This window comes from Copadichromis virginalis, linkage group LG10, assembly GCF_057382275.1.
Source record: "Copadichromis virginalis isolate Kocher_CV1m ecotype Utaka linkage group LG10, C_Virginalis_male_GT1.1, whole genome shotgun sequence".
In the NCBI taxonomy this organism is placed as follows: domain Eukaryota; kingdom Metazoa; phylum Chordata; class Actinopteri; order Cichliformes; family Cichlidae; genus Copadichromis; species Copadichromis virginalis.
In genome coordinates, this window is record NC_140627.1 from 21,574,751 (window position 1) to 21,646,839 (window position 72,089).

The 72,089-nt window shown below is 42.0% G+C and overlaps 1 protein-coding gene across 2 annotated transcripts; it reads left to right on the forward strand.

The window, feature by feature from the left end:
* Nucleotides 1-2,495: 2,495 nt before the first annotated feature.
* nsg2 (neuronal vesicle trafficking associated 2) lies at nucleotides 2,496-59,762 on the forward strand. 2 transcript variants are annotated; one of them, XM_085470666.1, is made up of 5 exons: nucleotides 2,496-3,039; nucleotides 3,433-3,599; nucleotides 22,250-22,360; nucleotides 52,647-52,757; nucleotides 58,319-59,762. In XM_085470666.1, the coding sequence occupies exons 2-5, from the start codon at nucleotides 3,471-3,473 to the stop codon at nucleotides 58,511-58,513; spliced, it is 546 nt and encodes a 181-aa protein (XP_085326792.1). In that variant the 5' UTR covers nucleotides 2,496-3,039; nucleotides 3,433-3,470; the 3' UTR covers nucleotides 58,514-59,762. The 2 variants fall into 2 exon arrangements, with proteins under 2 accessions (XP_085326792.1, XP_085326791.1); XM_085470665.1 differs by having other exon boundaries at nucleotides 2,497-3,039; nucleotides 3,430-3,599.
* Nucleotides 59,763-72,089: the final 12,327 nt, after the last annotated feature.

Genomic DNA, 72,089 nt, shown 5'->3' on the forward strand with positions numbered 1-72,089 from the left:
TTTTGGTTTCATCTGTCGAAATATTTTTTTTCCAGAACTGTGCTGGGGTTTGGCTTTTTTTTTAGACGTTTTTATTTACTTATTTATTTTTTGAGCAAAGTCCAATCTAGCCTTTTTATTCTTGAGGCTTATGAGCGGTTTGCACTTTGCAGTGAACTCTCTGTATTTACTTTCATGCAGTCTTCTTGGATATTGATACGCATACCTCCTGGAGAGTGTTGTTCACTTGGTTGATGTTGTGAGGTGGTTTCTCTTCACTGTGGAAATGATACTGCGATCATCCACAATTGTTGTCTTCCATGGACGTCCATCTTTTTTTGCGTTGCTGAGTTCACCAGTGCTTTCTTTCCTTGGATGTACCAAACAGTAGATTTTGCCACTCCTGTTATTGTAGCAGATGTTTTTTTTTTCTGTTTTCATAGCTTAAGGATAGCTTTGTTCACCTTCATGGAAAACTCCTTTAACCACATGTTGTCTTTTCACAGCAAAATCTTCTAAATGCAAGCACCACACCTCAAATCAACCCCAGGCCTTTTGTCTGCATTACTGATAATGACTTTGAGTTAATTGTCCAATTACTTTTGGTCCCCTTTCTCCAATTTGAATGTGGATACCCTCAAATGAAAGCTGGGAGACTACACATTCTGTCCATTATATAATTATAAATGGAAAGTGTTTGGATAAGCAGGTAAAAAAACAAAACTTGTGTCAATGTCCAAATATATATGGACCTAGCTGTAGTTGTTAGTGTGATACAGCCTACCTTTTCAGGTGAGGGGAGGGAAGAACATGTTGTTATCAGGAAGACAAGTTTAGAATAACATAAAACATATCTCGTCCACACCCAGTAATATGAATATAACAAGATGACTGCGGTATTAAACTATCCTGGTGCTCGGCTTATAGGCTGAAAATCAATACGTCATCATCTGATTCCCATGGACAAACAAACGGAGCTTGTTAGATTGTGTCAGGAAATTGTATGAAGAAATAATTTGTATTACCTCATACCACAGGGCAGCTGGAGGATGATATTTCTCCACTGCAAACAGAGCTCCATCTTTGAGGTTCTCACAAAAGGAGATGATGCAATGGCTGAAAAAAAAAATGTCTGCAAAATCACTTTAGGTGTATTGTGTCTCGCTTACAGTCAATTATCCCATTTTAGTCGGTTCCCTGAGAACCATAAAGGAGCTAATTCCTAAACCTGAGAGGACGCAGTAGGAACATTACAGTAAGTATACAGAAACAGGCATCAGATTATATCTCTGTTCAGCTGCTGAATAATCAGGTAATCACCCGTCACAAAAGGATGAAGGGTGGTCATGCTCAGCTAAACTTCTAAATACTTTCAATACGTTTGACGGCAGGGAAATAAATGGAAGCTCATCTTTAATCATCTGATGTGCTATAAAAAATATTATATTTGATCCATGGAGGAGTTAGGTGTTTATGTCAGCTGACTTGATAACCTCAGGAAGATCTGCAAGCACAGCAATGAAGCAGAAAAGTGCATAAAAGATTACGTTTCCCCTGTTGTGCCTCTATGGAAATGCGCTTCCTGGCCAGGAGGGTAGAGAAGGTGGTTAAACCACGGAGAAGGTGAAAAAGCATGAAAAAGTCACCACCTCTGTGAAATATGGCTCCCTACATACCGACTCTTGGGCTCCAAATGTCCCGTTAATGCTGCATACAGGTTACACGTCCCCACAAACTTGTGAAATATGATTATGATTATTATTAATAATATTAATGATTAAATAATAATGAATACCATTATCATTAGTTGTATTATTTGCAGCATTTGTACCTTTCAAATTGTCTCCAGCAGCATTAGTAGTCATATTATTATTTTCACTCATTAGTAGAAGCAGTGATTATTTGAATAATGCTAGTTTTAGTAGTAATCGTATTAGTAAGCAATAGTAGTAATAAGTCAGATTAAGTAATAGTAATACCTTTTGCAGTATTTGTACCCTGCCAATTGTCTCTAGCAGTAATGCTAGTAGTATTGGTATTTTCATTGGTAGGATTAGTAGAAGCAGTGATAATTTACAGTAATGCTAGTTTTAGTAGTAACAGGATAGAATGGCGCTTTATTGTTATTGTATATGTACAATGAAATTAGTAGTATTACTTGCAGTATTTGTAGGTTGCCAGTTGTCTCCAGCAGTATTAGTATTATTCATATGATAAGCAACTGTATTTGATGTAGTGTTAGTTTTAGTAGTTTTAGCAGTAGTAGTGTTTCTACCTTGTGCAGCCTCCACCTGATAATGGTAAATTATTACGGACACGCCCTCTTTTGAAATATCAGCTGCACTGTTACACTGGCTGCGTGTCACTTGTTAAACCACCAGGTGGCGCTGTAGGACCAAAGAAACCAGTTTGAGTCCCGCATGTTTCATGCTGCCTTCACGTGATGCGTGTAATGTTGCTTCTTTATGGAAAATGTCAGTTTTAAAACTGGGGAAATGAGAATATTAAGCAACTTCTAAGTGATCGGGATGTCATATTCAGGGTGGAGAGCAAAATCAATCCGCTCCAAGCAGTCCACTTTTATTCTTCGGGTTAGATCTGTGTATTCACAACGCTAGATCCGGACCCGCTTTAATTCATTTAACAAACAAAAGTGACCAAAATGCTCTAAAATATGTTGGTGAAAAATCGGACTTTACCAGGTAACTTGAAAGGCAACGACAGTCCAGTTTCCACTTTGGCAAAACAAACGAGACTCTTAGAGGAGGAAAAAAACCCCAAACATCCCCCTAGTGGCAACTCCAGCGGCTTGGCGTTAGCAGCTCGGAGAGGAAGAGGCTGTTTGGATTAAGGGGGTTGGGCTGCCTGCTGGTAGGAAACCTGCCGCCAGACATCCAGTTTGTCTCCGGCGGTGCAGCGCAGCTTTCCCGCAGCATCAGCAGCAGCGACGCCGCAGAGCATCCTCCAGCCTCACCTGCTCCTCATCTGCGCTCCCTCCGCCTCTGTCCACACAAACAGTGCCGCAGCACGGAGGAACCGGGCGGACAAGGACGAGCAGCTGTAAGTATCAGCCTATTTTTTTTTTTACGCGTTATTCGTTCATTTTCTGATGGTTTTGTTGTGATAGAAAGAAGGTGCTGAAGACAGAATGCATATTTCCTTTCCCCCCTCCTTGTTTTTCGGTAGTTTTCACTCAGATACATGTTTCAGTGTAAACGAAAAAAATTCCCCTCCCTCCGATTTCCTGTTTTTACTCTAATCATTCACCAATCAATCATTCAGGCATTATTTGAGCACCTTTTTGTGCGTAAGCTGCCTCACAGCTACACTCCGCTTAATTCAACATTTTTATTCACCGTTTCATTAAAAATCGTCCCCATCAATCAACCAGCGTTTGCCAGCTTTCATTGACCTGAGAGGCTGTAAAGGTGCAAAACTTCCTCTTTTCAGAAGTAGGCTTCGGGGAAATAAAGGAATACTAAAGGCTGAAGATGGTGAAACTGGGGAGTAATCTGCAGGACAAAGGCGCCAAACCTGTGAGCGTGGAGGACGGCTTTCAGAATGTGCCCCTCATCACTCCACTGGATGTTGGCAGCCTCCAGAGCCAAGCACCTGACAAGGTGAGAGACTGCCCACCAGCTTCTGTGCATCTTCTTCCCAAATCTGCCTTTGCTGCCATTGCCTCAGTGCTTTTGACCTGTGCCATCCTCCCACACACAGACAAACACAGCAAAGGGGAAAAAAAAAGGTGATATGATGGCTCTGTTAAGCTGTGGGAGGCATTTTGCTGTTATTGTTTGAAACCACTTGCCCCCCCACCCTCTTGAGGGGAGGATCATTGCAGATCAATACAAAGTTGATGTGAGTGTTCACCTTTATCTGGTGAGGAAGTATTTCACTCCTGATGGAGGTGATCTCCTGTTATCCCAGGATTGCAGGACCTCATATTTGTAGTTCACAATGGGTCACTAAATGTCTCAAAATCACGTTGATTTATATTATGTCGATTTTTACTTTTATTTGCCATCCGTGTGTGTGTGTGTGTGTGTGTATTATGTTTTCTTTCTCCATTTATTCACACATTCATTCATCTTATCTGTCTCCCAGCCATGTCCTTTGTCTTCCAGCTGAGATTAGGAGACAGATTTGGTGCCAGACAGACTGTCATTTGTCATCTTGACATCCCATAGTAACTGCGCCGCCGCTCGTTAATCCAGTTACCATGGTGGCAGTGCAGCGCCGATTGGTGTATGTGCCGGGTTGGAAGAGAGAGCAGCACTGATTGCGCATTATAAGAATTAATGGAATTAGGCAGCAAGGCGAGCTCATTGTCACTTTTTGCACACATGAAAGCTTTATTGTGGATTGTTTGTTTCGCTGTTTGGATGTAAGGATGAACATTTTTCAGCTATATTAATCCATATTTCTCCTCTCACCAAGTGACCAATGACTTGTAGAAGTAAAAACAAATCAAATTAGATACATTTTGAGAAATAAATCCATAACTTTGGACTGTAACTCATATTTTTGTATTTTATTGGAGTTGGTAAACCAACAGAGAGCTATCAGCTTCATGTGTAGCTGTAAGAAGCTTTATGGCATGATTAATCCCCCCTATTTAGTTGCTGTTTAGCCATTTTTAGTGAAAAGCCTCTAACAACCAAATGTACTTTATTCACATCACTGAATGACAGACACGAAGCAACTAACTGGTGGTAGAGTGGAGCATTTAGGAGCTGGATATTTCCCTCTGGAGAACATCTGAGCTCAGAGAGAGTCAATATTGGAGCTACACAGCCAGCAATGGCCAGAAATACGATGACAAATGAGTGAAAATGTTGCTGCATAACAGCTGACGATGTTAATAAGTGTCTGGCTTCCATAGCTGGAATATTCCCATTAAGGGAGATGTCATTTCTCCGGACGTTTATACTGTATGTGGCAAATTTAAGAGGCTTATGCTGTGTGTTTAAATTTGAAGTTTAGCTGTGCTTGTGTTCTTCATATCATGGTCACCCCGATTTTTGAAAAATGCGTTAACAAAGGGTTTAAATTTTTGAGCGTACACACACAAAACTCCACCGTATGAAACGAGCTCCCGTTTGGCCTGCTGCGAGGCGAAACAGATAGCACAGCCTGAACCCCACAGCGCGGATTCTGCTGAGGGAAGCACAGTCGCTTTCCATTTCATTTACCTGTTAACTCAGGAGACCTGCCATTCACTGTGCTAACACACACACATGCGCACACACTTGCAATTTCATTCACGGTTGTGCTTGCGGGAATTCTAGCAGCGCATACTTACAACAAAGGCGGCGCGTGCGTGCACGTGTGCGTGAGTGACAGGTCGTCTCTGTCACCAGTTTGTGAAACGGCGTTCTTAGTAGAGCTGTCAGTCATTTTACTCTGATTAAATCAGTCCCAGCAGATTCACCAACACTGCTACGTACTGTAGATGAAGCTGCCTTTGCACACACACACACACACACACACACACACACACACACACACACACACACACACACTCACTCATTGCTGTATTACTGTACTGTGTGACTACACAAATATGTCTTATATTGATTACCTGAAAAGGGAGACTGACAGAGAGAATAACCTGAGTTGAGTATAAGTCCCCATCCAGTGACTTATTGCTGTTGACATTTAAGAGGAAAAGAGGTCAAACAGGATGGCTTGCAGTTTTTTGTTTTTTTTAATGTAATTTTTTTTCTGTTTGGCTTTGTTTTTGAGTTTTTACATGCCTCAGGAGATGCATCCACAAAGATTGCATTTGCTTGCTGCTTTTGGATAAATCTGCTGACAGCTGATGCAGATTTTGCCGGCTTGCTCCCAGGACTGGGAAATTGTTAGTTCAGCCCCTCCGTGTGCTCATTTATTTTGTGCTCATTTGGGCATTCGGACACTAAGCAAACAAAACCGTGGCAAGTTTTTTTTGTGTGTGTGTGTTGCTTTTAATCTATCACTATGCAAACGAAAGTGGATCCGTTTGTTAACAGTCAGGACAGTGTGGGAGTCGGAAAGGTCAATTTGCTGCTTAATCTTAGCATTTGTTTGGAGCTGTAAGTGTGAGAATTTTCCTCCTGGTAAGTGATGCATGAATGCAAGAGAGGCCAAGAAATAATGAAATATTTAATTAGACATCAGATTTTATGAAATCTCTAGAAAATTCATCTGTTTATATTTTAAGCTCTTATGCAACAACTTTATAATTCATTTGGAGTCCCTTTTCTTTGGAGTTCCTGATTTGAATAAAGCCACCAATCTTGCACATGAGACCCAAAGCAGTCAAACTGTGGGTCAGACTGATAACATTAAGCTGAATCTATGCTATTCAGCTCTGGAAAGCACAGAGGACCAGACATTTTGTTTCTCGTTGTTATCACCAGTGTCGGGTGTAATAGATTACAAAGTAATCACATTGCTATTTTTCTTGCTTGATCATAAACAACAACAGTGATGAGCAGTCTGACTTGTAGCCATGTAGCATCCATTTCTACCTTTTTTTGGACAGAGTCACTGTAGCAATCACTTAAAAGTCCCTTTAGGCTGATTTTCAATGTTGTGTCAATGACTTTGGTTTAAAAGTTAAACAATCAAAGACAGACCATGTGTATGTCCTCATTAGGATAGGGATTTGTACCAGCATGTCATGCTGTAATCGACAGTTTATATTGTTAACACACCAAGTGTGCTGCAAAAAAGCAACATAAAATTAAACATAAAACAAGAAAAGGAAGAAACCGAGATTCTGGGTTCATTTAATTCTCACGAGAAGGCAGCAGCATTGAGAATTTCATGGTTTTCTCCAAGAGTTGAAGCCGAAACACGGTTGCTTTCATGCATATTTCAGGATGTCAGTGGGGCAGTTTGAACTCTTGTTGGCAGAGCTGAGACCACATTTTAGGAGGGAGAAAATTTTTTTCAGAGAGCTGATTGACCCGGAGCAACGTCCAGCTATGAGTCTGTGGCAAAACTGTGTTATTTTACTATTTCCATGTCTCCAAGTCTGAGGCCATGGTCTTCAGCCGGAAAAGGCTAGAGTGCCGACTCTATGTCAGGTACGAGTTACTGCTCCAAGTGGACCCTAACGTAACTCAGAGTCTTGTTCATGAGCAAGGGGAGCAGGAGATCTCGATTTAACAGTCGTTCTACGTTCTTACCTTCACCTATGGTCACGAGCTTTGGGTAGTGACTGAAAGAACGAGGTCGTAGATACAAGTGGTAGAAATGAGCTTTCTCCAAAGGGTGGCTGGCCTCGCCCTTAGAGACAGGGTGTGGAGTTCGGCCATCCAACACTCAGATTAGAGGCGCTACTGCGCCACATCAAAAGGAGCCAGTTGAGGTGGTTTGAGCATCTGACAAGGTGTTCCGGGCATGTCCCAGTCAGAGGAGGTACTGAGGCAGACCCAGGACACGCTGGAGAGATTATATCTCTTGGCTGGCCTGGGAGTGCCTTGGTCTTGGAGTTGCTGGAGGATGAGGCTAGGGAGAGGGAGGTCTGGGCTTCTCTGCTTAGGCTGCTGCCCATGCGAATAAGCAAAAGAAAATAGATGGATGGATGGATGAATATTCAATACTGGTGTCATGAGGTATGAATACACATGTTCCCAAATGCAGTGGTCTGATTGGTCAGATCTGTTTATTTTGATCTGAAAAATCTGAAAAATTGAGCTACAAATGCTGTAAATTTGTGCTGCAGATTTATGCAGTTGATGTGAATGACTTCATTAATAATAAAATATTCACAAAGATTTAAAAGCCTTAATCCACAGTAATGCAACAAGTAGTGTAAAGAATTACATTATTCAGGGAGTCATTAAGTAATGTAAAGTTTAAAAAATGACAGGAAGTGTAATACATTACCTTTTTTGAGTAAGGAACCTATACTGGTAATCATTTTGTTATTTGACGTTGATTGTGTCTGTAGGAAAACATTCCTTTGTCTAAATCAGAAACTGTAGACTCGTTGCGGCGACAGGCTTCATAATCTCACTGAATACTGGGTTGCTGTTTTTGCCACTTGCCCTATCCAGAAAGAGTTCACTGGTAATCAGCTTTTATCATTCTCTCAAAATCTGATCTGAGACCAGTTTTGTTCTCTTTGTCCTTTAAAGCCAAAGCGAGGTTTTAGTAGGCCATGTGACCCGACTAGTACCCCACATCAGCGGTGCGGTTGTGAGCGGCTTTACAAATACGAGTCCAGCTGTTTTCTCCCTGATCCCTGTCTGATGAGTATGTGACCTTGCCGGCTACAGGGTTACTCGGGGATATTTGCAGATTTTTGCAGGGGTGGGGTAACTTTATGACAGTAAAGTTCATACACTTACAGGCACACCAACGCATGGAAGGAAAATGCTGCTGAGGCATTAGAAAAGCATTAGATTTGATTTCATTTGGGCAGAGATGCATCACGGCCTCTGCTGCGCCACCAATATCTTGATTGGATTTCTGGTAGTTTGAAAGAAAATCAACAACAACAACCAGAGGAGGGTGGCAAGAGGTGGACTGCCTCTGAGAGAGACACGCAGATCGTTTCTGTTTATCATTCCTCTAAGAACAAAGCTAAGCTACCAAGACTTGCTTCAAAGGCAGTAAGAGACTTACAATCACTCTCGTCCTGTTTAACACACATCCTCATTCTTTTATTGTTCTCACTTCCCTCAGTTACTTCAGAGACGCTTTCAAGTCTTGTTCTTTCTTTTTGCGATTCTTTGTTCTTATCCTCATAAATTAAAGAGGAATTCCTGGTATTGAGAACCCTCCATCAGGCAGTCAAATCAGTAATGGATCAGCGGATGATTTCTTATGCGTTGTGACGGCTTTGGGCCTCCTAACCAGATGAACCATCGCTCATGTTAATTTGCCAAATCGCCACAGATTCTAAATATATTTTTTATACGTTTATCTGGCTGGATGTGCACAGAGGCTGTAGGCCAGATCAGATGAAACGCAAAGCCTACACAGTCTGTTTTTTGTTTAACAGTTTGAATAGCGAGCTTTAGCGGGGGATCATTTAGATATCTTTTTTTGTTTATGATTAGATTTAGATTCCATATAGAGTATTTCCCAAATGAAGAAATTAATCGTTTTGTCAATCATCTGTCATAACATGTTGGGAAACATGCATAAAAAAGGATAACAGTGAGTTTACCATCACTATAGAGCGAACAGCTGGTATTGCTTTGACTGAACACTAGTTAGTTGATGAATACCTTAAGGAGACCTAAGGACCATTAAATTCATGCAAAATAATAGACAGTGTCAGTTTATCTTCAGTATTTAAATGAATGAAATACATGTATGCATGTTCAGCCTTCAACAGTTTTGTGTTTATTTTATACTGTAGCAGCCATTCAGGGCTCATGCTTTCTTTCCACTGTGTAATCCAACAGTACTGCAGTGCTGCTGGTTGGTTGGAGTGTTGCACCTTTGGATTTAAAGCCCTGCTGGTTTATATTCTGTCTGTGTAGCCACAGATTGATTTCTACCTCAGATGCTGGGGAATGCAAATAGCTGCTCTTACTTTCCTGATAAGAGGACCAGCAGTACTCACTCTGACAGGCTAACAGAGACTTTCAGGATTGAGCCCCAGTAATTGTTGGGTCATGGTAATGGTGCAAAGCTTTTCTTTCATAGGTCGCCATGATTAAGATTTTTATTTTCATATGAACTAAACAGCTGTGGTGATAAAAGGGTGGATACGGTCCGCAATAATGCTCAGGTAGGCTGTGGTGTTAAAACCATGCTCAGTTGGTAGTAAGTTTGCCAAGAACATATCCCCCCATGCCATTACACCACGAGCCTGAATTAGGGCTGTTCGATATAACAATATATATCGGATGACGATATAAAAACGTCTATCGTTTCATTTTACGCTATCGTTTGTTTCGTGGTGTCGCAAAATAAACTGTTTACGGCAATATTTTTTCATCCTTTTGATGGTCACTGTAGTGGCTATATTAATTTCTTCTTTCTCTCTTTCTCTTATATTTTATATAACCACACTACTGACGGGCAAGCGCCTGTTTTTATGCGTTGTAGTTAGCAACAACGACGGTAACAGCATCACGTGTCAGCTTGTTTATGTTCCACATAAACCTTTCACAATAAAGCTCAAGATCCTGTTGAGACTTTTCAAAATAAACTGAATCACGTGAAAGAGCAGATTATTTATGGATGAGAAGCAAAAAAAAAATAAACCTTAGACTCAAACGTTAGAACAGGCTTTTCCCCGCAGCACGCCGTGTAATAAATACTCACAAAGAAAACGGCGGTCGTTACAACTTATGTCTAAAAATGTATCGTTTCATGCATCTGTTAAAACACTCGACTCCAGCTACATGACGCGCAGCTGGAAACACTTCACGCAAGTCGAGCTGCCCGAGATTCACAGAATTTACAGAAAATGTTACATTTTTGTGATTTATATCGTTATCGGAACGATAGAATTCTTATATCGGGATATGAGATTTTGTTCATATCGCACAGCCTTAGCCTGAATTGTTTATAAAAAGCATGATCCATGCTCGTTACCCACCAATTCAGATGACCCCACCATCGTCACAGCAGAAACTGTGACTCCTTAAACCAGGCAACATTTTTACATTCTTCTGTTTTTTAACTTTGATGAGGCTGTGTGAATTGTAGCCTCAGTTTTCTGTTTTAAGCTGACAGGAACAGCACCTGGTGTGATCTTGCCCTTCCGCTTCAGGGTTCAGTATGTCGTGTGTTCATAGACGTTCCTCTGCATATCTTGGTTGTAGGGTCACAATACCAGAAATTGAATAGTTAGTACCAGTAGTTGAATTAATGGACAGCCAATTCGATATCAAAACAAAATTTGTATCCCACATACTTAAAGATGAACTTCTTGAAGTTCTTTTAAAAACACTAACATGATGGCGGGTCATTTATTTAAAATCTTAACATTACATTTTGTTGACAAGACACTGACTGAAATATTAGAATATTTACCATGTAACCTACTAATGTTAGAGTTACATCACGTTATTATAAGCATTTAATATCGCATCGCACAAAGCTGATTTCACAATGTTAGCTGTCAATCTAAATAGCAGCGTGCATTTCAGGATAACAAAAAAAAGATAACACTTAAAAGTATCCAAACTTTTAATTTAAACTGAAACTCACTCACCGTCAATTCTCTGAACAGATCTGGATGTTCTGCTGCCTCTGTACCTCCAGTGCCAAATAAAAACAAATGCAGTCACATTTAAAGAATTTTACTCTTAAGTTCTGATGACATCTCTACATGGATGTAACAAGCGGTTATTTGAGTTTCTATTGGCTTTTTATTAACTTGAAGTAGTCTGGCTATTCTCTGTTGACCTTGGACATCAATAAGGCTTTTTCACCCAGAGAACTACTGCTCACTTTTTCTCTTTTAATGGATCGTTCTCCATAAACCTTCGAGATGGTCGTGTAGGAAAATCCCTAACAATCACAAATTTCTGAAAAACTCAGCCAAGCCTGTTAAGTACCAACAACCATGCTATGTTTACAGTCACTTAAATCACCTTTGTTCCCTATTAATTCCCTTAATTCAGTTAAAATTTCAGTAGGTTGTCTTAACCATGTCTGGAATTCTTATATACTTGAATTCCTGCCATTTGATTCGCTGAATACATTTTTGCATTAGCCAGGACTTGGACAGGTTTAAGTAATGAAGTGCATTGTAGTATGAAGTACTCAGATTAGATTTGCAGAGATCCCCGTATTTATGTGTTGAAGACCATTATTTAAAAAAAAATTTAAATAGATTTAAAGATAATATAGGCTGATCCAGCAGGTAAAAAACAAAAGTAACGTTATAACAGATTTACCTTATTTTAACTACCGTATTTCCTGGACTACAAAGCGCACCTGAATATTAGCCGCACAAGCTAAAATCAGGGGAAAATCCTGTTTTGTACATACATTAGCCGCACCTGACTAAAAGCCGCAGGTGTTTCAATGTTGACTTATCATATGTAAGAGAATATGCACAAAGCGAATTGTCAGGAAAGAGATGGCTGTTTGTACCCATAACTTGAAAAACAAGTTATGGGTACATATTTGCACATGTAGTACATAACAGTAACCTACAGCACACCAGAAAAATAGATTCGGACTACCTTTTAGGCTCAGGTGCAGTGACACGGCTTTAACAAGAAGAAAAGTCAGTCATTCACCACCATCTTTCTCTTCTTCCTGCGCACTAAAACCACCAAAGTCCTCTTCTCCAGTGTCGGATACAAACAGGCTCAGGATGGCTTCGTCATCCACTCTCCGCTTCTCTCCTTCGTTGTCACTTTCAAAACCAAAGAAATCCTCATTGTCAGTGTCAGAGTCCTCCTCTCCATCATGTAGCAGTCCAGCCCTTCAAAATCCGGTGGTGATCGTGGATGTTTTCACACTTTTCCACGCTGTCAGAATCCACCGGTGGAGTTGAGCATAACTTGCTTTTCGCAAGTTTATCGCCGCTCATCATCCACGACTCCCGCTGAACGCGTAGCGCTACTTTGAAGTTTGTTTTTCGCGCTACTTCGTACGGCACTACGTTGCCTGGCGGATGGACATGTGACTAACATACCACTCTTGAACCCCGATCCTTCCGCCAGGCAACGTAGTGCCGTACAACAGCGGAACAAACAAAACAAATCGTCTTACGATATGACAAAAATCATGGACAATCCATAGAAAAGCCGCACCTGACTAAAAGCCGCAGGGTTCAAAGCTTGTGCAAAAAGTAGCGGCTTATAGCCCGACAATTACGGTAGTTAAGATAAAAAATGTGCCAACGTGAATGTCTGCTGTCATTTAAATTAAATATTAATTGTCTTGATTTTAACATCAGTTCATCCTGTTATAACTCATGTTGTACAAATGTTCTTCTCTATTTTTAATGGTTTTCATTAATTATTTTTATCACAAGGAATCCCGAAGAATCAAAGGTGTCAAAAATGTATCTACAGCTGCTTTCCACGCTAAACTTCACCAAAGACCAACTCTCTCCCACAGCTCAGTTCTTAGGGATGAAAAACGAAACAGCATTCACTGCGATAACAGGTCTCACATACTGGGAAGATGGGCAAAGAAGAAATGTTCTGACAGCTTTTCCACAGGGGATATCAAATCTGAAAAAAAGAAAAAAATAATAATACTGTCACGGTCCGGGGCAGCGGCCGTGTGGAGAGTGGAAGGAGGACTCAAAACGCAGCACTTATTCAGGTGTGAGGGTGATTTATTGATAATATCAAATATAAAGTGGGGATGGTAAAACAGAACTAAGGATGAACTAACTGGGAGAAACTACACAAAGAAATAGCAAACCTGAACATGAAGGGAGAACAGCAGGGAGAGCACGCAGGGGATTTCACAGGGTATGAACACAGACGACGCGACGAGGAGCAGAGGAAATCACACACTATAAGTACACAAAGAGACACTGGGAAATCACACACAGGTGGGGGAAACAGCTGGACCTGATTAACCTGACGAGACAGGGGAACACTAACACCAGGGACCAACAGAGGGAGCACAAACCCAGAACCCAGTGTCTAAAATCCCAAACACAAACCATCCCAAGACAGCCATGAATAATAATGAAAGTAATAACAATAAAGAACATAAACATAAAGTCACTGAGTCATGGTCGCAGGACCATGACAGTACCCCCCCCCCCTCAAGGGCTGGCCCCCGACAGCCACAGAAACACACCACCAGATCCGGGCGGGCGGCAGGGGGCCCAGGACGGAGGGACCGGGCCAAGACCAAAGACGGAGGCCCCAGAGTCCCAAACAAATGTTCACAAAAAAAACCTCACAGGGGAGCAGAGTCCAAAACACAGTTCAGGTGGCCGGCCAGGGGCCCGATAACACAGGAGGCCAGGATGGGACAGTTCAGGAGGCCGGCCACGAAGAAGGCCGTGGAGGCGCACAAAAGGTTCAGGAGGCCGGCCGTGCGGAAGGCAACGGCGGCCGCTCAGGCGAAGAGGGTCCGGGGGCCGGCCGTGCGGAAGGCAACGGCGGCCGCTCAGGCGAAGAGGGTCCGGGGGCCGGCCGTGCGGAAGGCAACGGCGGCCGCTCAGGCGAAGAGGGTCCGGGGGCCGGCCGTGCGGAAGGCAACGGCGGCCGCTCAGGTGATGGCGCCCGGCCAGTAGCCTAGCCAGCGGTCCAGAAAACGGCCGTTTAGCTCCAGACCCAAACGAGGCTGGGCCAGGCGAGGCTGAGGGCACGGAAGCCGGGACCGCAGCAGGCGGAGATGATGATGCAGACACGGAGGCTGGACCAGACGAGGATGCAGACACGGAGGCTGGACCAGACGAGGATGCAGACACGGAGGCTGGACCAGGCGAGGCTGATGAGGATGCAGACACGGAGGCTGGACCAGGCGAGGCTGATGAGGATGCCGAAGCGGAGGCTGGACCAGGCGCAGTGGGTGAAGATGAGGATGCTGTGGCCGAGGATGCGGGCACGAAGGCTGGACCAGACGAGGATGCAGACACGAAGGCTGGACCAGGCGTGGATGAAGCTGGAGGTGAAACCGGGCCAGGCGTGGATGAAACCGGGCCAGGCGTGGATGAAACCGGACCAGGCGTGGATGAGACCGGACCAGGCGATGAAGAAGCTGTAGCTGAAGCCGGGCCGGGCAAGGACGAAGCTGTAGCTGAAGCTGGGCCGGGCGAAGCTGTAGCTGAAGCTGGGCCAGGTGAGGATGAAGCTGGACCAGAATCAGGCGAGGATGAAGCTGAGGATGAAGCCGGACCAGGCGTGGATGAAACCGGGCCAGGCGAGGATGAAGCCGGACCAGGCGATGAAGAAGCTGTAGCTGAAGCCGGGCCGGGCCGGGCGAGGACGAAGCTGTAGCTGAAGCTGGGCCGGGCGAGGACGAAGCTGCAGCTGAAGCTGGGCCAGGCGAGGACGAAGCTGTAGCTGGAACCGGGCCGGGCGAGGATGAAGCTGGACCAGAACCAGGCGAGGCTGAAGCTTCAGGCTGAGGCGTGGCAGTAGCAGGTGGTAGCGCTGCAGGTGATGATACTGCAGGAGGTGGCGCTGCAGCCACAGGTGGAGAAGCAGCCACAGGTGGCCGGACGGGATCCTCGGGCCCCCCAGCCGACGTGGCAGTCAGTGTGGCATGAGGCTGGACGGGCTCCCCGGGCCCCCCAGCTAGCGAAGCAGGAGGCTGGACGGGCTCCCCGGGCCCCCCAGCCGACGTGGCAGTCAGTGTGGCATGAGGCTGGACGGGCTCCCCGGGCCCCCCAGCTAGCGAAGCAGGAGGCTGGACGGGCTCCCCGGGCCCCCCAGCAGGCGAAGCAGGAGGCTGGACGGGCTCCTCGGGCCCCCCAGCAAAAACAGCCGCAGAACCAGCAGGCACCGGGGCCCCCGGCACACACAAAACAAAACTAGGAGACACGTGGGCCTCTGGCACACATGAAACAAAACCAGTAGGCACGTGGGCCTCTGGCGCACGTGAAACAAAACCAGTAGGCACGTGGGCCTCTGGCGCACGTGAAACAAAACCAGTAGGCACGTGGGCCTCTGGCGCACGTACGGAGGGCTGCAGCTGCGCAGAGCACTGACCCTGCTCAGGCAGTGACAGCCCGGTGCAGTTCACAGCTGGCATCTTGGCCTCCAGGGGTCCAGAGTAAGCTGAGGGCAGTAACCCAGCCTCTGGGGAAGCCCCGGAGTGAGCAACAGTCTCTAATGTTGCCAGCTTTTGAGGAACAGGTCCGTTGTAAAACAGTTCATCTCCCTGCTTAGAAACAGCGGTGGAAAAACAGTGTGAATATTGTGACTCAGCCATTAACTAAACTATGGGTTGAAGCGATGCTAGCGGTGGTGGTGGCTGAGTGGCTAACTGGAGCGGCGGCGGAACAGGTAATTGTGCCCTTAGGGAGGCTAACGGTTGAGCTACAGACCGGGAAGCTTGTGGCTGGACACAGAACTGAGCCGGAGAATGGCGAAAAAGTCCTGGCTCAGAAGGAGCGGCAGAGACACAGTCTGTCAGTTTTGCAGAGGGTTTGTACACGCCCACTTGGGAAGGATCCGTTACCACGAAGGTAGGTAAGCGACCCGTACAGTCTCCCATCCCGCTCTGAATAGCCCCAGAAAACAAAGTCCTGGAATCTGGGGAAGCCAATGCATCCCGCTCACTCACCGCCTCGGGCTGCTCGAAAGTAAATGCAGACGGGGGGTGAAGTCCAAGGTCCAAAAGGAGAAACTCCCGCTCCCACGAACAGAGCGAGTCCAGAAGCCATGGGAGACCGGTCACCAGACGCTGTAGCCGCCTCTCTATAGCGCGCTGGGACGTGCCACCCGGGCTTTCCAGCCACAGGTCGATCAGCTCCTGTGTGGCATCGATGAGCGTCTCCCGTAGCTCCCTGGACGGATTAAGCGCTGCTGGGTCCATCTTGTGGTCGCGTCGTACTGTCACGGTCCGGGGCAGCGGCCGTGTGGAGAGTGGAAGGAGGACTCAAAACGCAGCACTTATTCAGGTGTGAGGGTGATTTATTGATAATATCAAATATAAAGTGGGGATGGTAAAACAGAACTAAGGATGAACTAACTGGGAGAAACTACACAAAGAAATAGCAAACCTGAACATGAAGGGAGAACAGCAGGGAGAGCACGCAGGGGATTTCACAGGGTATGAACACAGACGACGCGACGAGGAGCAGAGGAAATCACACACTATAAGTACACAAAGAGACACTGGGAAATCACACACAGGTGGGGGAAACAGCTGGACCTGATTAACCTGACGAGACAGGGGAACACTAACACCAGGGACCAACAGAGGGAGCACAAACCCAGAACCCAGTGTCTAAAATCCCAAACACAAACCATCCCAAAACAGCCATGAATAATAATGAAAGTAATAACAATAAAGAACATAAACATAAAGTCACTGAGTCATGGTCGCAGGACCATGACAAATACTGTGACTGGAGATGGAACGATGGAGAGACACAAAGAGAGAATGGCAGGCTGAGATTGATGAGCTTAAGCCATCTTTTCTGAAATGCACTTCATATACTTCTTCATGCCTTATTCAATCACTTGCTCCTTCACTCAAATATAGAAACGTGTGTTTTCAAAAAAACCCACATATCTATAAATTCTGTTGGCAACCAAAGTGTCCATCGTCACATTGTGAGGCAATCATCAGCTTACTGCACAGAGATATATTACAGATCTAAAAGTGACTCTTGAGTCAGACACAGAAGTATTAAAAGGTCACAGTGAAACAGGATGTTTACATAAAATATACATGACTAATTTGATATCTGTAAATAGACTCTCAAAGGAAATTGCTGGAGAGGCTGTACCCATGTAGGTGGGGGAATCATTAACCCGCCTCTTCCAGATGTAGAAGCGCTTGCCAGTGATATATTAAAGCAGCTACAGAAAACTCATGGTGATGTATTTTTAATACGGGTGGTTTAATTTGAAATTTTATTCACAGATGCAGTAGAAGGAATGAAATATTAATAGCTAAAATAAATATTTTTTATATACAAACTGATAAATAAGACTCAAAATTTAGATAAAACGGTGTTAACGTGCAACGCTGGTATTCTGGAAATTAAAATTGTGTTTTCACACTTACAGGAATATGTTACCAAAACTGCAGGATGTGCTGCACCACTGCTGAGACAGAGAAGTACCACCATGAACAGTAATAATAGTACAATAGTACAACTACAGGGGACTAAATGGGTTGTGTAATCTCCCACTGAATACGTTTTTTCATGTACCAGCTACCTGTACCAAATATTTGACCCCTTCCTGATTTCTAAGTCACACTTAAATGTTTAAGATAATAAAAGAATAATAATAATAGAGGTTAATCTGAGTGAATACAAAAAATCCTGGCCATATGTGGAAAAAGTAATTGCCCTCTCTTGTCAGTTCAATGTTATGAGCCATGTCCAACTCTGATTATTGCCAGACCTGTTCAATCAAGAAATCCCTTAAATAGGCTAAAAGAGCAACAGATCGTACTATGATTTAAAGAAACAAAGTAATGACTTCTATTATTCTGGAAAGGGTTTCAGGGGACTCTATAGTGAAAGCCTTTATCCACAAAAGGAGACAACTTGGAACAGTGAACACCTTCCCAAAACAGCCTATCAAGTCATGTAAAAGGCCTCACTTGCCTCAGTTAAGGTCAGCGTTCTTAGTTTAATATAAGAAAGAGACTGGGCAAAAATGTCATAAATGGAAGAGATCCAAGGCAAAAACCACTGCTGACCAAAAAAGACTTCAGGACCTGGAAGTCTTGTTGCAAGTGATGAAACCATTAATTCCACTCTCTACCAGTAACTCCTGAAGGACAATGTCTGATCATCAGTTCGTGCCCTGATGCTAAAGTTCACTTGGGTTATGCAGCAGGACAGTCCACCTCTGAATGGTTCTTTGCTTGTTGAAAGATCTTCTGATAAGCATCCCTACAGCATTTTGCGGTGTTCCACTTTATAGCTGTCATATTTATTTCTTCAAATGGAAAAAAAAGAAAAAGTCAAGGCTTCACCAAAGCCACATTGGTTTATGTGCTGGGTAACTAAAATAGCTTTAGCAGCCTTTCATGAAAATCTGATATTTGCTGAGATATTTAATTTTGGCCACCTACCTGACTTTCACTGCTATCGCAAACACTTCACTGCAGGCTTTGCCAAAAAAGTGCACAATCATACTACTAACATAAAGAAATAAAAGGCTGCTCATGCACAATGATAATAATGCAAGCTGCAATTGCTTTTTTTTCAGTCTTCATATCACATCTGCATTATTTATACACATTTACATCCAGTGTTAGTAATAAGAGTTTTCTGTTCATAAATTTAAGGTTTCCCAGAGAGTATTTAGACCTGTCTGATCAGAGATGGTGCCACTTTGTTCAGGGGATATCTACGAGCTGGCTGACAGCTAACAGCTGTGTAAATGAGGCAATGTTGACTGATGGCCACTTCATTAGGTAATATGAAATAAAGGAGTGAGATTTAGAGAAGGGGAAAGAGTAATGAAGCAAAATAAAGCGCTGGTGTGTTTGAGCCTAGAGGCTGCGAGCATGTTATTGTGAAATGAGTTGGAGAATGGGAAAGTTGAGCCAAAATTGAGACATTAGTTACAACTATGGCAAGCCTGACGTCTGGTGTTACTGCGCGGAAAGCCTTGGGGCACCAGCGCCTCAGGGGTCCAATCAAATGCGCAGTATTCAGTACACCTACTGCGGCCTTCAACTGTTAGATAAGAGGTTTCTACAGCCAACTGACAGCTTTGTTATTCATATAGTGGAGCCAGTTTGTGTGCGCAGCAGTTTCTGGCTTTGTCTCAAAGTGACGGAGAGCCGCTCAGAGGCAGCACAATTAGCCTCAAGGACACTGAGACATTGTTCTTCTTTTTTTTCCTCTCCATCCAGCTCTCCTCTGCTCTGTCATTTGTACTCTATTCCCTGCCCTGTCTTCTGTGCATTAGTATACAGGAAACGCACAAAAACAGTAGGGACACTTTGTCTTTTTAGTAATTGCAGTGGTGAAGTGCACGCAACCTGGTAAAAAGCACCTCTTTTGTTGTTCATTTACACCAGGGCCACAAAAAGCACCACAGAGGAATCAAAACTAGCAAGAGGGGACTGTGCAAATATAGCCTCCAGACAATCTTAAGAACTGCTTATACATGTGCGTGCAGCCAGACACTACTGCAGAAGTGTGACTTGCAATGCAAACTGTTTTTTATGTTTGAGTGTGCGTGGGTTGATATCTTCATCAAGAGAAGCTCAGCTGTAATTCCTATGTTACTAAGGAAATCCCATCTGCTTTCTCCTCCCACGTGTTTTGAACGTGGACCTCCTACAACACAACTGGAAGTCGGAAAGCAAACCAGAGCTTTGAAGACTCTGTGTTTGGACTACAGCTCCAAACCTGTTTGCTTGAGGAGTGCAAAATTGACACTACTGGGACAGTTTTTTGCTTCTTTTGTTTTGCTCTAGCTGCCAGCAGAAAATAGCAAGACAGCTTAGTAAGCGGTAACAGGTGTCTGATATGAGCTTTCCAAATCCAAGGTTTAATTCAGCGCCAAAATAAGAGAGCTAACATTGTTGCCTTAGAATATAATTATTGAAAAGTTGACTGATGTGCTGTAATCTCATACACTGTCTAATATCAGCTGACACTCTTGACCCCAACTGGTCACAGCAGATGGCCCCGCCCCTCCCTGAGCCTGGTTCTGCTGGAGGTTTCTTCCTGTTAAAAGGGAGTTTTTCCTTCCCACTATCACCAAAGTGCTTGCTCATAGGGAGTCATATCATTGTTGGGTTTTTCTCTGTATGTATTATTGTAGGATCTAGCTTACAATATAAAGCGCATTGAGGTGACTGTTGTGTTGGTGCTGAATAAATAAAATTGAACTGAATCGAATTTTCTAACCCTTAAACCTGCTGCTGGTTAGAAAGATGTGCCTTTGTCCAAACTTCCTATGACAATTATGCCTTTTACAGAGGAAACATAACTTGGGGTGAGGGGTGACTTCTTTGTCATATCTTTATACAGGAATAGGATTTGTTTGTAGAGGAAGCGCTAAGCACAATATTATAATGTTATTACCATAAGATTTGTTACTTTATGACCAAGAAAATGTCTCTGTCAAAATATCTTGGAAGAGCTTCTGAATTTTGTGTTTTACACTGACCAGCCACAACATTAAAACTACCTGTCTAATATTGAGTAGGTCTTCCTCATGCCTTTAAACAGCTCAGATCTGCTAAGACATGGGAACTGGATATTGGACAATAAATGGTCCTGGGTCCTTTACTTTGGGTGTGAGTTTTCCTTCTGGTGGAGGCTGCTGCTGCTGGAGAGTGACGTTGCCATGAGGGGAGTGCTTACATCCCATTTATGCTTCAGTGGGGAATCTATGCCGTAACGTAAAACATAACCTGCTCACACCTCCTGAGAAATAACTGCACAATGCATCAACGCAGCCCCCAACTACTGTGATTGGCCTGTTCAGCACAGTTGATTCCTCATGTGCATTTCTGACTACTCGCCACAGTTTTTGAATTTATCAGTGAGAGAATAACAATCATCAGCCCAGTATAAGGAATAAAAACCACAGCATCAATATAAGGACTCACAAATGTCTGTAGATTCCTGGAGGGAGATTGCTGAAACTATCAGAATGGATGTGAGGGACTGAACAAAAACGTGGAAAAAAAAATGAGGGACAAATATCTTTACCCCTAAAAGAAAAAGAAAACTGACCACAACAAACAGTAAGGACCCAGCATTTTATTTTTGTCTGTTGGCTGGCACCACGTATGAAGCATCAGGACATGACCACATGGTAATGAACATGTAACGAACCTGCGCAAGCATAGACAACGTCGACCACTTACAGAGGTTACATTGTAGACTCTACAAAGATTCCCCACAGAAGTCTGAATCAGGCTTCAGTCTGCAGCAATATTGAAGGGGGTGCTACGTGTCCTGTTAATATGCAGATGATTTTCAGGACCACAGACAGGTACAACACTGCATTGTAATTAGATGATCAATGATATTCACGCCATCTGTCAGCTGTTTGCTCATGCGGCCAAAGGACTGATGAACTTTTGCTATGTCAAGGCATCACCACTCCTCCTACAGCGTTGGTCGTATTTTAGTGAAGTGACATTAATTTAATAGCATTGATCCTCGACTTTTCAAGTCTCCTTGACTTCTTTAATTCTCAATAGTTTGTGCAACAAAACCAACCACTAGTAAGAAAACACAACTTTCTTTCTGCACGTTACATTAACCTTTGAATTCAGCTACAATGTTACTGAGCTTCTGGTTTCAATTGGTTTTTATTTTGAAGGCAGTGGGAAACAAACAGAATATTAGTAAATGAATGTTTCCTACTGGCTATTGCACATTTTTTCTGGACAAAATATTTCATAATGTACATTACAGTCTACTGAATGTGGATATGTTTTGATACAGATTGTTAACCAAGGATGATTCTGCACTTTGGCCCAGTTTTTATTAAGCCAACATGTTTCCTCCGTCACCTTTTTTTTGCACTTGACCTGAATGAACTGATTTTGTCAGGTGAAACCTCCTGCCATTTAATGCAGTTTGTAAGACCTTTGTGGCAACACGCTAAACGTAAATTAACCTTTCCCTTCCACGGTAATACCCATCAATCCTTCGCTGCCTTCAGCATCTTTGAGTATTTAACTGCTTTAATTTCGACTCTTCTTCTGCTTCCAGGTGGTGGTGAAAACTCGCACTGAGTACCAGACAGAGAAGAAGCGGCTGAAGGTGCCCAAAGTGGAGGAGTTCACCATCAGTTTTACTGATGGAGTGTCTGAGAGACTTAAGGTAAGAATTTACATAATAGAAACTCACAGTGTGCTTAATTATCTTCGGGGTCTGTGATGCAGAAATAACAATTCTAATAATGGGTGTCCGGTGGGTTCTTTATCATCGCAGCTATAATTGCATGAAGAATATTGATTCATCTAACATGTTCCCCTTTGGCCTACCCAAATGAAATCCATGTGACCAGTTTGAACTGCTCGTTACATTTAGAAATGCAGCTGCAGTTGTAGTGTAAATACTCAGGAAGTAGACAAACAAATGAATGAATCTGGGTTATGATCAGCTCATGCAGACATGAGACTCCTGCTCTTTCTATAACAATCTTTCTCACTCACTGGCATGCAAACTCACAGTCTTCCCCGGTGACTGAAATAACAAGTTAGGTTCTATAAGCCAGAGTTTAAAAAGAAATTGTGTGTATCATGCAACAAGCTATACAGGCTTCATACAGTACATTAACATGAAATTGATTTAGCCACAGTTGCATCCGTGCTATTCACAACACTCAGGATAGTCATTTATTTCTTGCTTGTATAGCTGTAACTCTGCCTAGCAACCACTACACAAACACACAAATGTTCCAGGACAATAAAGTTAGTCAGGTTAGCTGTCCTGGGGAAGTTTACAGTAGTAACACGATGCAATCCCTGTTCTGTCATTAATCTTTGCCAATACTAGTATTTGGTGAATTTGCGTTTATTATTATATTTGCAAAATACCACCATATGTCTTGGTCATATTATTTTATTTAGTTGTATTTATCTGCGACACCTTAATGGCCGGTCTGTGAAGATATTGTCGGACATTAAACTCCGTGGTCCAGTGTCTCTTCCTGCAGGGCATTGCACCACCAAACCAAACTAAGGGATGTTTACAGACACTCTAATTGTGGAATAATTATAAACTTAGCACAAAAAGTAAGGACATTTGTGTTTGGTTGATTATTTTTTGTATCTTATACTGCTGGAAAGTCTCTTTATTCCGGCTCCTCCTCCAATCCCTGAATCCTGGAGGCAGATGAGAAAAAACACACGCACAGTAACGAAAACGTTCTCTCCTTCACAAACCGAGTATGCTGATCACGACTACGCTACCCGGTTTAGTTCAACGTTCCAGCGTTGGTTGTGACTCAACCGCCCCGTTAAATAGGTCTGAGCTGGCAAGGTAATTCTGCACAGGTGCGATGATTCTAGCTCAGGACACTCCCCTCCGGTCAACTGCCGTTCCGTGCCACGGCTTCCGGAAGTACATGTTCCAGCAGAAAAACACATGCACAGGATGGAGAGGAGAACACGACACAGTACACACAAACACCACAACAAATTGGCAAGACGATCAGTGAGGACCGTCTAGCCATGACAGTACCCCCCCATTAACGGGAGCCTCCCGGCGACCGACCAAATTTGTCAGGGTGCCGGCGGCGGAATTCCTTCACCATAGCATCATCCAGAATCGCAGACCGCGGCACCCAAGCACGCTCTTCCGGACCATACCCCTCCCAATCCACCAAAAACTGGAAGCCCCTACCGCGACGCCTGGCATCCATAATCCGCGTGATGGCATAAGCAGGAGCGCCGGCAACAACCCGGACGGGCGGCGGGGGCCTGGAAGGCGGGCACAAAGGGCTGGTCCGGACCGGTTTCACCTGGGAAACATGAAACACATTATGAATCCTCATGTTGCGAGGAAGGGCCAAACGAACAGACACCCGATTCAACACAGCTTGGATCGAAAAGGGCCCAATAAAACGCGGGGCCAACTTCTTGGATTCAGTTCATAAGGTAATATACCTGGAAGAGAGCCACACCTGCTGTCCAACACGATAGGCAGGGGCCGGAGTGCGGCGACGATCGGCCAACCTCTTATTCTGCGCCGTCGTCCTCAACAGAGCCGCCCTGGTGGCGCGCCACGCCCGCCTGCAGCGTCTCATATGATGCTGAACAGAGGGAACGGCCAGCTCACCTTCAGTGATGGCAAGTAATGGTGGCTGGTACCCCAGCGACGCTTCAAACGGAGACACACCAGTGGCCGCCGACGTGCTGGAATTGTGGGCGTACTCAATCCAAGCCAACTGGTCACTCCAGGTGGATTGGTTCGAGGAAACCACACAGCGTAACATGGTTTCCAACTCCTGATTCGCCCTCTCCGCCTGACCGTTCGTCTGAGGATGAAAACCTGAAGACAAACTCACACGGGCCCCTAGTCCTGAACAAAACGCCCTCCAGACCCGGGAAGTAAACTGGGGGCCCCGATCAGAAACAATGTCTTGCGGAATCCCATGTAACCGAAAAACATGCTCGGTAAGGAGCCGAGCCGTCTCTAAGGCAGTCGGGAGTTTGGGCAACGCCACAAAGTGCGCCGCCTTGGAAAAACGATCTACAACAGTTAGTATGGTCGTGTTACCTGATGACGACGGTAGACCAGTGACAAAATCCAAAGCAACATGCGACCAGGGGCGCTTGGGGACTGGCAGAGGGTGCAAGAGACCGGCCTGGGGGGCACTGGGGGTCTTATTGCGAGCGCAGGTAGGGCAGGCCGCAACGTAGTCCCGAACATCCCTGAGAAGAGAGGGCCACCAAAACAAACGTCGCAGGAAACTCACGGTGCGGTTCTTACCAGGGTGGCAGGAGAACTTTGCTGTATGGGCCCAGTGTATAACCTTGCCCTGGACCGTTGTGGGGACGAACAGTCGTCCGTCAGGGCCCGTCCCTGGGTCCGGCTCCTGTTGCTGGGCCTCTTTAACCATCCTCTCGATCTCCCACGTGATAGCTCCCACGATGCATGTGGCGGGCAGAATGGGTCTCTGCTTCTCTCCGTCATCCGTGTGTGGTGCAAATTGGCATGAGAGAGCATCGGGTTTCGTGTTGCGTGATCCTGGTCTGTAGGTTATAGTGATATTGAAACGTGTAAAGAACAGGGCCCACCTGGCTTGACGTGTGTTAAGACGCTTAGCTGCCTGGATATACGCCAAGTTCTTATGGTCCGTCCAAACCACAACGGGGTGTTCACTTCCCTCCAACCAGTGCCTCCATTCCTCCAGGGCCAGCTTGATGGCGAGGAGCTCCCGATCGCCCACGTCGTAATTCTGTTCCGCTTGGGTCAGCCGTCGAGAGAAGTAGGCACATGGATGCAGCTTGCCACCCACCCGCTGGGAGAGAACGGCCCCCACCCCCGAATCCGATGCGTCCACTTCCACCACAAATGGTCGGGTGAGGTCAGCCTGGATCAAAATGGGAGCAGAGGAAAACAGTTGTTTCAAACGAGCAAATGCCTGCTGCGCGGAACTAGACCATAGAAAGGGCAGTTTGGGAGAAGTGAGTTGTCTGAGGGGAGAAACCACCTGGCTAAAGTTCCTGATGAACCTCCTGTAAAAGTTGGCGAACCCAATAAACCTTTGCAGTTCTCGACGCGTCTTGGGTTTGGGCCACTCCACCACTGCCTTCACCTTAGCAGGATCGGCTCGTAGCCGCCCCTCCTCAACAATAAACCCCAAAAACGGCACAGACTGAACATGAAACTGGCATTTCTCACCCTTGACGAAAAGTCGATTTTCCAGCAGACGCTGCAGCACCAGTCGCACCTGTTTCACATGTTCGGCTCGAGTCTTAGAGAAGATGAGAATGTCGTCTAAATAGACAAACACAAAATGATTAAGAAAGTCACGCAGCACATCATTAACCATTGCTTGGAAGACAGCGGGGGCGTTGGTGAGTCCGACGATCGACTGGCAAACGTGGCCTGCCATCAGAGGGCTGCCGCCGGGCCCGGCACCTTCGCCGGCGCCTTCGGGCGGTCAGCTCCTCCGGCCCGCAGGCTCGCCTCTAGCGCTGGCCGGGGGTTACAGCGCGAAGGTCGAAGGGGGTGGTGGTTCTCGGACCCCGCCCTGTCCTCCCCGCGCTTCCCCCCCCCCCGCCAGACGCGATCGCTCGGTAGCGAGACCGAGACGCCCGGTCCGTCCCGGTGGTCATACCACGGCGGGCCTCGTTGCAGAGTGGGTAGGCAAACCCAGAGTTTGCCCACCCCGCGAGGGCGACAGGGCCCCGTCCGGCAAACACGGTTTCTCGAACCCTCGCCCCGGTCCACACGTGCGTCCGGAAAGCCTCGCCCTGGTCGACAGGGCTCAGTAGCCCCGAGCGAGTGAGCGAGCGAGCGCGTGCGTGCGCGCCGCTGCCGCCGCCTGAGGGGCTACCTGGTTGATCCTGCCAGTAGCATATGCTTGTCTCAAAGATTAAGCCATGCAGGTCTAAGTACACGCGACCGGTACAGTGAAACTGCGAATGGCTCATTAAATCAGTTGTGGTGGAGCGGGAAGAGGGAGGCAGCTGGAGATGGGGAGGGAAGGAAGGGAGGGGCAAGTGACCCCTCCCTGGGGCCAGCTCCCCCGCTGACCCCAGTAGGCACCCCCACACTCCGCGACCCGCCAGGGAAAGGGGCCCCAGGCCCATCCAGACCGGGGCCCAGTGCAGCAGCGCCGCCCGGCCCCACAGAGCCCGGGACAGTCCACCCAACCCCACCACAGAGAAAACTGCACCCACCCCACCATCCACTCATCTTCCAGACTACATAAGACAATAAACACCCAGGCTGAGATCTTCCTCCACCTCTCCTGTATCTCCCCCTCCTGCAGAGGGAGCTCCTGAGGAGAGGAAAGCTCCTGCAAGATGTGACAATCTCCCCCACCAGTTGAAGAGCCCCCCAGGTGGCTCGATGCACCGGCGGCACCCTGCTCCAGGGGGATATCTGTTCTTGACGGTGATCTTGTTCAGGCCCCGAAAATCAATACAGGGGCGGAGAGACCTGTCCTTCTTCTGTACAAAGAAGAATCCAGCCCCCAGAGGGGACGTAGATGGGCGAATTAGGCCGGCAGCGAGAGAGTCTGTAATGTAGCGCTCCATCGTCTCCCGTTCAGGCTTTGAGATGCTGTAAAGCCGGCTGGTGGGTAATGGGGCGCCAGGGTGCAGATCTATCCCGCAATCATAAGGGCGATGAGGCGGGAGAGACACTGCTAGGTCTTTGCTGAATACTTGAGCCAGGTCATGGTACTCCGGAGGGACGGCTGAGAGATCGGGTGCCTTCACCTGAGCCGCCGGATTCAGGGGCACTACACTAGGCACCGCTGCACGTAAACAATGTTCATGGCACCACTCGCTCCAGCCTGTCACGCGTCCCTGAGCCCAGTCGATCTGCGGATTGTGCTGTTTAAGCCATGGGAACCCCAAGACCAATGGGGTGCCGGGGGCTTTAAACAGAAACAGGGAAACTCTCTCAACATGGTTACCAGAAAGAACTAAAGTCAGATCGACAGAGCGATGGGTTATTGCCGCTAACGGGCTGCCGTTAAGAGCTGAAACCTGAAGAGGCTCCTGGAGAGGAACCGCGGGGAAGCCCAACTGCCTAGCGAGCGATTCATCCAAAAAATTTTGTTCAGCTCCAGAGTCCACTAATGCACGGCACTGGTGAGTGTGAGATTGAAAAACCAACTTAGCAGAACAACTCAGATGGGGAGCAATGTTCATGGTCGCACCCGTCAGTACTCCCACAGCTACTGACGGGCCTGGTCGTTTCCCCGAGAGGGGCATGCGTCAGCAAAATGTCCCTTCTTTCCACATGCAAAACACTCACCCGTCTGGCGTTTCTTCCTCCAATCTGTGGAGCTCAACCGTGCTCCGCCTAACTGCATCGGCTGCTCCTCCTCTCCTGCTGACCGCGGGTCCGTCCCCTTCCACTCCAGGGCCGGTAATCCAGTCCGCCACCCAGCGCCTCCCGGTGTCCGCTTGCTGAACTCCCGAAGGTGATCGTCCAACTTAATACATAAATTAATCAATGCACACAAGGTCTTAGGCAATTCTTTGGAAGCCAACTCACGCTTCAGTCTCTCGTTCAGACTGTTCAAGAAAGCTCCCCGGAGCGCCATTTCCTCCCAACCAGTCTCCTCAGCAAGAATCCAGAAATCCACCGAAAAGTCAGCGACACTCCTCCGGCCCTGTTTCAAAACAAACATCCTATGTGCCGCACTGTCAGGGTTAGTTCCTTTATCAAAAACACTTCGAAATTTGCTCAAAAAATCAGTGTAGGAAATCTGAGGCTGGGAGTTTAGGACCGCTTGTGCCCACTGCAAGGCTCGACCTGTCAACAGCTCCACCATCAGGGTGATTTTAGAACAATCAGTGGCATAAGCCTGAGGCTGCTGCCTAAACGTGAGGGCACACTGCATTAAAAATCCCCTACTCTTGTCCAAATCTCCGGAAAATTTTTCTGGGACTGGCAACAAATGTTCACGCCGTGGCGGAGGAGGGGAGGGGGGCAGTGGGCAAGCAGCAGCGACGTTGATCGGAGGTGGTACTGGTAAAGGCCCCCCAGCAGCTCCAGGTGGAGATAGCAACATACCTTTTAGCTCGGTCACAACCTGGATTAGCGCTGATTGCTCCTTGGAGAAATGTTGTAACATATTCTCATGGCGTTCTAGTAGCGCCGCCTGAAGTGACAGCTCGCGCCGCCAAGGCGCCGAGTCCGCTGAGTCCACTTGGCTGGAACGTTCTGTCATGGTGAATGGATTAAAGGACTCAGGTGCGAGACTCCTTGCAGAATAACAGTGGATTTATTTACAGTGAAAAAGGTGAGTTAATAGTTCAAGTCTATAATCCAAGAAGGGCAGTGCAGTGATTCGGCGATCTCTCCTCACGGTGACAGTGCAATAATAATCCACAACAACTCCTGGTGCCGGCTCCTCCTCCAATCCCTGAATCCTGGAGGCAGATGAGAAAAAACACACGCACAGTAACGAAAACGTTCTCTCCTTCACAAACCGAGTATGCTGATCACGACTACGCTACCCGGTTTAGTTCAACGTTCCAGCGTTGGTTGTGACTCAACCGCCCCGTTAAATAGGTCTGAGCTGGCAAGGTAATTCTGCACAGGTGCGATGATTCTAGCTCAGGACACTCCCCTCCGGTCAACTGCCGTTCCGTGCCACGGCTTCCGGAAGTACATGTTCCAGCAGAAAAACACATGCACAGGATGGAGAGGAGAACACGACACAGTACACACAAACACCACAACAAATTGGCAAGACGATCAGTGAGGACCATCTAGCCATGACATTTCCAGTGGAAATTGGCTGACATATCCTCAGCATAACCAGGTATAATATCCACAAAACTTAAAAAGAGGTTATACACACACAATACAGTAATATTATGTTGAAGCACAGTACGTATCACTCCATGAGGCTCCTGACTACGGTAGCTGTAATGCTCAGACAATCCATTAAGCGGTGCGGCTTCGTAGCTTACCAAAGTTGTACTAAAACATTTTTGACAGATTTTTTAACCGTGTATCACATAAAATCGGTTCAACGTCAGTAAGCACAACAAGAATTCATACATAAGGCGCACCGGATTATAAGGGGCCCTGTCGATTTTTCATCAAATCAAAGGATTGATTTTAAGTGTGCCTTATTTTCCGAAAAACACGCTAATAACGACGGCCTGCTAGCATGCTCTACCAAAAATTGTGCTTTGTTGTGTATCTGACGGACGAAAACCAAACCAGTTCCACACCACTGAAGTTGCAGCATTTTTACAAACCAATGTTAGTTCATCTGTTTCATTCAACGATCCACTTTCGGCCTTCTCGTTCTCCATTACCGCCATGCTTTTTCCGCCATGTTCGTATAAAAATAAATGCATTGCACATGCACGTTTTACCCATATTCTATCGCGATATTTCACTTTCTTATCATTGCCTAACATTATACTGGTGTTACCGTGAACGGTATGATATGGCCCAGCCCTACTACTGACTCTTGTTTTAAGATGGTTGAAGAATGGGATGCCATGCCACAGCATTGTGTGACCAAGCTGGTGACCACCATGAGTAGGATGTGCCAGGCTGTTGTGGTTGTGTTTGGTTTTTTCATGTATTTCTGAGGCCCCTGTTTGTTAAATAAATGAATAGTGAAATTACCAACATGTCTTGTTTCTTTAGACTTCGATCATCCAGTCCAGTAACGACACCTAAAAAGAGTCAAAAACAGAATAAGCTTTTTGGCATTGGCAGAGATGATTTACCACATTTTCATGAGTGCAGCCCACATGCTCAACTCTGCTGCTCAACCCACAAATTCATTTTCCTTACACATGTGGCACCATTTAAGGGGGAATAAACAGGTTTTCCGGTAGTATAAGATTTATTGTCAAGAAGCATTGTTACAAGAAAGAAGTAATCGACCAAACCCAAATTTCCTTATGCACATAAGCTTAGAATTGGAAGGCCAAAGTCTACAGTAATAGGTAGATCTTTGAAAAGATGACAGTATAGCCATCTCACTATGCTGATGTTATATCCTAGCCAAGTCTTAAATCCAGTGCTTCTGGTCGGGGCTTTATGTCACGTTTCTATAGGTGTCAGCATTTATAACAAAAACAGATTTACTTTCCATCCCAGAGAAGATTTGTCTTCATTTACATTTATCAATAATCTAATAATCCAGACGATTTATTGAAGTTGGTAACCACTAGACAAACTGCCTGGCTGTTTGCATTTTTTCCCCTTTAATCTATATATACCAGTGCACAGTCAGAAGGCAGAAAGCACACTATTTCATACAGTAATGACATGACATATGAAATCCTCAACAAAAACAACAATTGCCTTGTTGAAAGAAAAACAACCACATGCAAATTATTCCACTGAAAAGCAGCTCTTTGAAGGTGGAAGCTACCCGAGCTGACAGGTACAGGGGTTCGATTTACCCAGTAATGCTTTACAAGTATAGATATTATATTCACTGTCAATATAACTAGCTACAGCATAGCAGTCTACAGTGCCTACACAGTGTGGATTAAAATCTAATAGGACACATTTTCTGGCAAAGCGAGGACCTTTACTTGAATATTCAAGTACAAATAATTGATAATTCTTCATCTTCGGTTTTATTGGCATTTTAATCTAAACAAGGGAGCTGTGTGCATCTTCCAACACCACCCTTCTTTGCCACAGGGTAGAACAGGTGACTTGAGCAGCACGAGTGTGGATCACAGCGCTCCAAAATCATCCACGGGCGCTGTCTGCTCTGTTTCGCTGTCGTTAGGGGAGACCAGAGAGATCTCACGTTGTCATGGCAGCAAAGAAAACCTCCCTCCATGGCAACCCTGACAGGGAGCAAGAGAGGAGGAAAAAGTGCACGAGCAGAGGTGTGTGCATGTTTAGGTGTAGGTGAGGGTGTGTAAATGAGGTGTAATACTGGTCTGAGATGTCCTTCGAAGCAGGAGAGAAGAGAATCGGATCCTGGAAAACATGAGATGTGCTGTGTGTTCGGACTGTACTGAAGCTGTGAAGTTTGAGCAGAAAAATGTGTCTTTAGATTATCCCATAGCACATGGGGTGAGCTCGGTGCCTTGGTAGAACATCAGACATAAGTTTTGTTCATGATATCGACGGAGTGCAGCTGCCTCTGGGTTCCCTTACTAGTTCCCAAGAAGCCAATTAAAGGGCTTGATGCCTTTTGTGAGTCCCGTTTTAAGTGCTTATTGGCTAAGCATGTTTAGGAGGTGGTTTGAATAAATTTTGTGTGTCAATATAGTCTATACAGGATGCCATTTTTGTTAAAATGTTCTCTATCTACATATAGCATACAGCACATTTTAGGAATTTCATTGAGAAACATTTTAAATGTGAGACGACCAAACAGACCCATCTAAGTATCTTTCAATTACAAGTAATTACCTTCCTTAACAACTCTTTGAGGAGGGAAGTTTTTAGGGCTCGAAATACATTACAATTGAATGTTGTATAAAAAGGTTAAGGAGTGTTTTTATTGCACCACTGGTAACAAAAAAACGTTTTTAGCATGGTTGTCCATTGATTTTCCTACACTTATCCAATTCACGGTTGCGAGTGGGGGCCTGAGCCTATCCCAGCTGCCATAGGTTGAGATCCTGGGCGGGTCACCAGTCTATCACAGGACTAACACAGAGAAACAGACGATTATGGCAATTTAGATTTAGCAATCGGGCTAATTCCCTACTAAATTTGTGTTTTTGGCCTGTTGGAGGAAGCCGGAGTACTGGGCGAGAAAGCCATAAAGACACAGGGGCAACATGCAAACTCCACACGGAGAGGCCCAGCCAGATGTTGGAGTCAAATCCAGAACCTTCTTGCTGTGAGGCAACAGTGTTAACCACCATACTGGACTTTTTCCATATTCCAAAATCATAGTTTAACCATGGCAGACCTACAAAAATAACATCTATAGTTACATAATTAAGCAGCCTAGTGAAATTCCCTGAACAGTCCTGTTTTATTTTCATTTGGAATTCCTTGGAATTCTCATTCACAGCTTTCCTTGACCTTATATCTTTTATCAAGTACAAGGAAAAGTGTGGATTTAATATCACACTGGATAGGTCTTTTGCACACGTTCCAATGTGTGGCCCCTCGTCGTATAGAGGAAACTCAAAAATATACACAGTGAGAGTGTTGCTCCTCTGAGCTGGCCAGAATGCTGCGGCAGACTCTACAGTCATCCCTGGCTTACCACACTACGTCAGCTTTTGTTAGCTAGATATGCGTTTCAGTCCGTGGGATTTTTATGGTATGTCGGGTAGTTTTGGGTGCTCAACTGAACCGACTCGCTTTGTTTGACTGACAGAGCCGATCCTGCAGCCGGGCACACATGCATATATGCAGAACAGAGTGCTGCACGCTGTGCAGTGCAGACATTTCTAGATGAAAAGCTTGCACATCTCTTCCCCCTTTAAAGCTCTGCAGATTTTGTTGATGGATGAAGAGCTCAGAGTGTAAAATGCTCTCTAATCTGTCCCCCCCCCACCGCCTTGTTTCTGCTTACCACTCACCATCCTGCTTCTTTATTTCCTCTCCTTGCCTCTTTCTGCTCGCAGCACTGATGTTGTTTTCTGGGTGTATTTAAAAAAGCTTTTATTTATTTTAGAAATTTGAAAGTGTTACTTGCCTGGACAGTGAATGAAGGATAGTCGATCTGAAAAAGTGAGTCGAAAGAATAGTTGATTCTTTTGTTACCTAAAAGGGAAAAAAAGCATAAAATAAATTTCATTATTTTTTGTGTCATGAGCATTACAGCAGATACATTTAGTAATTACTTTATTCTCCCATTATTCTTTCTCCTTGTCTGTGTCGTTCAATCCTCCTTTTTCTTAAACATCCATCACTTTAGAACGGGTTCATGTGACATTGATTCCTGTTTCCTCGCCTTCTTCCCTCCCTCCTACTCTTGTTCTGTCCCTCACCGTCTGTCTTTTACCCTCCTCCCTCCCTCATTTTTCCTGTCCTCCTGATTACTCACAGTAGAGATGAGCTGCAGTGTATTCCCTGTAGTTGTTTTGTTCCATGAATGAACCGAGGAGGGCACCTTTCCCACCTCATTAGCTATAATGAAGACGGACAATAAGTTTCTGAATTTCACTGCATGCCCCTGATAGGTAGAGAAGGAAGATTAAAGTTGATACTGCAGGCAGAGAAAGAGCTCATCATATTTTAGTATATCCAAGTATATTCCAAAAAATAAAACATACAAAGTACAAGTAAAGTATTGGGCCACACCTTTAATTTTAAGTGTTTTAGGTATATAAAATATCAAGCACCTAGCCAGCTTCTGTCGGTGTAATGTATAGGTGGCCCAGTATACATATTTCTCCCTATAGTAAGGAAGCCAGCTCCTGTATTGTGTTATGGTATATTGCAATATATTTCGTGTCTTTTTTTAATCATTTAAGCAACATCAATCATCAAGTACTAATTGATACTGTCTTAAAGGCTCCTGTGCAATCACTTTAAAGAAAGAACTTTTTAAAAAAAGTTAAAATTCTTAGTTAATAGTGTTTTACTTTGGTTGTTGTGGATCTTTGGTCTGGCTTCCAGTTTTCCTACTTACTCTCAGAATGACTGTGGAAAATTATGACATCCAACCAGTCTGTTTAGCATATTTGTTCAAATTAGAATCCAATAATGGAAATTTTCTCAGGAAGTGATTTTGTCTCAGTTCAAAACAGACACTGGATTTTATATGCATGAGGAATGGTAGTTTATTAAAGCCTAATGTTTTAAGATCATCTTTTGTGTGAGTTATTTCTATATATTACTCTTCTTAAATGCATTTTTAAATCATTTTCACATTAGCTCCCAGTATACTAATTAGGAGTTGTACATTTTATGGTAATATACTGTCTATGGAGATTAGTAGGTACATAACAGCTGATCAGACACTATTACTATGGGCTGTTGTTCTTGCTATGCTTTGCAATAGAATATCTGTGCAATACTATACCTGTGTGACATCACCTAAGATAGTGGATTTAAACGTGTAGTGAAATATCTCATCTGATGCAGTTTTAAGTAAAAGTGATGATTGACGGGATCATACAGCCTTAGACAGGGCTTCTTTTATAGCACATGACACAGTAACATGACCACACGAACAGAGATTTGTACACAGAAACAAACACCTGTGGTCAAGAGGGTGGTTTGCGAATTTAAAAATGTATTTACAGCGTTTTGGATTTGAATTCACCTTACAGCCCTTGCTCCAAAAGATCTATCATTCTCAGCCACAAGACTGTCTCATAAAATGATAGTACGGAGATCATCTCTGGCACTGTGGATTGGAAGAGGGGGGAAAGATTAGTCTAGCACAGCAGGGCAGGGATTGAGAGATACAGGTGTATAGATTGATGAAGGGGAGAGTTGTGTTGTCCAGCTTGGTTTCTGGCTCGCTTGTTATTCAGAAAACATGGTGTAGTTGGCCAGCTTTTTTCCTCTTTACACACACTTCAAACCCACTCACATACATCAAGTGCTGACACACTCACACACCCAGATAAATGCCAACACAAACTCGCTCGTGCGCAAACATACACATGCATAGACACGGGTAACATGGCGGTGCCACGACTGCCAAGCCGAACACGCTCGGTGCCAGCAGAATTTAGCAGGTAGCAGTGGGAGAGGCAGCTATCGTCCAGAACAATTATCCCGTTATTACCTCCATTTCGCCTTCAGATAAAAGCTTTGCTGCATTCTGCCGCCTCCACAGAAGGCCTTCACTGTTTGTCAGGTTGGAAGTAATTACTGCTGTGGTTTGACGCCTTACATGGCCTCCTGTTCCACGTATTGCTCTTCCTTGTTTTGTACGGATGACTAATAGTGCACTGATTGTAGGGAGTATTTGCAGCCTTCTTTTGATTAAACACCCACACTCATGCACTCGCGCACATTTGAACGCCAAACCTTGAACGCCGGACCTTTAGTACTGTTTAAGCAAAAAAAACAAAAAAAAACAAAACAAGAGGGAGGCAGGCCAGATGCTTTTTTGTTGATTAGGGAGAAATTTTCCAAAGCACACATAATATTGTATAGAATCATCAAAAATATCTGCAGTACAGCTGAGGCCAGAAGTTCACATGCACTTGACATGGGCATGAATTTCTTGGTCATTTGGGGCTTTTAAGGATTTTTTTTCATGATTGTGCAGCGTACACCTTTAAATGAATTTAAAAAACACGAGTCAAGTGCACAAATTTGAATTTATTTTCGATTGTCTCCAATCCGCATGGAGTCAAACATATACAAACACTCTCTTAAATATTTTAAGCGAGTAAGTAGCGCTGAAGTTTTGCAGTGTCTTTTAACTTCACAAGGCCTGTTAACGTCTGGTTAGTGATCACGATTGATCGATTAGAACAACGGGAAAGTCCAAGGAGGTCAGTAAAGATCTATGATGAAGAATTAAGTAATTGTCAGGTACACAGTTCCTCCCCTCGCTGACACCTGAAGTAGTTAACATGACACTGAAGGACACTTTAGGAGGAATTTAAAGAAGGTCACTGACGTCTTAAACAGTTAGAAATCTTACCTTGGCCAGCGTACACGTTAGCATTAGCAACTTAATTATTAGCACGTACCCGTTAGCCGCCTTAGCCACCTGTTATCATAAACCTAGCGGCTAGCGGACTGACCGCACATGGAATATTGAGCTGCAACGGAGCAAACTATGGACACATGGAGAACCGGGCGGGTTGCTGGCTGTGCAGAGCCAACTACTTTTTCTACTATTACAATAATTTATTTTTAATAATTTGTTTCTTATTTTGTTGTTGTTTGCTGCTCCGTTTTTCTTTATTTTAGCAAAACTATACCACACATTATCCAAAGTTCATTTTTAACATTTCCATAATGGTCTTCTGTATTAATTAAACTATTTATTTTGTTTATTTATTAGGAGGTAATAAGCTGTTTGGCATTGGCAGAGAAGATTTGGCAAGTTTTTCATGGGTGCAATTCAAATACTCTGCTGCTCACACACATTTTACTTACAACTGTGGCACCACGTAAGGGGAAATAAACAGGCTTTCCAAAAGTATTTATTACAAAGGAGCATTGTTTTAAAACCAAACATATATTTCCTTAGTTTCTGGGCTAAGTTTATATGATACAGATGGGTCTAGTCATCCTTGCTAAGTCGGGACTCCGCTACTGGCTCCACATTTAGGCTCCAAAAAACCCTCAGAATTTCTTTTTCTTTTTCTTTTCTTTTACATATATATATATATATATATATATATATATATATATATATATATATATATATATATATATATATACACATATATATATGTATAGAGGCAGACTAGGAGTTTGTGCTCTTGTCCTCCATTTGCCTCGATACACCAACTTCCTCTTTTTTCTCCCCTTTCCATCGTTTCATAGCTAACCAACCACTGGCACCAGTGTGCTCACACTCTCAGCAAACTATGCTGGGAAGTAATTTTCACCAGTTCTAACACAATCACACTCACACTTCTAACTGTGCCAGTTCCCACTGGCAGATTATCACAGACACATTATTATTTCAAAACTGGCTTCTGATAAAATAAGCCAGATGTGATACCTAGATCTTTAGTAGACACACATACACACACACCTGAAGTACTTACACTCTGTCATTGTTAAATTATGAATTGGATCATGCTGTTGTATTCACTTTGGACCTGAAATGAATGTGTGATGGTTGTATTAGGTTAATGTGAGCTGAAAAGTCAGTTATTAGTGTAAAATAGTTTGGATACCTCTTTATGTCTAACCTTTGCACAGCTCCACGGGGGTGTACGTAAGTCTTCATATGCCACTGATCAGGTCAGTCTGCTGTCTCAAAGGCCTCAAAGTTGACTTGAGTATGAGTTAGTTGTCACTGCAAATACTGTAGGTACAATCAGTACCTCAAGGGAAGGTATACTTCAAATGCTGTCTCCCTATCAATTTCAGCAGATATAAGTATATATATGCATAAATCATCTCTCTTATTTAATCAGTATACAAGGAAAAATTCCCTTTTTTGCCCTTTTTTATCTTAAAGGTCAAGGCGAAGAATCAATCCAATTTGAGACTACAGAAAGCAAAAGTGAATCCTGAATCCATCCAACCTTGACCATCCTGTCTTGTTTTTATTCAAGGCTGCAGAGGCAGCTGCATTCATACTCTGTTGTTGGACATAATAACTCAGTTGTAAGGGGATGCCAAGACGAAGAAGGATGTCTGAGGCTGATCAATGGCCAAGTGCATGCAGTCTGACACTAATAAATCTCTTGGCATTCATATTGCGGTTTCAGCCTGAGTTGTTTAAATGTTCTGTATCAGTTGGTTTTGTTTTTTAAGTCCACCGTGGTACAAAACGGAAATCCACGAGTTCATTGCTATGAAATCTGATTCCGTTTTAGATGTAAAATTAAGTTTCTTTAGGCTTAATTGGTTGGTTAGAGATTGCCTGCGAATGCAATTATCATCTATCTCTTTTGTTTTGATAAATGGGAAAATGTGTCAGAGTATTATAACAAAATTTGGCTGAAAATGTTTCCATTGCCCCAGGAAAAGTCCTCAGTGTTTAGCGCTGATCGAGTGGCTTAAAAGGATTTCTTTGTATGGCAAAGAAGATGACATTCTTTTAAAACCATGAATCTAAATCTGCATCTGAGTGTAAAATTTAAGATTAGTAAGTCAGATTTTTAACTGCCAGTGCAGACAGCCGCTAATGCCTCGGGACTATGCAAAAGCAATTAAAGGTGAGCATCAAATAAATTTGTAATGTATCAGATTTGTCCCCAAAAGAGTAATTTGATGAGGATACACAGTTGTTCCTAAAGGATTTGCTCACAACCCTGGCTTTCTCTTACCGAGACCATGTTATTTTGGTGCTTAAATTTAACCACACATTTACCATAATGATATCAGATCAGAAAATCTTTTAAATTAGCTGCAGGAATTTGTTTGAGTTCTTGTCTTTCACAAGAAATGCCAGATTTTAATGTAATCTTTACAACCAGGAATACAAGGCCTGTAAGACTCCTCCAGCGATCGCATTTCTGCTGCCTCTTAACTTCTCAGTGGCAGCTGATCGAGTTCACGGGCTGCCAATTTCTGCAAATTGTGCAGCGTTAAAAACTTAAAAAAGATTAAATTGGAGAAAAAGCCAAGCTTTGATGTTTCCATGTTGGGGAGGCAAAAAAAAAAATCAAGTGGAGGAAAAAAGTGAGTGGCCAGTGTGCTCCCTGTCCTCAGCCTGAGTTGTCCTCCTGGCTGCTGGTGTTCTGACAAGCTGAGCCATGGGAGCAATTAGGAGACAGACAGACTGCGGATGACTAGTCTGACCCTTCACTTTATACTTCTCTGTTGCTTCCTCTCACTTTAACATCTGTCCTCCAAATTGATCCACCTCTCACTTCCCTATGTCTTCCTCGTGGTGTTTTCAGACTACAGACACCAGTGGTATCACTTTTATCCGGTTGTTAAGTGATGATGTGACGAATCCTACTTCCGGGCCTAAAGTAGTCTGCGTTTAATATGGCTTTTGTGTTGTTAATAGGGCTGCTCGATTATGGCAAAAATGATAATCACGATTATTTTCACTGAAATTGAGATCACGATTATTTGACGATATTTATTTCGTCCGCCAGAGCTTATATATATTTTTTTTTACATGCTGTAGTGCCATTTGTGGGAGCATTTCACGTTGCTATACATCAATACAACTGTTATAGCCCATATTTTTAAAATGTGTATGTATTAAGTCCATAGTAACTACATTAATTGCAAAAAAGTGCAATAAACTACAAAAAAAAATTGAAAATCGTTTTTGTTTTGTTTTTTTACATATATTTCTACTTGGAGAAATTTAAGAGGTTTATCCCTCAAAACTTTAAATACAAAAAAGTTGCAAAAAATAGTTTACAACAACAGGAAATTTATTTTGAGTGTCTTCATAGTTTTATTTTTGGAGATACAGCAATTTTTATATACTGCAGGAAAAACAAAAAAACAATCCTATGATGCAAATTTGCAAAGAATGTGCATGTGCATCAAAATAAACTATTTCCAGCAGTGCAATTCGAGTTCTAAGGCCTACAAGTAAAAAAAACTACATTTTCCGCAAAAATGACGTCACTTGCGATAGTTCGCGTTGACGTCTTTTTCAATGTGGGAAGTGTTATGAACAGCTGATCGGATCGGCAAAGCGTGTTTCTGGAATATTATGTTTTTGTTCCTGCAAGCGCTTTTTATGCAATTTTTGCAAAGCTATATGTGGAAGGAAACCGTGACCTAGGACAAGCTGATGGCATAAGATGTAACTCCTCTGGTTTCATATGGAAAAAAATTTATTGTGCTAGCTTAGCGGTTCAGGTTCTACAGGGATTTAAAAATAGTTATACAAAACGAGCATGCTGCTCTGACCGGCTTTAAAGGGTTAAGAATAACAATGTATTGAATAATGACTTTAAAAAAATAATATAAAATAGTGTGCAAATACTGATAACAGTGCAAATGTTTGCAATATAAGAAATAAATGAAAAATGTGAACTTTGCAGTGTTGCTCTGTGGTGCAGCTACGACACCATAGCAAAGTTTACACACTGTGTCTACTTGATCCACATCTGACTCCGCGAACCCATAATGTTTCCACACCACTGAAGTTTTTTTTCTTTACCTTTCTTTTCAACCAACGGCAGTCACTCTCCTCTCCAAATAACTTCTGCTTAGCTTTCCGAGCTTCCCTCAGGTCCTCTTAATTGTTGTGACGCGTGTTCGAAATGCAGAGCAGTGCGCTTGATTTGCCACACGGAGCAGCGCGAGAGTAAAGCATGAGGGAGGGGCTAATAATCGGCTCAGTCATTTTTAATGATCGTTGAAAGCCCAGATCGTAATCGTGATTAAAATTCGATTAATTGAGCAGCCCTAGTTGTTAACATGTTTAATGTTATGTATTTTCTTCTATTTAATTTCAAAAAGCTCCTAAAACAGTCAGTGATCACTGTTGACCTCCCTCGGCTTTTATTACCGCTAATCATTTATTTAAGCTCAGTTTTTAAAACCTTAGGATGTAACTACAGCCCAGCCCATGCAGCAGTATATAAATGACTAACCTCGTATTGTGGATGGATTATCTCAGTTGTTCTCCTGGCTGAAGTTTGGTCCTTTTACAGCATCCTGCCATGCGATTACATTTGCTCCTGACCACCGAGAACACTCACGTTAACTGTTATCGAGTGGAAAAAAAGTTAGCTTGTTTATATTATGCTAACATAGCTGTGTCGCTAGCGGTCACGTAGCACATCATTAAATACCAGCTAGCCAACTTCAGTAACACTATACAAACGTCACTGCTGCTGCTTTAGTTTTCTGTCTTCATTTATGTTGGAAGTGATAGCAGAGCTGTACGTTTTAATTTGTTTCCAAAACCCTGCAGTCAGGACATGCTATATTGCATTTAGATAGAAGCTAGCGAGCTAACTTCCTGCTAACTTCTAACTCCGTTAAATGTCATAAATTCCGTTTTCATGGATGCCTGGATGTTAAACTCAATTGTCACACCTGGTAGAGCAGAACGCTGATCATTTTATTAAAGATGAAAGACTTTAGACAGTTTTTCAACTCTCAGTAATGCCATAGTGATCGTTTGATATATGGACCTGCAGCGGAGTTTAGGCCCAGACACGGCTAGTGATGTCAGACCTAATGACCGGATTGCATGATCACTGTAGGACACACAGGACTGTAAACTACAAGTGAGGAAGTAATTATTTGCTATTATTCTCTGGTAAAAATTTCTTAAGATAAGATAAGCAGAGCTCTGTGTAATAACAAAATTATTATAGTATGGGAGATATATAATAAAAATACTACTGCTACTACAGCTCATAGATTTATATACTGCTACTGAAAAATTAGGACAGTGACTTTTTACAAGAGATGTAGAGAATTCAATTTAGGTTTATTTATGTGGCACTAAATTGTAACAGCAGTCACCTTAAGGCACACTATATATCACCAGGTAAAGACCTAAAGTATTCTGGAGAAAACCCTTTAAGTCAAACTGTTGTCTATGAGCAAGCATTTTGTGATGTGGGAAGGAAAAACTCCCTTTTAAAAGGAAGAAACCACGCTCATCGATGGGAAGCCATCTGCTGTGACCGGTGTGTGGGATGAGGGGAAGGAGAAAAGAAAATAGAGAACATAGAGATGGAAACAAAACACTATGGGAGAGTTTCACTGTGATGCAAAGCATTGAAAGAGAAAGCAAGCAAGTACTTTAGGAAAGTAATCTCTAATAGAAGATAGAAATTTACATACAAAACAAGAATGGGCTAATGACTTGTGATTGACAGCTAGTTAGCTAATCAGCATGCAGTTTCATACCACAGATAATCCTTGATTTTGAAATCGGGTAGATGTAATTTTGATTCAGTGTTGCCCAAAATGTGGGTGTGAGACCATAAACCCAGCAGGAAAACGTTTACAGAGGACAAACCGGAAAGGCTCGATTAATGTTTAAGCCACTTCTGCACTGGGTTCATTTTTCCTTTCTCAGAAGCTACGTCCACATTTTATATTGTTGTACTCAACAATACAAATAAATATATACTCAACTCCATTTTCAGTACTAAGAGGGGCAAAAATTGCAAAAAAAAAAAATGAAGGCAATATTTTCTTGCTCATAGGGGGTTTTGTGATTGTCGGGGTTTTTTCACCTTGATGTGACTGTTAATAAATAGAATTGATCATAATGCTGATTATCTTTCATGCCTAGCACCACGTTACCATTTGATTTATAGCCATAGCTACTAACCACTACCATAACCATATCAGGCTGTTAACGTGGCTTTTGAGTAATTTAAGCGTGTTTAATTTTCGTACCAGACGTGAACGACTCTACAACTTTGTGTCATGGCTGAACGGGTCGTCCTCAATGTTTTCTGCTTCTGTTGGGGTCCCGTCAGTGCGTAGGTAAAGCATGTAAATCACACCCAAAGATCTCAAATAAATTACTACAATTAAAACTGTTTGAGTTACTGTATGAAATCCCAAACTAAATCAAAATTAAAATTTCTTTGGGTGAACATTTTCCAAAGATGAAAAATCCCAGGACACATGGCTACATTTTACTTTCACTGTGTTACACGTACACACAAACGCGTTCATCCGTGCGCATGCTGAACAAATGCAGGAACATAAAACGTACCCAGGAGACTGAGAGCTGGGGATACATTAGAGTAATGGACCTTGTCTTGCGAGGTAAACAGCTGTTTAGAGGTGCGCTGTGTGTTAGCAGGCAGGTCCCATCATTAATAATATCTCCTCTCCTGCAGCATCTTCATCTAGCAGAGTAGGAGCTGATTAGCAAACCTAATCGAGAATTTCAGTCTCCTCAGGGATTTACTACGGATTCATGATTAGCATTTAAGTGTTTTTGTGTGTTCATATTATTGAGGGTGCATTCAGATTTGTTATCATTACTGATTAGTGGCTCTCTTTCCGGTGGACTGTAGACTCACATTTTAGGGAAAACAGGTTTCTGGACTTTTATTCAGTTGTTTTTTACGTTGTGGGTTTGTTTGTTTTTTTTGGCCTCTTTCACCCTTTCTGTCCATTTTTATTTCTGTCATTTCTTTTTATTCTAACCCACCTGGTATTTGATTTGGACTCTATACTCTAAGAACCTTCTCCTCCGTGTAACATCTCTAACTAATACGCAGTGCATACAGGCAAAACCTTTGAAGTTCTGTCTCCATAGAGACCTCGCCTAATTGGGATGCATTATCATAATTAGCACTCATCTCCCGCTGAACATGCACTGTCACACTCGCTGCTGAGCTTGTGGATTCTGAGTGAGAAAAGTTTGATGCTCTCTAATGACACATCTTACAGCAAACAGACGAGGAGGTGAAAAATTAACAATGACATTGTCTATAGACACACATCCAAAAAGAATAACAGATTAGTCCTGAGAAAGGGCTTTATCATCGCTAAAGTTAGCTTGCTATAATCCTAAATGTCCCATTTAAATACCAGTGTGTAAAGACGCTGTGCTTGTCTCCATAAAAATGGGCTGTGGACACTGCTACGTTATCTTTTAGTGAGCAGAACATAAGTCTTCGAACACAGCATGAGAGCTGTTGGATCCTTTGAGATTACATCAGAAATCTTTGATTATTATGAGTGGAAATGACTAATATGCAAGTGTGTCCTGTGGTTTAACATGATTAAAAGATGAAAATTTCAAACTGTGATGACTACAATCTGCATAAAGCAGTTGTTACACATGTGATGTTCTTTTCATGGGCGAGGAGGGGGGGGGGTTAGGATTTTAAAAGACTGCTAGTCTGTGCTTGGCTTGTGTACTTTCCTTTCAGCACATAATCCGAGGGATGCAAAGCCTTCTTCATCGTGTTCCTGCAATCCGTTGCAACCGCCAACCTGGTTCAGTTAAAAAGAAAATTCAGCAACTCTTGCTGTGCTTTAATGCAGGAGGCCGCAGAGGACATTGCAAGTGCAAGATGTTTGCAGCTCATTCACCCCCGGATATGCACAGTCAGAAAGAGGGAGATTATATTTGTTCATACCAGACAGAATGCAGGTTTTAATCAGCGCCGTTTTTGCCATATATTTCTGTAAAACTTGAGTTTGGTGATCAAAGACTGCTGTCATGAATATACAGAATAAATAAAGTGACCTTTATTTAAAATTTGTAAGAAATTCACCTCACATGCAGAGAAAAACAGCAGGTTTTCTGCATGAATAATCACAACGCAGATGTTCTAGTCATTGTTTTTGAGAAAGAGCGAACAAGTGTAACTTGTTGACCTCCCTCAAGGAATCTGGGTGCTCTGGGTAGGGGGACTTGCTCCTCTGTGCAAACCTCAGCTGACCTCAATTCAGGGCAAAATCGTGCGTTTTCTCAGGTTGGCATTTTAATAGTTTGTGTTTTCGTCTGAGACATGATGCAACTCGACAGTGGAGTATTTGGGCTCTGCTGCTGAAGCTGCGCTCGTCTCAACCGGATAACCAGTTCTCGAGAGCCCAAATCCGCCTACATGGTCTCCTTGACATCCCGCTGCCCTGTCTCAGATACTCCCCAAACAGAGCTGGCTTTGAGGCTTGCCTTTGTTGTATATACTAAAAACAAAGTGAATTTTTCACCCGAGTTTTTTTGGAGAGAAAAACAGCGTGCAGGATTAGAAGGCACAATTGCCAAAATCCAAGTACCGGTAGAAGAAAATCCATGAAAGAAGAGCTGTTCTTCCTAAATACTGCACAACATGGCTCGACTGTAGTTGGAAAAAGAGTTTTAACAAAACCTTAAAAGTAGAGTGGAAGAAAGAAAGTGAGGATTTATCCATCCATCCTGTTCCACTTATTCTTATCAGGCTCACTTGGGGGCGGGGGATACTGTAGCCTGTCACACCTTCCATAGAGCAAGAGCCAGGGTACAGCCTGGATACATCGCTGGTCTATCGCAGGGCTAACACAGATTGTGTCTGTGGTGCTGATAGTATTACTTTATATATGATTAAAAACAGTATTTACCTTAAAGTTTAATAAAATGGCCTGAAGACTAGACGTCCGCTCCTATTTTTTCTTTTTCAATGATTTTAACCACATCACCTACCATCCTTGAAGTGACAAAGTATTCCGGTAATTTTCTGTCATCATTGTAATAATGGCCATGTCCACATTTATATCGCATACAGTGAAAGAGTATGTTTGAGTGGTGTATTTTGCATGAGGGTCCAACCTGTGATCTTTCAGTTATCAGTGATAGCTTCCAACCAAATGCCTTAAAAGGTATCCGTTCACACATTTCATTAGTTTCTGCCTTACTGAACTGCCTTAAGAGGATAAGAGAATATTTAATTTAAAATTATATGTAGCTAGCTGATCCATGGCTTAAAGCATTGTGCATGTGACATATAGGTGAGGGTTTTATTCTGGATTAGGCACATGTTCATCTCTGCTCTTATATCTTTAGGCTGGATTGGATCATATGTTTCCAAAGACGGCTGAAATGTTAATATATGAAAAAATATAAAAATAAAAGATTAGCTTTGCTAAATTGTGTATTTTTACATTCTTAACGTACTTACTTATCAACGGAGCATGATCAATAAACAACAAAAATTCAGCCCTCATTGCAAAAATACCGTTTTTCTTTTCCACTTTGTTGCCACGAGTCAGTGTTAGAAGTCCAGTTCCAGTCGCACTTGTTCTGACCTTACTCATAAACAAAATGTTACTAAAGTTCCGATGATTCTGGATTTAATCTGAAAATTCTGTAAAGATTTGCATTGTGATTTTAGCTTTGTAATAAACTTTTAGTCACCGAGGTGATAAAACTTCAAGTCTAGAAGGATTTGGACAAAGACTACCTGTACTTAAATCCTATTAGTTGTGCCGCATGTGTGACAAGAACACCACATCAAATAGGAAGAGCAAGCCGAGTTTCAAAGAGGATTTTGATCTGGAAACTTTCATGGATATTTATATTTGACATTTAAGTCGTCTAATTGCTCTTTTTTTGCCTCGTCTGATTTCTTTCTAGTGATGTAGTTTCAGAATTTAACCCACGGGCTGCGTTACGATGGATAAAAAGCACTGCTCAAGTTTATAGTCAGACTTTTAAAGGGTCCTTCCCCACATCCTTTATTTTTGGATGTTGAGTCTGATTGACATACTGGCATTTGCCGCTGACCAGTGACCTTTAAGCTTTTTAAAAAAAATAATTTATTTTTGTAGGGGAGGCTTTCACTCTGCACTAACTCAGCCTGTCAACAACATAATTAATCTCATTAATCAACAAAATTTCCCTTGGGGCATTTGAGATATTACAGCTAAGGTGAAACTTTTTAGCATTCGAACAGTCCTCATTCGATAGCGTGGCTGTTTTTAATGCTTGTAGCGCCACATGCCCGTGCGAGCGCAGATTCATTCAGCTCACTGCTGAACGGAAAATAATAGTTGAAAATTTAAGAGATTGAGCTTCCTTTGTGCTGCTCTTGAGAAGATGTCAGAGGGGTAATAGGAAGATGAATGAAAAGCAGTTATTCATGCTTTCTTCAGCACTGTATTGATCGATGCAACAACTGATATCCCATTGCGTTTGCTGCCCTCCCGCCTGCCTCTCTGTGTGTCTGTCTGTCCCTGCCACCTGCTACCAAAACAGGGAACAAGATTCTCCATCTGCCCCTGGATCTCTGTCATTCGCTGTCTGCCTTTTGCCTGCTGCTTTATTGCCTTTGTCATCTCTTTCTTTATTTCTCGCTTTGCTCCCTCTGTCACTTAGTTATCTGTTTTATCAGCGCCGTTTCTCTCTCCTGTCACACACCCACCTTTCTTTTCTCTCCTGCTTAGACGCGCACTTACATATTCTCCTCTGTTCCTCGAATGTGAGGAGGTGTCTGCTCCCCCCATATGGCCTGTCAACTTACAGCAGAGAGTGTGGGTGGTGTGTTGCATTTTAACCTAGCACGGCGTCGGGGAAAAAAAAAAAAAAAAAGGAGAGAAATCATATGTCAAATGGTGGGAAAACACACTGTGAAGAAGCACATCTATTTAGAAAACTCACTGCCTTTGAACTTGTGATGCACCGTGCAGCCATAAATAATAAAAGAGAAATGTATTTTGTGGAAAATATCTCACTCGCAATCAATTATTTTCTACAATCCAAAGGGAGTTTGAGAAAATAAGCATGTGGTGTGTGTGTGTGTGTGTGTGTTATGAAAGATGTGGTAAACAACAGGTAAACTGTAGATGTGTAATCTGCAGTCAGTGATGAGAAAGCCGGGGAGCAGAGGAACAATCCTAATGGATCTTTTATAATCTGCTTTGTTTTTTGTCTTTCTCTGAAATTCACAACTGTCGACAGCTGCCTGTTGTAGAGAAGAATAAAAGGCAGATAGGGAAGTACAAGATTATAGATATATAAATATAAATATCTTTAAGCCTGATTGAAAAAAAAATGACCTGCAGGCCATTTTGAGCAAAAATGCCAAACAGGTCAACAGATTGAGGAAACTATCTCAAGTGGATGGTCTTAAACTACATTCTAGTTTATTCTTTATAATAACGTTTTTACCCCTCTGCCATAAAGGCTGATGAGGTATTGTCGTCACCCAACTGGGATGACAGGTGGGCAGGCACCCAAGTTTGTGAACACAGTAACCCCAGAAGAACGAGGCGATGAGTTGAAATCTCAGTGACTTTGTCAAGGTCAGAGGTCAAATTTTCTGAAAATCACCTATAGGATTTTAAAATAACTATCACAGGCCGTCAGTATTTTTGAAATAGATTTACCAAGAAGATGATGCCGATAGCCTTCGCTGAGTAGTTCCATAGTTTCTGACTTCATTCGTTTGATTTGATTTTGAATGAACAAATTAAATCTTTATTTAAACATGTAAGTTGCAAATGCTAATAAACATGAAAAAAGTCATCTCAAACTGGGTGATGAGCATGACATGAGTTCAATGTACTCAAATGGCCTCCACAGTCACCAGATCTCAGTCTAATAGAGCAAATCTGTGGTGGAGATTTCAATTACGAAAGTCCGTCAGGTAAGTCTACAGCAACTTTTTTTTTTTTTTGTTTTGTTTTGTTTTGTTTGTTTTTCTCAACGTTGTTGTACTTACTTTACTCATGAGTTCTTATTAGTCTTTCATGTGAGCAAACAGTGTGGATCCACAGGAAGCCTGTGATGCTTGTCAAATCTATTTTTATTTATTTATTTTGCTTTGTGTGGTTTTAAATGCAGACAGTTTGAGGTCTTTTTCCCTCGGCCCCACCCCCACGGTGGATTAGGTGAAGTGATTAAAGCCCCAGCAGGCACGGTTACCTGTAGCCACCCAGCCTCTGCTCATGAAGCCAATCCTAAAGACACGCTGTTCTTTATTCAAAGCGCAACAACATGCTGCGCCGCTACCTGCATCCAAGACAAACAAGCGTTTGTCTGTTATCTGTGTTGCACAGCAAACGGGATGGTGGTTGTGTTGGTGGTGATAGTAGTGTAGTATGACACATACTGAAGTGCTAGTGACAAAACAGTCACATTGAGTATACTGAGAAGAAAATGGGATGACGCTGATGTGGGTGCCTTGCTAGAATAATTATAGTTTTGTAGTGATCAAATCAAAAAAAGCCTTTCTCTGCTCTGTTATGTTCTGGTGTAGCTTGTTCTGTTCCATAAATGCGCATTTTGTTACGCTCAGATCAGATACATGAGTACAGTAGTGTCATCCTATAGCAGCGAAATATTACAGTAAGACAGTAAATAGAAGCTTGAAGCCATTACATGCATGGAGGGAGTCGACTTCCCTCAGCTGAGCCTTCTAAGGTTTACTGCAGAGTTCAGCCAGATTATGAATAATGGAGAAAGGTCAGGATAGATTTTTAATGGATTTGCACACCACATGGCCACAGCAGTTGCATCAACAGGGATTTTAGGGCGATCATTTCTGTCACCGAGGGTGGGCTAAATTCCTGCTTGAGTCATCACTCCAACAACAATTAACATCAGAGAGAGACTGAACATAAACATCAACGCTACACACTCGGTGCAAGGGTTAATCCCGCTAATCTGTTTTACGTATGTAATATGTCACGACCTAATTTTAAAAGTGTCATTTAGTAAATAATCCCCTAAATGACTATTTCAGACAAACGGTTCCAGCGCGTGGATGAAGACTCTTTAAATTCCCTCCGTTTTTAGCAGCACACAGAAGTGCAGATCTCTTCAGACTCCAGCCTTCTTTTCATGCTTCAGAGTTTTTAAGTTTTAAAGCCCACATGCATGAGCAACTCACATTGCTTTCTTCATGATATGAGGAGCTTTACAGTAATCCTTCTTCTTAATAAGCCCGTTTCATGTGCATCGCTATTCAGGACTTGAAAAAAAGGGGGTGGGTCCTTCGTCAGTCACTCCACGTCTGCCGCTGCTCCCTAAATACGAGTTAGCTATGACTTTCAGCGCATTCTTTTCACATTTAGCAGTGCGGGAGATGTAATTTACAAAAAGTGTCAGCAGCAACCGAGGCTGAGAGTCGTGTCCCCCGGTTGACACCAAGTAAACAGTCACTTAGCTTGCGTGTCACTGTCCACCCGCATAACGCTGATGGAGACTGATGATTACAACCGCGTGTAATTGCTCTGACATCTCGCTGTGACAGATTGTATACACAGCAGTAAATCGGGCTTTAACATTGGTCTAGAAATGAAAAGAGAAAATTAGATACGTTCATCCATTATGGAAGAGTCCATATTTCAGCTGACTCCCTGGGATAACTCTGACTTTTAATATTAACGTTTTTCTTTTTTTTTTAGGAGATACAGCTATGTTCATTCAGCTCACACTTACCTACAGCTATCCTTTGTACTCCATTTGCATAATTCTAATTAAATGTTCACTCAGAAGCACCCAATCAGGGTGTCAAGTAGAAAGTAGGAGGAAACAAATCCTTTTATATGTTAATCTACTTTACTACAACATTGTCTAGCCTGCCAGGGAAATGAATATTTCACACATCAAACTACACATTTGCATCAGCATGCAGAAATAAATGCATTACTTCCATCATTTTCGATTAGCTCTGCTTTGGGCTGATATTTGGGCATTTTTCACACTGCATAATGTTTTTGATTCCATACAAGTGCTTGTCCAGGCTGATAACATTTCATTGGCCCTTGTTATTGAAACTGACCCAAACATTATGCTTTGTTTCATTTCTTTACTTTTAAATTATATTTCATTGAGATCAAGAATATGCAATTTATAATTCTCTTTTGTGCACCCTGTTATTTACAGTGAAAAATGAAGGGCACTTTTCTTTCTTCTGCTTTTGGCAGTGAGCAGCTGGAGAATTTCAGAAATTAAATGGTGGGCAAATTCACTAACTCAAGTGCGCTGACAATTAGCGCAGGTTTGGTGGCAGGAAGGGTTCTGATTGATTCACGTGGATGACTCACAGACAAGACGTCCAAAAACTAATCGATAGCATTTTTAACAACAGAGTGACTGCAGCATATCTCCATGGATAAAAACAAAACAAGCAAACAGAAAAAAACAATACTGTTCTACTTTAGAAAAATGGAAAATCTGGTGTAAAGAACATGAAAGCATGGATCCATCCTGCCCTGTTAAGCAATTCAGGCTGCTAGTGGTGATGTAATGGCATGGAGGAGGTTTTCTTGGCACACTTTGGGCCCTTTAGTACCAGCTAAGCATTGTTTAACCCTGGCTCTTTTTACAGGTGCTCTTTAACTAACTGTCATTCTTTTACTGTTTGTGCTACAGATTAAATTAAAATGGCTTCAGAAAGAAGAAAAGACGAGCTTTACAGGGATTTTTGATGTATCACAGTAGCATAAAGCATTCATTAGGTTCTGCCGTCTGAACACAGACGGAAAAATCAGCTCTGCCTAGATTTTACCATGTGCACTTCACATTACCGTAACTCCTCAACTATTCTGGGCTGAGGAAAACATTCAAATGGTTCCTAAAAGATTAGATTTTTAAAATAGTTTTACAGCCAAAATTACTTATACTAAGTGTAAGTCCTGGGTGATAGAGGGTGAAATGCCACAGCCTACCTGAGTGTTGTTTCTGACAATGTACAGTCCTTTATGACCACAGTGTACCCATCTTCTGATGTCTTAAACTAACTTAGAATAGTTTCTTGAACATAGCAATAGTTCACTGTAATCAAATGTTTTTCACAGTCACCAGAGGCCACCTTTTTGGTGAAATACACAATTTGTATAAGGGTTGTACAGCAACTGCGTGATGCCGTCAGGCCTGTTAGGAATGTTTCCAGCACCTTGTTCGATCTATGAAATAAGAATTCATAGATACGTATCTTTCAGGACCAATTTAATGCCATATCATTGTGGGCTAATTTGCTTCACATACAGCAGTCTAAAACAACATATACAATACATCATGCACAAACAGAACAAATCTAAATCTTCTACCCCCAACTGGGGGTGGATGGAGGAAGACAGGAAAAAGACAATGAATTCAGATGATGACAAAAATTGAAGGGGTCATTATCCCCAAATCAATTTTACCTGCTTTTCCTTTTATCTGTAACACTGTTTACCCATCTAAATTACCCTGTTGTGGGTTGACTGCCAAGTAAAACAAGCATCCAGCTCACTAACATTATACTGTAGTTCTGCAGTGTGTGGTCACTAATATTTACATCCTGTCATGAACACAGCCTCTCGCCGTGGGTAGATATTCGCTTTTTGCTATGCACTGATACAACTGGTGGGTGTAGTTTGTTAGAAATAGTTCCCACATGAAATTGCTCTCAGCATGGATTGTGGGTTTATAAACCAAGTGCCAGTTTCATTACAACCAAGAGAGGGCAGACATTTCTACAGCAAGGTCTTCGAAGGTGGGTAATTCACACCAAAGCGATCTAGATGGATATGTAGCACGACAGGCCAGGGATGGTATGTGGAGGCTCGCTGTCACACCTGTCACAGCTTACTGGGATGCTTGAACAGAAAAGAGCTTTGATTCAAACTGAGTTTTTGAAAGAAAAAAAAAAGAGACCTTTTAGTGACAAAGGTGTTGGTGCAAAATATGCATGTACTGTATCAGAGAAACACACATATATACCTGAACAAAGGTAAACAGAACAGTGATGTCACTTAATGTCTTATCTTTGCAGCATTGTCACCGTGGAAACAAGGTACTTTTTAATAGTGTCACCACTTGAGTCATTCATCACACATTTCAACAGGAACACCTTGCCTTGAGGAGCTTTTGACCTCAGTCAACAACATCTTACCATTTGTCATGACTACACACACACATGTAGACACGCACTGGTGCACACGCTCAATCTTTCTCGCTGTCTAACCCTAAACCTGCCTCACGAAAACTACAATCGTCCATTATTGCTCTGACCAGTGTTTGTCCTCCCTGCAGGTGACGATTCTGATCATCCTGGCCTTGGCCTTCCTTGCCTGCATTGTGTTCCTGGTGGTTTATAAAGCCTTCACCTACGACCACGCCTGCCCAGATGGATTCATTTATAAGGTAATACCCATAAACGGCCAGTGTTTCATTTTATTGCTCAGCAGCACATTTATTAGGAGAGGTGTTTAACACAGTAGCTGGTTTGTGCTGGAATGTGGGTTGTAGATTAGCCTCTTCAGTGCTGAGCAAGCCTGCAGCACACGATAACTTATTATTATTGAGCCATTTCTTAGCATTTTTTTTTTATTAATATGTCTATCTTAATTTTTGCACCTTCATGCCTTTTGTGAATACTTGGACTACCTTCTTCCTTTTCTCCAAAACAACATATTTGAGGGTTATCAGTATTCTACAGTAGATATTTTCCTGTCTTGGAGATTTCCAGGTAATATATCAAGTGGAAACACATCTGTCACATCTTAAATAGGATCATGTCAAGAAGAGATGAATAATCTCAATAGCACTGTGGTTTTTCACTACTTCTATAGCACTTGTCTGAATTAATCTGGTTGGTCTCAAAAGGAGACACAGAGTCAAGTAAAAGCCCCACATAATATAATGTCATTTGGTTTATCATGCCTATCGAGGTGCACTTCTTCAAACTGCCCATTCATTCCTCTGTGAATATTGTAATATTTTGGATAACCTAATATCAGGTTTTAGCCTACTACAGGTAAATGAGTCCTTGTATAAAAAAAAAACCCCAAAACAATCCCTGTATCATATTATCTAAATACTTTTGAGTTTCTGAACTAATTTCTAAATAGTTAATGCAATATGTTTGTTAAACCCCTTGAATTTAGGCTTTGAACTGGAAGTCATGCTCACAGGATGTCAAGTGGGATGTACAAAATGATCTGATGTTTAATCAATCAATAAAGAGCGAGATTTTAACCATAATTCGATTAAATTTGTATTATATTGACATCTTTTTGCTGCAGTGCATTGTCATAAGAATACACTGATCAAAATATGCAGCACGTGCTCAGTCAGAGGTACCTGAAAACTCTACCTAAGTAAAATATAGAAGTATTTGTACTTCGGTACTTCCCACCTCTGTGTTCAGTTAATTAGTAAGGCACATCAGCATACCTCCAAAACTCTTCCATTGTTTAGACATTCACTCCTATTAATTATGCATGCACTAAGAAAAAAAAATACTTGCAGTGTTCAAAGCATGGTCTTCAAGTCTTAAGCATACAGAAAATTAAACCTTTTAGTAATAAAGAACAGCATGGGAGCCACTTGACAGTAAGAACAGGCCTATAATCTATGTCCTTCTTAAGATTTGGGTCCAAAGTGTCTCCCATCACCTCACATACAGTCGCTTAATTTTCTTTTAGTCCACAAAGACGCATCCAGATGTAAATAGTAGGTAACACACAAATGATGAAGCTCTGCTGTGTTTTCTTCAGTAGCAGATGTCTTGCTCTAAGTGAAATTCTCACAAGGTTTCCAAAGCCTTTTTGTTTAGCCACGTTCTTTGTTTGGATCCTGGTGTGTACTGCTTAAAAGCTTGTCTCCTATGGATGGTGCATTACTGAGTGTAGTCATGGGTGGATTGGGAAAGATTTAAGTAAGTGACGTTTGTTTATGTAGCACTTTTCAAGAATAAATGTTGCAAAGTGTGTGGCAATATAAACAACAATTAAAATGCTATGAATGGATAAAAGTAGCAATCCTGCATAGGTGGGTCATAAGCTTCTTTTTAAAGGTGTAGACAGTGTCCACAGAGCTGAAGTCGAATTAAATCGAGTTCTACAACTTGGGAGCCACAAACCAAAAAGCGCCGTCTGAGTTTGTCCTTGACCTAGATCGAGGTACCACCAAATGCACTGATTAGCTGACCTCAGAGGCTTATTAGTTACGCGTGGATGGAGAAGTTCACTAGGGGAAGCGTCTGACCATGAAGCGCTCTGAAAGTGATTACCAAAGTCTCACACTGAGCCCCAAACTTTACAGGGAGTCAGTGTAAAGACCACAGAATTACTGTCACACGGGACCTTTACAGGACCTGGTGAGAAGCCTCACAGTAGATGGTTTGCTCAGGCAAAGGAGTAATGATATATTTAACCTCAGACCACCCAGGGTTATCAGATAGGGTTCAATTAAATGATTTGCTTAATCGAACTGAGACGTGAGTATTTTTAGTTGCACATTGCTTTCTAAACACATCCCAGCTATTGCAGCCTCGGTTTATGCTCATAGGTACAAAATCTGGATGTTATTTCTTGAACCTGCTTTTCCAAATCTCTCATCAGCACAAAATCTTCTTAAACACTCAGCTATCCATGAGGTATATTGATTTTAAGCCCCCATTAAAAGAAACTGTGAGCCCTCAGCAAAGATTTTCTGGTTTATTGATGTGTGAAAGCTTTTTTTTTAATGTGCAAAGATAGCCAAGTGGAGAAAGTTGATGTGCTTGTTTGAGGAGTGAGAACATAAAAATGTGTGATGATGTTAATGCATCACACATTAACACTGTAAAACATTTTGGATTTAGCAATGGTAAGCTATGGATCCAGGTCTTTAAGGAAGAGATTTTAGTTATTTTTGTGATGATTGTGTGGTTTATGTCGTCTTTGTGTGTTACTGTTGTTTAAATCAATATATGTGCTGTTCTTTAACACCAAAATGTTCAATACTCTGCGGTGTCACATGTGTGGTTCTCATTTATCATTTTTTCCTCTTTGTTTGGTCGTTGCTGTTGTTTTTGAGCATCTGTGTAACTGAAAGATATCTCAGCGTGTGCAAAATCAATAGGCTCATAGGATCAAATTGTTTTGGAGGTGGAGCAGCTGTTGTTTGATTATATGCTCGCGTGCTCATGCCTCTCCTGTACATACATCCCCTTCAGCTCATTCGTGCTACATCCTGAAGAAGGCATGAGCTGTGAAGAATATTTTAAGGTCCAGCTACGACATGTCACCATAATGAGATTTTCTTTCCATTCCTTTTTTTGTTTTTCTGTTGTTCCTCCCCTGACAGCAGGAGAAACTGGAGCATCCAAGTATTTTTCTAAAATTTCACAATAAATTTCTCTGTCATTGGCCATTCGTGTTGGCAAATATTTGCTCTGCCATATAAACTGCAGAATCCTGTCCGCTCTTCTCTAACGTCCCACCTATCTAAATCAGGAAATAGAGGTGAGCGCAGTCTCCCCTGGGTGAAGAAAAAAAACTTCTGCCCTACTTTTATTCATTTCTGAGTTCATGTTAACCGAAGAGGCTGATGAGGCTTATTTGACAGGCAATAATCCATCAATGGCGTCAATGATTTTGTTATGACCGGTGTAATTTTCTGCTTTTATTCTTTGACACAGAAGCCAAAAAGACACTTAATTTAGTCCTCTATCATATGTTAATAGCTTGGTTGACAATTAGATGAAAATTAGAAAAATCAGACATGCTGAATATTTTATGGTAATTACCACATTATGACTGACTCCTGATCATTACGGCTGAGGTCGTAAAAGAAAATGTTTCACACTGATGTCCTTATGCAACAGTCTGTTTTAGGTTTTACAGTGTATGGATACAGACAGCCTCTTTTCTGCTGATTTCTACTGCCCTCTACTTATAAGTTTTACTCTACCTTGTAAGAGGTCACCTTGCAAGTCTGTGTCTCTAGACAGATGTAGTCTTTAAGGTGGAATAAATCTAGTTTGAGGCCCACAACCTCTGCAGGGGCTCTGACTGCAGTCTTCTGAGGTATTATTAGCAGTGTCACATCCACATTCACAAGGTGGAAAGGTGTCAATAGAAAGACACGCCTGCTCACACAGTGTGCCACACACAGCACAACTATGTGAGGCTTTAAATGGGTACACACTGGAGCACACTGACCTATAAATCTTATGCAGAGCTTTAGGCGTCTTCTTGTGTCTTCTGACTTTACCTCCTTATTACAACTAATATTAGAATCAGAAATAGAAGCCTTTTATTGACATTTTACAATGTATAATGAAAGCTGTAGCTGGTCGGCTACACCATCAGATAACAGAGCAAACATACAGTTATTTACATAGAAAATGTAAAAAGGTAACTGCTTAATAAATAAGGTATTTCAATGAGGTAATGTGGTAACTAAAAAATCATTAATGTGACAGAGTACACACAATTTCACTGTGACTTACCTAATAAGAGACAATATTACTGTGTGTGTTCAGTGTTCTAACAAAAAGTATTAGAAAACATGAGATAATTACCTTGTTCTTATTATATATTACAGTGGGTTTCTCATCCTTTCATAAGACCCTGATTGTATTATGTCAAATGCCACCAGAAGATTTATGTTGTGGCAATATTATTAATCTTTTTTTCTGTCTCTTCTGCACAAACTTAGTACAAATAGAGAAGAGTATACTTAAAATTTGTGGGGAGAAAGTTGTGTATATTGTCTAAGGGGCTTGGAAAGAAAAGTGTCTGGATTTCTTTAAGTTGCTTGAAGACATTTCACATCTCATCCAAGAAGCTTCTTCAGTTCTAAGAGCAACTGGTGAAGAGTCCCAGATTTTAAACCCTATGGGATTGTCCCCAAGAGTGTCAAGCCAAGGTGTGAAAACGGGTGTAGGTCACAATCAGCCAAATTTTCGGCTGAACTCATTGAGCCCCACCCTATCATGTGATTTCCTGAGGTCAATTGGCCCAGGGTGTGAGTGGGCGTTAAGGCGTCTGGAAAGGGATCTCAAAACTGGATTTTAGATGGCAGACAGTTGGTGTTGTAAACCACCGCCTCTGTTCAAGGAGGGTCGTTCACAGTGGACATAGATGGCTGCTTTCACTCCTCTTTCAAACCACCTGTCTTCTCTGTCCCATACCCATTTTCACACCTTGGTTAGTGTGATTAGGTAGAGGATCAATAGGAGGTCCATGACCCACTTGGGGACCCTCCCATAGGGCTTAAAATCTGGGACTCTCCACCAATTTCCCTTAGAACTGAAAAAGCTTCTCAGATGAGAGGTGAAACGGCTTCAAGTAACTTAAAGAAGTCCAGATGCTTTTCTTTCCAAGCTTCTGGGACAAAAGATACACACTCTGAGAGAAAACCAGAGTTAAACAACTAGCTATAAGCTTTAAGAGGAAAGCTTTAAGTCTTGTCTTAAAAGCAGAGCTGTCTCCCAGACCCAAACTGGGAGTCGGGTCCACTTTTAGATTGGGAGGCAGAGCTGTCAGCTCGTTTAGAATGTGCTATTAGGATAAAATGGGACTATGAGGTCTTTACTGGACCTGGTTATTTAAAACCTTTGCTTGTGAACAGAAGGATTTAACGCTAATATGCTAGAAGCTAATATGGGACATCTCTGTTTCTAGTCTCTGTCAGAACTGGAGCACAAGTGATTATAGTACAGTAGCAGCACCGTACCTGTTTTTCCTTGATGTAGTGTTATCTTTGAATATTTCTGATGTGGCCAATGCTAAGTATACAATCAGTGTAAAAACTTAATAAATGTGGTATAAACACATTTTGCCTGGATTGTAATTGAAGTTGGGATTTTAATGTTTTCCTTCAGGTTTCATTGCTTTAACTCTGTAAATGATTCAGTATTTAATTCAGAGTTTTTAATTAGCATGTTACTCTCCTGCTAAATCACACCAACCTCACTGTTGTTCCCCCTACAGCACAAGCGGTGTATCCCAGCCTCTCTTGAGGCCTACTACGCTGCCCAGGATGCCAACTCCAGGGGCCGTTTCTATACAGTGATCAGCCACTACAGCATGGCCAAGCAGACCACCTCGCACTCTGTCTCCCCCTGGCTGCCTGGAGGGTCAGGAGGGCGCGACGCCAAACCCCCGAGTGGCGGTGAGGGCCACTGAGTTAGCTGAATGGTTAAAGGATGTAAAGACACACATGCAGACATGAAGACGTACATGCAGACACAGGCCGACAACATGTCAGTGAATATTTAGACTTGTAGACAAAAGAGACAGATTCACACAAGAGTACATATATAGAGTGAAATCGTGCATGCAGACATTAAACCCCACAAGCACATTTGTATTCAGATTAACTTGTCTGCTCTTTTATGTGCTCATTCTTATCGAGGGGCATCCGATCTCTTACTCTGTTGAGGTTATCATCATCTGCTGACGTACACCCACATCCACCTGCAGTCTGCTCTCTTGTTATCTTGTTTACTCCCTTCCTCAAAATGATTATTCATTGACTATCATGATTATTTATTTTTTACTGTAATCTATGGATGTTTTGTATGTGATTACCAGGTAACTCTTTGTACGAAGGCACGAGTTGACGCTGAGATTCACGCTTCTTTGTGCGAGTCTCTGAAGTTTGAAGTCATATTTTCCCCAGTGTGTATACTGTAGTTACTGTATAGTCATTCTCAGCCCCTCTTCTTTCTAGCTTTTTTTGTGCAGACTAGGCAACCTCAGGCATACCTGTCAAAAACTACACAGGCGTATCACCCAAAATGTGTCAAAGCTTCAGCTGGTCTGTCTGAGGCCAAGGCCCGCGTCAGTTCTGACTTGACCGAACGACTTTCCCCCCCCTTCATTGCTGTTTAATCGCTCATACACAAGAAGAAGAACATTTTAAATGTGATGTGCCATACATTTTAAATCCTGAGATCCTGCAGTGAGCTAAGCTGTACATAAAGATGTGCATTCAGGCTAGGTTGTGTGTATGCATTGTAGTAGCTTTAGGGAGTTTTTCTTCTTCTCCTTTTTTTTTTAAATTAGTACAATTCCTTTATGTGAACTACATATTGCTTCAGTTGCCAGTCTTGTAGCTTCATTAAACACAATGTTGCAGATGGGAAACAAGATATTGTGCATACAACTGTCTCTTGCCAAAACTCTTTATTTGCCACTGTGTATTGTTCTGTTTATGGATGGGCTTCAGCTGCAGCCGAGTTCTCCTCCTGCACTCTTATTATTATTAATTTTTTTTCAATTTGGTAATGTTAGATCTGTTGTCAAGAGCGCTTTAATGAGATGTTGTGATGTTGTTAGTTGATATGTAGCGATACCTGGTGTAATTTATCCGTGTGCATCCTTGTCCCTCTTCTCTTGGTTCGAATTCAAAATAAAACAAGCTGTGACCTGTGCCGAGTGTGTCTGTCAGTCCCGCTCACCGCCGCGTCTCTTTAGCGCTCACATGGCGTCTAATGTGGGCCCGAGGCAGAGCATCGTGAAAGAGAGCGACGGCTTTTTTGCACCATGTTATGTTATTGAGATGTACATACTCGGATTCAAACCACGTTGTTAAAGTTTCCAGAGCTGTGGGGCAAATTTGTCTGCTATAATAATGAGCACCTGTGATTGACAGTAAAATAAAATTATTAGGAAAAAAATACCTGTATGAATAATAACTACTGGATATATTACATGTCTCTATAGTCTTGTAAATGGCAGATAAGGCATTTCAGTGACATGAATAGCTGACTGTCCTAATCGGAAATGTGTATTCTAATGAATCTGTCAGCTGTTTATCACTTGTGCAGAGTGAAAATGGTCCTGAATTCAACAGCTTTTTGAGAGCAAAGAAAGCACCATAAGACGAAAAGACAGCTATGTAGGATTTAAAGCAGAATAAACAAAGAAATAATACATTTGGTGTTTAAAATATCCATGAAGTTTCAATACTTCAAATAGCACTGGGTTCATTTGATGATGCAAATCATGCAGGGGCCATGGTTCATTATGTAAGAGGAGAAACTTGCCATTGGACCATGTTGATGCCCAGGGAGAAAAAGGGTGGTTTGTGAAGGGAAGTGGAATAAATGTAATTTATTTAGAGGAAATAAACAAGTGCCGACTGTCACTTAAATTAATTTCTCATTTTTGTTAATAGTAAATACAGAGTTGTGGGGTACGGGGATGTGAACTTTCTTTGCAAGGAAGGCATGCGAGTAAAAGTTTGAGAAAACTCCATTAGCATAACAGGAATTAATTACTGTTGTTGATAGTGCTGTGGGATACCAAGTAAATACAGGACCAATATTGCCTATACTGATACTTTTAACCTATAAAGGCAGCTTATGCAGGGGGAAGCAAATCAACAGGGACTATAAGCAGAATACAAACAATTGGCAATCAGTCCTCTATTGCAAAGAGATGTGTCAGAGGAGTGGCGCTCTTGGGGGCAGTTTGTTTTTAAATTAGACAGCGATTATTTGCAAATCATTCTGAGAGTGATTGCTGTCAGTGTTAGTTGTTTTGTGGCGACAGGTTTCCTGTCACCAGCTGACCTGTGAAATCGATAGTGGTCGCCCAGAGGTTGAGGGTGTTGCACGCTTAACCTCTGGGTGACCAGTTGAATGGCAGAGCTGCTTGCAGTCAGTCGCTGAATCCCAAAATATTCAATGCAGTCACCTAGCAACCACAGATTTTCCTTAGTTATAGGGAGGTTACTTTTATTCTAAATCATGAGTCAACCATTTTATACCATCATTAATAATGCAAAGTGTTTCCTCTTGATTTTTGAAGACCAAGATTAAAATTGGACATTTTCCCATTTAGAGCGAAAAATGAAGCTCTTTACAACGCAGGTCACAGGTCCTTCTTTGTCCTGTGTTCACACTACATAACTTATAATGCAAAGAGTACACAGACATACTGCCAAACACAACACTGCTTGTTGATCTAAAGAAACTGATAATTCAACCTTTCTTAATCCTCCTGTTAAACTGAAAACATATCTGTGTATTTAAAGAATTGCCCAGTGTGCATGTGCGTGCTGCCGGTCAAAATAACAGATTAACACGACTCCTCACGGTCCAACACGCAGCGTTTTTTGTTTTGCATCTTTTTCGAAGTCAATAAATAAAAGAACAGCCACCCGTTTCCAGATGAAAACAAATGGAACTTAATTAAATGGTTTGCAGGTATCACTGTCGCTCACACAGAAAGAAAGAGGGAGGTAACAGAATCATGAAATAATCCAACACAAAACAGAACAAAACAAACAGAACAATAGGATGAAGAACGAACAACCAGGAAACGAAAAGAAACTGATAAAAGGGAGGGAAATCAGCAACACAGCAGTACTGACTCAGACATACGCATGGACAGATGTTCTTTTATGCCGTGCTTACACAACCCTGACATGTTATAAATTGAAGGGTTAAGTGAAGAGGAGCAGCTGATGACCTAACGTGTCCAAGAGACAGTAAGTGGCAATCTGTTTCCTTCACAGATCAACAAGGGTCAGGGACTAGACCAAGGTACGCCTCTGAATGACTAAGCAAGTCGGAAAAGAAGAAGTAACTGACAAGGGTAAACACAAAGAGAAAATACAGAAAGCCTAAGGGGCTGATGATCTTTTGTCACAAGAACATTTGAAGAACTGTAAACCTTGCTGACATGAGCTCAGATACGTTTGCTGCCTATCAAACTTTCCTAGATCATTAATTTCAAGCCTTGTGGTCCTGATTATTTTAAAATGAGCAGCTGGCATCGAGATATGGGAATAAACGGTTCTTAATAATATCTCTTGCTTTTCTATTGTAACTGCAAATATCTACAATTCATCTTCCCGTGGTACAGGATGTTGGTGTTACAAAGAAATGATAGATGAGACAGGTCATATTTTTTGCGAAGGGAGAAATTGTCTGTTATAACTGATGCTGATAAAAATCAAGCTTCGCTCTGATCGTTCATAAGAAACAGGATCCAAATGAAACACGCCCAACATACAGAGGTTTAAAATCCACAACCTTCTTATAGAAGGAGGGGGTAAAAAAAGAGACAGGAGGTCATAAATGAGTAACTTACAAACTGCAATGCATGGGAAATAAAACTGACATCTGCACCGCAGACTCAAATTTGATCATCTTGTTGTCCTTCAGCACAGAGAAGAGAGACACTGAACTTCACTGAATACAGTGGATCTGTATCCACTACAGATCAGCTCAACTACTGTCATTGGATACATTATAGTAAAAAAATAGACTCTTTTTCTCACATTTAAAACAGCTGGAAGTATGCAGAGAGCTTCTGGCTGATAATATTGGGTTGAAAAATCAAAGGATGTAGTTACATGTATTTCCCAGCCATAAAAAAGAAATCAAACTGACATATTTTGTTGGATCACTTTTTTGATTTGATGATGGCATACATTCTGCATGGCACCATTTCGATGAGCTTATGCAATTTTTTATTTATTTCTATCCAGAGTTGCATTACTTTTCTGTCAGAACACTGATTTGTTGAAGAGGTCTAGTGCGCTCATTGATGTATTCCCCTTTGCTGGACAAAACTAAACAGAATGGCAGGCTATGTATGAAGCAGCTAACCAGATAACTGAGCTCAAATTTGCTCTTAAGCCCTACTGCCACTGCTGTCTTTGCCAGGGGTTTAAGACAAAACATATTTAAAGAGCATCAACACACAAATGGGGGTCTCAGGTGTCTGCCGGACTTCTAGAAATCAAGCCGCAAGTCTATCCCCTCTTGCAAAACTAAGAAACCTCAGTGCCTGTGCTGAATAACTGTTTGTAAAGCACTGCCCAGACTCGTTATATATTCGAATAGCTGCTGCTTGCCTTTTCACATTACACATTACAGCCTCTGGAACAGGCAGAACAAAGACGCACACATATTTTTGAAATTATTATTATCACACGTAAGTTGTACTTGCAAAATTTATTCCAAACTGTCTCATTTTAAAAATCTCTAACAAAAACGTTCATTGTTGTTTTTAAATGTTGTTCAAAGCTACCGACGATCAAAAAGTCGCACACACATCCGGCCATCTGTGTAATTTTCCCCACACCTCCATCTCTCCCATCAGCCGCCTCCCCTGCTGTCACAGAAAGGCTGCCTCTCAGTAGTTGTCCCTTAGAAGTGGAGGAGGAAAACAGAAGGAAGGGAATGAGAAAAATAGTAGAGGAGGGGGAACAGAACCACGGGGAATTGCAAGAGGAGGAGAAAAGTCAGGTAAATGGTGGGGGAGTAGCAGCGCGGAGTTTCATCAAAGCTGCACTCTGGCAGATGTTGACAGCTTTCTATTCAGCCTTTAAGGTTGATCTGTCGCTTACTGCATCTTTAGGGAGAAGCAGGATGTGTTTTTACAGAAAGTAAGTTAGATACTTTTTTTGCGTCTCTGTATCCCCAAGAGACATTCATTATTTTCATTGACTTAGAGTTAAGTATTTGCTGTGACAGTATTTTAACAACCTCTCCCTGGGTTGTCTTTCAGTCAAGCCAATAAATTTGAAATTTTATTATTTTACTCTACTGCCGTAGGTTTGCATAATTCACAGTTTATAAATCCTTATACGCTTTAAAAAAAAATAAGACACCGGGTCCTAAAAGAATAGATGAAATGGAGAATCGCCCTCAGAATGTAACATGCCGGCGAGTGAAATGAATCTATAAAGGAAAAGAAAGACTTCATTTCAGTCTGCCGTGGTGATCAAAGGTCAGACAGCTTCGAGTCTCTGCCTCTCCACTCGTCCTTCAGACTCGAGCACCTTGATTTCGAAATGAAATGCAAATTTTACTTTCATCTAAAAGGACGACTTCGAATCGCTGAGAAAGTCTCCGCTTCTTTTTCTTCTTACACCAGGTAAGACGTCTCTGACGTTGTCTCTGGTTCAGGAGTGGCTTTATATTAAGAATGCAACAGTTGAAGGGGGCATGTGTGTGTGGTGGCTCTTGATCCACTGATGCCAAGTTTTTGGATGGACTTTTCTTGAGAATCCTCTCAAAAGGTGGCTCTCATCCTTGTTTCTTGTGCATATTTTTTCTATTAGACTCTGTCCTTTCATTCAACTTTCCATTACTGCACTCTGTGAACAACCAGCCTTTTCAGCAATGGGATTTTGTGGATTATCCTGTTTTTGTAGGCTGTCGATTATCTGTAAAATCAGCAGCCTTCCTTGTGATTGTGGTTCCATGAACTGAACTAGACTGAAAGATACTCAGCTGGTATTTACACTATGTAAATAGTAATTTGCTCAAACTAAAAGTAAAACATTTAAATAATTTGAGATACTGGATTTCTAATTTTAATGAGCAATGAGCTACAGGGCTAATACTTCTTTGGCCAAAAAGTATGTAGAGCAACAGATAACCCATCTGTTGCTCCAACTCAGGTGGGATTACATCTTGTTTGCGATGGAGATGGACAGACTGACAGATGAGGTCAAGCAGGAATCTCTGTGCACTATGATGTTCACAGACAACACTGTGATCAGTAGTGGAAGAAATGTGCAGGTTGCAGAGAACGTGGAGGTCTGTACTGGAGAGAAGAGGAATGGAAATCAGTAGAAACAACACAGAATACACGTGTGTGAATGTGAGGCAAGCTGGTTGAAATGTGAAGATGCAAAGAGCAGAGGTAGTGAAGATGGATGAGTTTAAATACCTGGGGTCAACCATCCAGTGCACAAGAGAGATGAAGAAGAGAGCACAGGAAGGGTGGACTGACTGGAGTCAAGTATGAGGGATGAAAGGGAAGGTTTACATGAGGGACGGCTCAGGTTGAGCAGTTAGACATGTAAAAGGTCAAATAGTGGAAGTACTGGACAAAGGATGCTGAAGATGGAGCTGCCAGGCAGGAGGAAAAGAGGAAGACTACAAGGGAGGTTCATGGATGAAGTGAAGGAGGACAGGGAGAGAGTCTGGTGTGACAAAAGTGGATGGTGGTAAAGGTAAGGATGCACTCTGTGGTGAACCCTAAAAATAAGCAGCCAAAAGAAGAAAAAGAAGATGAGCAGAAGTTACGAAAATAAAAAATAAGAACAAAACAAAACAAAAAGTCCTGAAATATTTCACTGTAATAGTTATACAATGAAAATAGAATATATAGAGAGATGCGACTGTACATGAGTATGCAGCACTCTTGGTTTAGATCACAGCAGTCCTTAAACTTAAGTGACTGCATCCTGCTGCAATCCTATGAGAGACAAACTCATAAACAGCGGTCAAAGTTCTTGGTTCAGTATCTTAGGAACCACATTTAGCTGTGATGACACAAACATGCTCACCAGGTGAAATCAATATCAAGCCACTGCATCAAACCAGGTAAAAATATATTCTTCCATCTGAATCAACTGGTATCTTCAAACTGAACACAAAAGCCATGAAATACACAGACACTGTTTGCATTATAGGTTACGCCCACAAAAAACTCTGAAACCTTTTCCTGCTCAGAAGAGTTCTACATGTTTAGCAACCACAGGATACTAAAGAACAAAAGCAGAGTTATCTCGACCCCCTGAAAATGAGTCACATAACTTTTAAAAAACTATTTTTAACTGTTGGAATATAAACTGTGAATTAAAGTCTCTAGTTTTAACGTCTAAATGCAAAAAAGATATGTCATGACGACAAAAGATCACCATGAGGAATATAATTTATGTTATTTTGAGCATTTAGTCACGTTCATTCATAAAAACACTTCATGCTGTGTCTGTACACCGCAGCATATTGTACGAAGGGTGCTCTCTTTTCCTGTTTTGCTTTTATTCAGATGTTGCAGCAGAGATAGACAGCAAATGCAGGAAAGAACGAGGCGGAGCACAAACTCAGCTGCTAAGGGCATTTAAGCCCATGTGGTACGTGCCCCAACCTATCGTCTTTTTAATCTGAAATCTGTGGTGCATGTGTTGTTTTGTCTGGCTGTGTGACCTTCTGAAAACTGAAATCGAAAATCAGCTGCAGGTGGTTCCTCTGAACCGCCGGATGTGTTGGCGAGCAGCTTGAACAGCCGGCCACAATTAATTCGAAAAATATACAGTGCTTAAGAAGATCATAAAATATTTAACAGTCCACATTTGCATTAAAAATGTAAGGCTCATCCTCATGAATGCTGCGCACATAATACCGTACTAGTGCGAGTGGATAATATTTTATTTTAAAGCACCGGAAATCTCAAAGGAACATAAATTTGTGTCTCATTTGAAAGCATTATGAGACTCACCGGGCGAGCAGTCCCCTGCGTCTCATGTGTGTGTGTGACTATTATATATCTGTATATGTACTTTGCCTGGACAGCAGTCTAATTAGCTAAATCAACATATTAAAATTCAAATATCAGAGCATCTAAGTTTGTGTTTCTCTATATGAGAGCACTTTGTTCTGGCCTAGTTTCCCCTCACCCATTTAGGAGATGTCAGTTAAGTCCACAAGCCTTCATTGCTGCTGGGGTGCTCCTGCTGAGCTTAGTACATATAATATTCAAAATACCAAGCACAGTTCAATTATTTAGAAAAAAATGTCTGGGTTAAGGGATGCGTCTCTCGCTCCCTCTCTCAGGGAGCGGCTACAGAGGAAGCATAATAATCAGGCTTTCTCCACAAAACAGAAAATATGACTCAATCGTGTCCTGACCTTGAGTTTTCATTATTTACATTATTTCAGGACCTCATTAGGTCATAAGCTTACAAATAAATTTATCAACGTCTGCTTTATTTACCCTGCCAGTATTTTAACATTGTGGACACCCACTGAGCCAAAGCAGACAGCGGCTTATGACTCCTAAGCATAAAAACATATGCGCACAGACTAACGTGAATATGTGTGGACGTTCATGCTTGAGCACATTTAAAAAAAACATGCACAGATTTGAATTGATTCAGGCATTCAGATGGTCAAACACACACACACACACACACACACACACACACACACACACACACACACACACACACACACACACTCCGATCTTTGTCTGTGCAGAATATTTACGACAAGGCACTCTCTGTTTGGCTGTCCCAGTGAAACTGGGGCAATGGGATAATCCCTGGTCAGATGTCAGTCATATTTAGGAATGGATGCCAACACACTGTGTGCTGCAGACAGCAAATTGTACTCTTTGAGAGCAGGGATTAGTGAGAGATGATGATAAATACCAGCCTGGATCTGTTACATGTGCACTTGCTGCCTGCAAATGTGTTAATTTCATGTCTTCGTGATTTGGTTTCCTTTATGGTCTGAAGCTGCCAGCATTGGCAGGATTGAGTTTAACTGTCGTTCGCAGCTCTCTGATCACTGAAAGGAGAAATTTAAGAAGTTAGCTCGAAGGGTAGCGGCGTCTGCCCATTGAATCAGATTAATACTTAGAACAGAGCAGTAGGTCTTATCTAATCAATTAATCCAATAACACCTTCACTACATCAACATCATTTTCTGTTGGATTTATTTTGGCTCATGTAACATTTAATACAACCAAGAATAATATAAAATATGAAATTTAATTGTCATTTTTCATCAAATTGGGAAAGTTGACACTAGCCTCAAACACTTTTTCATGTTATTTAAATCTCTACTCTGGGCTCGGCCCTCATTAAAAGTCAGATCAGCAGTGGTCTGAGATAATACTCATGACTTTCCACACCCATCCATTGTCCTCTTCTTCCTCTAATTATCCTATAATTGGGTCTTTATTCATCAGCATACAAGTCTCCTCGCATTATCACTTCACCTGGTTATGAAGCCCAATCAGGGAGGAAGAGGGACAGAGGTGAAGTAATTTCTCTGTCGTGATATAGTGTGAAAGACCCACAGTGGGGAAGTAAAAATGAGCAAACAGTAAGCAGACAACAATCCAAAAAACAGTACTCCAAAATGAGCACAAACAGTGAGAATATATCTTAAAGACAGAATAGACTATATATACACAAAGGGGACTGATTAGGGGCAGGCTACAGGAGAGGAACAAGATACAAATGAAAGCAATTATCACAGGCAGAGGTGGGAAAAGTACAGTCATTTGTCACTTACAGATACATACAGATGCTTGAGAAACTGCAAAGAAGCTGTTTGTGGGTTTGCTGATATTTAACTGTTTGAAATGTTGCACTTGAAATGACCTCCCACTTAAAAAATCTATGCTGTCTTTATGCTTATTCCGCTTCAGTAGTGTTACCTAGATACTGACGTGCTGCGACCACAACATCTTGACATCTGCACTTTGAACACCATTGTGCAATATACATAAATTATATGCTTGGGTTTTTTGGCAGCTTTTTCATCTCTACATCTTTTAGATGCACCAATGCGATTGCTTTTTACAGTATTGTTGCTTTTATTTAAATGGGCTTGATGTCGGGAAGGCACACAGTGATACAAAATGACAACTCCCCTCAAACGTGTTAACTCTAAAGTAACAAAGCTGTTTTGAAAATGTATGAAGTAGGGAGTACTGTAGTTATGTGTTGTGTTAAAATGTACGCAGCAAAAGTAGAAAGTTGTAGGAAAAATAAATATTAAAATCAATTAAAGATACCTGAAAAATACTTTTTTTGCGTCTCTGTATCCCCAAGAGACATTCATTATTTTCATTGACTTAGAGTTAAGTATTTGCTGTGACAGTATTTTAACAACCTCTCCCTGGGTTGTCTTTCAGTCAAGCCAATAAATTTGAAATTTTATTCTTTTACTCTACTGCCGTAGGTTTGCATAATTCACAGTTTATAAATCCTTATACGCTTAAAAAAAAAATAAGACACCGGGTCCTAAAAGAATAGATGAAATGGAGAATCGCCCTCAGAATGTAACATGCCGGCGAGTGAAATGAATCTATAAAGGAAAAGAAAGACTTCATTTCAGTCTGCCGTGGTGATCAAAGGTCAGACAGCTTCGAGTCTCTGCCTCTCCACTCGTCCTTCAGACTCGAGGACCTTGATTTCGAAATGAAATTCAAATTTTACTTTCAAACACTTTTTCATGTTATTTAAATCTCTACTCTGGGCTCGGCCCTCATTAAAAGTCAGATCAGCAGTGGTCTGAGATAATACTCATGACTTTCCACACCCATCCATTGTCCTCTTCTTCCTCTAATTATCCTATAATTGGGTCTTTATTCATCAGCATACAAGTCTCCTCGCATTATCACTTCACCTGGTAATGAAGCCCAATCAGGGAGGAAGAGGGACAAGAGTTGTAGGAAAAATAAATATTAAAATCAATTAAAGATACCTGAAAATTCTCCTTGATTATAGCAACAATGTATCTGTATCGTTTTACTTCCTATCTCACACAGGTGAAGACAATCAGGGCGTGGCACACATTTACACAGAGGGGAACAAACAGGAAGTAAAACTAACTTATAATTATAACTTATAACTCGTTGTTTTTATAATGTTGGTTTTTTTTGTCAATGTTTGTTTTTACAAAGTCAGCCATGTGTTACAATATGCTTTTCTCCCATGTGAAAAAAGCATCTTCTACTTGGTTCAAATGCATTTATTCACATAGCCATAAAAGCTCTCCTACACAAACAGCACAATTTTCCCACTTCATTTGACATTCGTTGTTGTTTTAGTGATTTAGTGCATTTTTCACTTACCATTTCTTCCACCCTTGAAGATAAATAAATTCAGTGCAAGGAAGAAGCCAGACTGAATTAAGGAAAAAACAACAGCACATGGATCAAAAGAGGGCAAAATGAGGGCAGGGTGAGTCATAGAAGACTTTATCTCTGAGAAGGGAGGTGGTTACAGAGTGAAAAGGTGCTCGAGTTTTACTAAAGAAAAAAGGAGAGGGGAAACTTTAAAAATTTATCACTGAGGATAGCTGTAGTTGGACTGAAATCGTGTGCGCATGAATTCGAATACGTTGTTGGGGTTTTCAAGTGTCCTTACACCAGCTACAGTCAGTATTTTTATAATAAAGTATAGTATTAAGTGAATATTTCAAGCCATGTTGTTGGACTTACTTTCATCAGTTGAATGCATATCAAAAAATAAAAAATCGTTTTATGTACAGAAAATAACCAAAAACTTTGCCGTGTTTTACCTCTTCCAAGGAGGGAAAAGGCAAAAACTGTAAAAAATAATAAAATGGCAGGTCAAAATACAAATTCACACTTATGTTATTGGATGCAGTTTCAAAAAAGTTGTGAATATTCTTGTTGCCAGGATTTAGGATGATTCATATACTTAACTGTAACGTGCTGGAGCTGCTGCTTTTTTATCTCAAGATCACATATTTATTATTTTGCAAGCCTAACACTTCAACAATTTATCTGAACAAAACAACGTTTTTTCAACTTTTTCACAAATCATGAGATAATTATATACAAGCATGACAAGGTAGTCTTCTGTCTTATGCCATCTGTCTATGCTGTCATGCAATGTGTCTGCAATCCACAAAGAAAAGAAAAGAGACACTTGGTTTAGCTTTTGTTAATATTTCATCCTGTGAATGAGATAAGAAATAAAATCCATCAATTTTGAGGTTCATCATCAAGCCCAAGGACACTTCCACGTGTGGACTGGAGGCAACGATGGTAAGTGGACTGGTACTTGTGCTTTTCTAGTCTATTTGAACACTCAAAGCACTTTCTTACCACAAGGCTGCCGTGGCTTTACCTCCAGAGTCTCTGCAGGCTGAGAAACTCTAGCTCAACACCAAGGCATTTTCTGAAGATAGTAGGACATCTCCTTTGGTCCATGTTTATCTTTGAACTATGCTGAATTTGTACAGCATATTTACACATAATTAAATAAAAAAAACTATGTGCATTTAAAATTATTTTTTAACCTCCTAGGACCTGGCATCCACATATGTGGACATCACATTTTGGGTTATTTAGACCAAAATACTCAATTTTGCTCTACAGGGGCCTGATATCCACTTACGAGGACATTATACTGCTACTGTTCTATCACAATTTTAAATGAATATCCTCAAATGTGACTCTTTATTTTTCTTAAAAACAAAAATAAGATAAAAAAAAATCTGGTAATTCTTTGTTTTTACATACATCGGGTCCCAATCAGCCCAAATATCAAAGAGAAATTAAAAATGCATGCTGTGGAAGAGTTCAGGTTTTAGGAGGTTAAAATAGAATTATTGTGGTTACCAAGATATTTTCAAATTTACTGTTTCACAAAAAAGCTGACAAAATACTAAAGCACATTATTATGTTTTGATTAAGATGCCACATTTTAGTTATTTACAATCATTCATGAGCTTAAAAATTAGTTTCAGTATCTGAATGTCACGGTTGGTTAATTTCTCAATGCATGCTAGCTAAAATGTGGGCAACGTGAATTCAGTTTGTTCAATAAGTTACAATTTCATTTAGTTTCAAACAAGCTTTTGACAGATTTGTGTTTTTTCGTTTTTGTGACAGATGGTCTAATAAATGAGTAAAGCACTGCAAATGAAAGAAAAACATTCTCACTCATAACCTTCCACTTTTTTGCCCCACCCACTCTGACCTGTGCCTCCACATTTCACCTATAATCAGTTTGTAACATGAATATGACCCCCTATGAGCAAGTGCTTGGAAGGAAAAACTCCCTTTTAGCTGAAAGAAACCTTCAGCAGAACCAGGCTCAGGAAGGGGCGGCCATCTGCCACAACCGGTAGGGTGAGGTTTTAAGCCTAATCTTAAAAGTAGAGATAGTGTCTGTCTCCCAAATCCAAACTGGAAGCTGGTTTCATGAAAGAGGGGCCTGAAAACTGAAGGCTTTGCC

Excerpts from the sequence above, each read along its gene's own strand:
- nsg2 (XM_085470666.1), top strand. The coding sequence starts at position 3,471 with ATGGTGAAACTGGGGAGTAATCTGCAGGACAAAGGCGCCAAACCTGTG. Across the intron at positions 22,361-52,646 it reads GAGTGTCTGAGAGACTTAAG|GTGACGATTCTGATCATCCT; the intron begins GTAAGAATTTAC and ends TCCTCCCTGCAG. Across the intron at positions 52,758-58,318 it reads CAGATGGATTCATTTATAAG|CACAAGCGGTGTATCCCAGC; the intron begins GTAATACCCATA and ends TTCCCCCTACAG.